We start from the raw sequence: 70,872 nt of genomic DNA on the forward strand, positions 1-70,872 counted from the left end.
AAGCCTCTGGACACTGACTGACTGAAGAGGGCTGAGCATCCATATAACCTCCCAAAATCCAGCAAAAGAGGGTTTTGAATTAATTTCTAAGATCTTCAGGAAACTTTCCAATTCCCACCACCCAAACATATGGTATAATCTTAACGCGTGGAATTTTCTCTAAAATGTGCTTTGGGGCTCAGCGTTGCGGCACAAACAGTTTGCGAGATATAAGGAAATTGTGTCATCTAGAGTGTAATAAAAATGAATGGCTGCCTCACTGGAGGATATACACCTTCGTGAAGGTGCTGAGAAAGCCTAGAAATGGTAGTGATAAGATGGGGGGGCTCATCAGCTCTCACCCCAGTGATCCACAGGGTGTACGGGATTTCACTTCAGTCTTCATCAGGGAACAATGTGCACTTAAAGTATGTGAACATGGCTTGTGGTACTTCATGAAGAAGAGGTAGGGACAGTAGGTACCACGCTGCCAGCGAGCAGGGAACCAGGCGTCGGAGTGGAGTGGCAAACCAGCGCTTGGGTTGCTATGGTGTCAAGTCCTGGAAAGGCTTGATTTTTACATGCAACCAAGGTGGATGAGGCCGACGGCTGAGAAGAGCGATGAGGAGAGAGATGGCAGTGTCTGACTCCAAGCAACATATACACAAGTAAATGTGGAATGGAAAAACTAACCGGAACCATGACAGAGATGAAAAATTTAAAATAACCAGAAAAAAAATCAGTGTATTATTCAACCGTTGTGCCAGCCAGTGTCTGGAAGGGAGAAAATGACCTGTGGACCGTTTAATTTTACTACTGTCTGTCTGTGTATGTTGTTTGGGGAGAACCTGGACCTTTTTTACTGCTGATGAAAATGCCCGAGATCGCTACTCGTAGCAATGTCCACAATAGTGATACTAAATATTTGTGTATAATTCCACACAGAAACTATACTATTCTTCTTACAGATCACGAACTCTTCGACCTTCTCTTCACCCAGCGGTTACCTGCTTCCTGTTGCATTTTCTCCTCACCGACCAAGGACTCCTATCTCTGCTCTGATTGGATCAAATGCCGGAGCGTTGACGTAATCCGACTCCTGATTGGCTACCTGCGCCATCGCTTCGCCGCAGAGGATGAGGAGAACCTGTACTCGCCAAGGACGGATAAAGGAGGGGGCGGACATCGTCGCACGGTTTCTCTTCTGTGCCTCGAAAAGCTGCACGTCTCACTCCCATTATTTATGTAAGAATTATTCCAATTATTTATATATAGACTGTTTTATTTTTTTAACTGAGCAGTAAGGACGGAAAATATGGCGCAGCCCGACAACAAGAAATTCTTCGAGAACCTGTCCGGAGCGGGAAAGGCGATCGGGGTGCTCACGAGTGGCGGAGATGCTCAAGGTACCGTGTCCTCATCACCTCTTCTTCATCATGACCACCCCACCTTCACCGCTCCATCACTGCTTCAGCGCTCCTCACCACCCCTTCGATTACTCTTCTTCATCGCTCCTCCACCACTCCTCATCACTCTTCTTCATCACTCCTGAGGGTCCCACCGGGCTGGACCTCTGCCTGAGGCTGAGGACGGGGACGTGTGGAAACCCGCATTACTCGTGTACATCATCGGCTGATTTCAGGCCTGTTTTGATATGGTCTTTATCAAAACTGTAAATAATAATTACAAAGCAGCGCTTGGGACTCGACTTAACGTGATGTTAATGCAGTTACTGAAAAGGAAACTGAATGGAAACCTCGCAGCTACAGCTGCTGAAATGCTTTAAATGTTAGATACGCTGTAAAAAGCATTGAAATACACACATCGATACATTATAACACACGTTGTTACACCGTTGCCACGCGTGGAAGTGCCCTCGCGCCGGTCTCCCGGCTGGTCACGTACGCCGCTTGGGTGATGAGCACGTGTCCGCGTCCTGCGGCGCGCGACGATGGTATTTACACCGCAGTACACGAAATTACTACACTGAACGAGTACACCGAATTAGTAGTGAGTTACTTACACGCAGTCTTCCGAGTGACACGTCGAGGCTAACATAATTGAAAAGTGTGTTCAGTGTGTTTGATCTGCGTCGTGTCCGCATGTAACGGGCTCACGAGACTTTTATTGCTGTAAGTTTCCACTGGATGAGGAAGTCGGGACTCTGCAGTGTTTTATAGATCCCCCAAGAGAGACCTGATGGAAGGAAGGGGGGTGGGGCTGAAGGATAATGGGCACAGAAGGATAATGTGCTTTATATTGTTAATACAGTGAGTGAAATTTTGTGTGGCAGCCCTCAGAACAGCATCAGAAAGAACACTTAAAACAAACAAAAAAACAAAGAAAGAAAGAAATAAGAAGTTTGAAGTCGTCAGGCCTTAACAGCCTTGGAGGGTCGATGTGGGGGAGTAAGGCGGCAGCTTGCTTTTTGTGGGCAGGGGGGGGATGTCGGAGGAAGGAGGAGGGCGAGGAGGTGTTGTAGCGGCGGGGGGGAGGGGATTGGGCAGGAGGGTGTACGTGAGGATATGCGAGTCCCCGCAGCGCCGGTCCCGATGCGTCACCGCTGCGCAAAGCCGAGCATCTCCGATGAGAGCCGTGCGGGTCCGGCGGGGATTCGACCATCTGCCTCGCGCTGCTGGACGCGATGCGAGTGCGCGCGGTCACCACGACAATGATAAAGGATCTGGGGTCCGACACTCGTCGTTGCGTAATCGGCCTGATCATGACACGTAAACGGGCCGGTTTCTCTTCTTCCCTGGCTGTAAACACACTGCGCTTGAAAGGAAGAGCGGGCTGTGGAGCGGCTCGAGACTCGCTCGAGACCGGCTGTCATAAACGAAGCGAGCTGTGAGCGCGAGCTGATTCACTTCCTGCTTTCCCCAGCGCGCGTGCTCCGTCACAATGCCTCGAGCTCAGCTTTGCCGCTTTTTTTCTGTACCTCTTGCATAAATAAACTTACATTTCTAATACTGTAATATCGTAACAGCCACTTGCCCAAACATACAAACCACACCGAAGAGTGCATTTCGCATCTGTCCACACTGGGGGATATAGATAATGGAGTGACAAATACTGCATATGATATGAATGATGAAATATTAAGTCTTCACAGACCTTTCGTAGGCCTCACCTGGACACGAAGACCAGATATCTTGAAAACAAGTGTTTGTGGTGACGTTTTAGATATTTCTGATCACGACCAGGAAATAAGATGGCATAGGCAATATTAAACTGTAATTGCAGAAAATGAAATTTTTTAACAGCTACAAGCATAGCATGTACACGCAATGTCCCTTCAAGGTCATGAGGCTCCCTGAAAGTTATATGCTCTCGATGCACCGACAGGAGGCAGCCCACCCCCTCCAGGAGCTTCACGTTGTGCCTGTAGAGTTTGCATTCATGAGTCATCTCATGATTCTCAATGAGCTTCCTGGGAAAGCCCTCGGAAACACGCGTCATAGGTGGTGTGTGTGTGTGTGTGTGTGTGTCGTGTCATTCCAGACGCGCTCCCTTCATAATGGCCGAATGTGCATGACTGACGATTTGCTGTGGGTCATGGGCCCACTGGGCTCAGTTGCTCTGCTGCCATGGAGACAGTTTGCTGGTCACCTGAGACCTGCTGGGATGATGGATTCAGTCATTGCTCTGGTTTATAGATGAGAAGAAAATGGCCTTTGGTCATATTTAACTCTGGGAAGGCTACTCTATTATATTTCATGCAGATTTGATCTTTATCAGAATAGTTTAAGTTTTCTCTTCCTGTTCATCTCTTGGACATGTTTTCTGTATGCATGTATTCATTTAGCTGATGCTTTTCTCCAAAGCAACTTACAATGTCAATCTACCTGCAGTTGTTTACCTATTAATACAGCTGGGTAATTTTTTTTTATTCAAGCAGTTTAGGGTAAGGACCTTGCTCTAGAATACTAGAGGCAAAGGTGAGATTTGAACCTGCAACCTTTGGATCCAAAGGCAGCAGCTCTAACCAATATGCTTCCGGCCGTCGGCCGTGCCGTGCTCCGCTCGGTTCTGTTTGTTGTGCAGAAATTCCTTCAGTCACGACAGTCCAGCTTCTTACCCTCTTGCTGCGCCTGTGTACGCTGCAGTTCCGTGTTGCTAATCGGGTTTGGTCTCCTAGTAACGGCGTTAGCAGAGCGGCTAGCCCCATGCTCTTGGCACACGCTGTGGGCCGTCCTGGAAGTGGGCCTGCGATTATTGTCTGCGGTGGCCTGGTTCCCGGCTGGTGGCAGGTTGCCACAGGCCTTAGCGCCGCTTCCCATGCGACAGGGACACTGCGACACTGTGGCTCATGTCTCGCAGGATCCTTGAAAACCTGGGAAATGACAGGCCTGGGTGTTGGGGGCGGAGCCTATGCGGCAGTGTTTCCAAACAAGGCAGTGAGGAGAATGGTACTGAGGATGGGAGCTGCCTGGTATCACACAGACACAGACACATATAAACAAACACACACACACACACACACACTCTGTAAGGACTGGGCTCAGATAAGGAAGCTTTTTATGTAACAGACAGACGGGAGAATCAAGATGTGGACAAAACAGCTGCTGCTTGGATTTCTGCCCGGTCATTTTACCCCTATATGGTACTGGTTCATGTTCCTTTTCACAACCGTTCCAAACTGCCTCACAGTTTCATGGAATTTGATTGCAGCACATACCTAAAATTTTACTCCCAAGTCTTTTTTTTCTTTTGTTTCTTTTTGTTGTTGCTCTTATTATTTATATTATCTGATATTTTTCTCCAGCATGTCTTCACTGAGCTACATAAAATGATTTACCCTTTTATGCAGCAGGCTAATTTCTACTAAGAGCAGCATGGTGATGCAAGAGAACCTGGGTTCGATCCACAGTTTGCATGTTCTCTCTGTGTCTGTGTGGGTTTTTTCCGGGTGCTCAGGTTTCCTCACACAGTCCAAAGACATGCAGTTCAGGGGAACTGGCAATGCTAAATTGCCTTGAGTGTGTGAATGGGTGTGTGCATCTGTGGTTACCCTGTAACAGACTGGTGTAAACCCCCTCAGCCTTGCACTCAACACCTCCAGGATAGGCTTCAGTTCAGTGTGACTCTGTTCAGGACAAGGGGTTATTCAAAATGGATGGATGGTTACTTTTACTATATTAATTCAGAGTAAGTAGCTTGAGCAAGGGTGCTATAGCCAACCTGGTGCCTGCAATTCCAAGTTAACAACTCTAACCACTGTGCCAGCTGCTCTTCCCAGTATTATAGAGAAACGACACAAGAAAACATCCTTTATTTAGGAAATGAGACTTTAAATTGCAGTTGAGCGGCTGGTCAGTAACAGAACGCACATGTCTGTTGATGTCTCTATCTACATGTGAAAAAAAGTCAAGTTTGCGAAAAGCAGTGTATTGGACTGTGGTGTTGGTGTAACGCTCACACCTCCTGCACTTGCCCTCTGATCTTGCAGGTATGAATGCTGCGGTTCGAGCAGTGGTCAGGATGGGGATCTATGTGGGAGCCAAGGTGTACTTTGTCCACGAGGTGAGAAATGACATGATGAACAAACCCCCCACCAGCACTCTGAGCTAGCAGGAGGGACACAAGGCCTTATTGGGAAGGGCATGGGAGACATGCTTCCTGGAGCAGAGGCATGCTGGGTATATATGGAATATGACATATGTTCTTTTTGGGGGTGGGAGCACATGGGACTAAAGGAGACCAAAACAGGTTCACACCCCCTTAATTATCGATTATCTGCAAAGAGGATTTTGGGATTTCACTGATTGTTTCCAAGGGAGGAAAAATATTTGTATCATCCTGTGGCCCAGCCATTATTTTTTGTTCACTCTAGAGGACACATTTTTTAAGTGCTCTCAAGCTGTGTGTCCTACATGGCAGAGTCCTAGCTCACCTTATAGTGGACATTCTGTGCTTTTAAATGATAGCACATGTTTGATGGTGAGGCTTGGACAATCTCTAAAAGAATTCTATAAATGACCTCAAATGCTTTTTTTGATGGATCTCTGCTGGGGGCTGTTGAAGGTTTTTTTTTTTTTTTTTGGTTCAAGCTGTTGCTCTCCCAGTGTGACCCACCGACCACAGAGCATGCAGCTTCCTCCAGACCTGGGACCTGGAGGAGAAACGAGCAGACAATCACCCATATCATGAACGCTTCTGCTTCTCCAACAGGGGTACCAGGGCATGGTGGATGGAGGTGACAACATCAAGGAGGCCTCATGGGAAAGTGTGTCCAGCATGCTGCAGGTGGTGAGTAGGCGGGGAGAGCCAGTGAGGTGGGCGGGACCAGCTGGACAGTGGGGGAGGTTGAGGCGCTCTAAGGATGGAATGTGGTCACAACGGGAGAAATCCACTTCATCTATTTCTGTCTCTTAGCAACTGCTGTGGGGGATGGTGGGCTCTCAGAGGTCAGGGGGCAGGGCTAGTGGGCTGCTGAGCTGTCAATCAAAGCAGCACGGACTGCCCTAAGAGAATATGACCTGGAAACTCTTGTGTCTGTGTGTGCGGTGCGTGGTTCACACACACTCGTGCTTTGCACCCAGGGAGGTACGGTCATTGGCAGCGCCCGTTGTAAAGAGTTCCGCGCCCGCGAGGGTCGTCTGAAGGCCGCCTACAACCTGGTGCAGCGCGGCATCACCAACCTGTGTGTGATTGGGGGCGATGGCAGCCTGACGGGGGCCAACCTCTTCCGGGAGGAGTGGAGCAGCCTATTGGAGGACCTGCTGCAGCAGGGTATGAGGCCCAGGGCATCGTGGGAAATCTGAGTGATGATGTATCATGTAATCGTCGATTATTTATTGTTATGTAATATATGACATTATTATAACAATACATTATTATTATTGTTATTATTATTAATCTGACATCTTCCTTGAAGGTGATTTACGTTAGACTGAAGTGAGGTTTGTAAACTGAGCTACTTACACAGATTTACCCATTCATATAACAACTTTTACTTTTTCAATTCATGGTAAGCACGTTGAATCAAGGGTACTGCAGCAGGAGGGGGATTTAAACACAGGTCATTGAATAGTAAGGCGATAGCTGTGACCACTGCGCCATCTGCTGTTGGTCCTTGAAATATAGCTCAAAATATAATTAACCAGAGGGCGGGTCCACACAAACCATTAAATAATCTAATCTGTGTTTAACCAGAGACATGGCAGCATATAGTTTTCTGGTTGTTTCCGTGGGGAGGGCGGCTTTCGATCACGGGGTCACAAGGAATCTGGTTGCCTCTGGCAGGGCTCATCGACAGCGAGGCCGTGCAGAAGTACTCGGCCCTGCACATCGTCGGCATGGTTGGCTCCATTGACAACGACTTCTGTGGCACCGACATGACCATTGGCACAGACTCTGCTCTGCACAGGATCATCGAGGTTGTGGACGCCATCATGACCACTGCCCAGAGGTGACGATGATGACATTGTCTCACTTTCACGACGCAGTTATATATTTAATCTTTGGAGGAGAGTGCAGAGTGTGTCTGACGCAGCGATACCTGTCTCTTTGCAGCCATCAGAGGACCTTTGTCCTGGAGGTCATGGGAAGACATTGCGGGTATGGCAGTTTGAGTCATGCGTGTCTCTGTGTGTGTGTCGGCGTGTGTTCACACAATTAGTCCTGATTTCTAAATAACTGTGTGTGTGTGTGTGTGTGTGTGTGTGTGTGTGTGTGTGTGTGTGTGTGTGTGTGTGTGTGTGTGTGTTCAGGTACCTGGCCCTGGTGAGCGCTCTGGCCTGCGGGGCCGACTGGGTCTTTATACCTGAGATGCCTCCTGAAGACGGCTGGGAGGAGCAGATGTGTCAGAAGCTGTCGGAGGTGAGGGGTTGTGGACGGGCCTCCAGCATGGTCTAGTCTTTAGATTGAGTCTCGCTGGAGCCCCAGTAGAAAGTACCAGTAGAATGTGATTTGTAAAGAAGAGGCTGGTCATGCACTCCAGGCCAGATCCCTGCAGGGATTGCAACTGTTGCCATGGCAGCAAAGTGTACATTTATGTGTGAGTTTTCAGTGGAGTATAACACTCTTGCATTGTTTTCCTTTGATTTGCATAGATACTATTTTACTTGCTTCACAGTAGATAAAAATTGTTTAAATAGTTACCAGTTGTGCATCTGTGAATGAATGACAGTCATACCTTTTATTTATTCAAACGTAATGAATTTTTGAAGACAGATTTTTTACAATTAATTTTGAATGACATTTTTTTATCTTTATTTTAACTAATTCTGTCCATAGCGGACACGGCGTGAGCCGTGTTTAACCTCCAAGATGATAGATGGCAGTAAAGAGCACCCAGACAGAATAGGACTGTGGGACCGCCTTTGTTCAGCTCACTTCCACTGTGTTTACAGCTAATGTCTGGTGTTCCTCAGTGTTAGTGATCAATTACGAGACAAGGAATGCTGCATATCTTAACGGATTGTTCAACAGCTGGAAGTGAATAGAGTTTTTTGGAGTTGACATTTTTCATTTTCACTCACGTTAGTTTTAGTTATAGTGTAGCTCAAAGTTAATAAAATATAAAAATAGTTTTTAAAACTTATCTTTTAAATTCATGAGTGCTATATCTGGGAAAACTTTCAGAATCCCAACTCATGATTAACCGATTGAACAACGAAAGTGAGTTTGGCGATATGAACAAAACAAATTACAAAAAGACTTCAGGTCTAAGTTTTGTTCATAAGACAAGGGGTCAGAGTAAAGTTATTAAAATGATTTCCTTCAGCAGTGCAGTGTAACTGTAGGGTGAAAAAAGAAATCGGGAATGAAGCTCACAGTCAAAGCAGCTTTCAGGACAGGTTATGTCTTTTCCACGGACGGAATGTTGTTCCATTCAGTTCCGGTAGGTTCCGGACTCGCGGGTGGCCTCTGTCTCAGCTGCAGCGGCTTCATTCTCCAGCTCTCACCCTGCAGTGTCTCCCTTGTTGCCCAGTGTCGGTCCAGGGGTTCAAGGCTGAACATTATCCTAGTTGCCGAAGGAGCGATCGACCGACATGGGAAACCTATAACCTCTAGCACTGTAAAGGATGTGAGTAACGGAGTGTCGGACGGCGGAGCCAAAAGGCTGCCTCCCACGGGTACACGAGGGTCGTGGATGGTCCTGCCCCACCCCCCCCGGTTGGGAAGCTGGCTTTTGGAAGCCCATGCAAAGCGGTCACCTTTTTCTGTCATGTGTGTCATTTCTTACTTGTAGAATCGAGCAGGAAAGAAAAGACTGAATATCATTATTGTAGCCGAGGGGGCGATTGATTCTAAGAACAAGCCCATTACCACAGACCATATTAAGGACGTAAGTACTGCTGGCTCAGCGCTACAGCTCCTGCACTGACCTCTGACCTCTCACCATTCACCTGCGTGCAGCCCTCTGTTTCCACGCCTCACCCCTCCCTCAAGCAGTTCTGGGTCTTTCCGTGGCCGGAGACACTTGGACGCGTTCCCACTGCTCCTTTTGCCTCGCGCTAATGATGTGATTTGGTGGTGCACACTAAAGACACCCCCCTCCATTGTGTTTCCCGTGTTTCACTGATGTCCGTTGCCGAAGAGGAAGTCGCCACAGCTGGTGCTCAAAGCCGGATGTGTCGCTAGTTCTGCTCCCTGGCATAGTTTGCCAGTTTGCCGACTTGGTGAAACTCCATCATATTTGTGGTATCGTGTCCTTCACCACGGGCGCACTACTGCGGTCCTGCGGGAGCTGAAGTAGTGACGGTCACGGTACTTGGTCCTCCCGTGTGCTCCCATACTGGTCACAGTTACCCCCCCCAGAGGATGGTAGGCCAGGTTAAAGGACATGACCGAAAAGACCTTCTCGTTTTGCATGCGCTTTGCTCCTGTCTTTCATTTTCCTCAATATTTTCTGCTAAATTCATGTTGTTGTCCTTTGCTGTTACTTGAAGTAATGTTGTTAGTAATATCCACACTTCTCAATAATGTCATTATACATGATGATTTAACTATGATTATATTTCAGTACAACTTCATTGTGCTCAAATTAATCTGTTTTCGTGATAATGGTAATTGAGATTGATTAAAATTATATGGAAGTAATACACTCTAGATGAATAAACAGATGATTAGCCTTAATTATTGCCTAGCACAGATATGTACTAACTATAGTAAAGTATAATTGTTATATTTTTACATTTATATACTTATAGTGCACGATTTATAGGCTTGATGGGAAGCCCAATTTAGTGTTTCAGAAAAGTATAGGTACGGATGTCTAAAGCTTCTTTGCAAAGCATTGTGGGAACAGCAGCGTGGGACTGTTAACAAACCCAACGTTTCTTCTCAGCTCGTGGTTCGCTGTCTGGGATTCGACACGCGGGTCACGATCCTGGGTCACGTTCAAAGAGGTGGCACCCCCTCCGCGTTCGACCGCATCCTGGTAGGTTGCCAGTGTGGTAAATTCCTGCCGTGCAGATTAATTGTTGTCCCTTGACTTAGTTCCGTCCTCCACCCGCTTGCAGGCGGCAGCGGCTTTTCTGCATGGTTTCAAGTTGTGTCTTCAGCGATGCTTGTGGGGCGCGCTGCTTTTCAGACCCATCGGGGTGTGATGATGTTGGAGACTCGGGTGCAGATTACAGCGGCTTCGCCTCACCCAGCCCCCTGTCCCCACACTCTTCCCAGGCCAGCCGAATGGGCGTGGAGGCCGTGCTGGCCTTGCTGGAGACTACTGCCAACACACCGGCCTGCGTCGTCTCTCTCTGCGGGAACCAGGCCGTGCGTCTGCCTCTGATGGAGTGCGTGCAGATGGTAGGTGGCCACTGGAGAAGGTCAAAGCTCATGCATTCCCTTCTCGAAGGGGGGGCATCTGCTTTCGCCACAAAGTTCCTTTAGCTAACATGAAGAACTCTGCCAGTAACAAGCCTTTTCAAATGTAAATGATGCTTAGCATTGTAAGTTACTGTAAATTACACATCCATTTATCATTTTAGTAGTCAGCATTCTTAGACTAGTTCACGCCATCATAATGTCAGTAATATGAGGTATGCTACATTTCTTCAAACGCACGGTAACGTAATAGCATCGTTACCGTGGCGATGTGTGTCAAGCATCAAGGCAGAGCTCTCTGATAAAATCGTGTCCAAAAAAAACCATGAAAAATATGTGGAAACCTGCATTTTTAAAACATTTGGAATATACTGAAATGTTGTAAATGATAGAATGTTTACAGGCTGAGTCGCTTCCTTCCCTCAGACGCAGGAGGTGCAGAAAGCCATGGACGAGGGGAAGTTTGAAGAAGCAGTTAGGCTGAGGGGCAGGTAGGACCCCCCGCTGTGACCATGCTGATCTGCCACCAGCAAGTTCATTAAGAGAAAAGCAGCTCATTAGAGTGCAAGAGCTCAGCACTGCTCACCGAGTTGTCACCACGGGTCTGAAATCTCCCGCTGAGCTGTGAGGCTGATGAAAGAACTTTCACTGGATCTGCTGAGGTCTGGAGGAGCTGCTGCTGCCTGCAGTGTGGAGCACGCTTCATGTTACTCACTCTGTGGATTTGTATTTCTGAAGCCATCATTGTTTTTCTTATCCTAGGAGTTTCGAGAACAACCTGAACACTTACAAACTCCTTGCTCATCGGAAACCGGAGTGCGAGCTTCCAAAGGTGCGTGTTGGCAGGCAAAGTGGTTTTGGATCTTGCTTCCGGTCCTCTGTCTTTCCCTTGTGCCTTTGCAGCTCTAGTACGTGTGTGTTTAGAACTCGAGCTCAATGATGCAGCACATGTGTCTTTCATAACTGTGCTATAGTAATGGTTGCCATAGCAACATGGACCGTGTCACCCCCACTTACCTCCACGCCATGGCCCTGTACCAGGGTTAAAGGGAGTACTGTCCTGTAAATTGCCCTGCCTGACACCCTCCCCACCCTCACACTACCTCCTCCTACCCCACGGCTGAACCGCTGTCGGAATACCAATTTCTTGTTTTCTCGAGTTACGTTGTCTGCTGTAAAAGTGACACACGGTTCCACAGAAATAAGATGCTCTTCTTGCCACTCTGCCCACGGCTCCCGGGTTCTGTACACGGGTGTAGGAGATGGTGGATCAGCGCATGGTTAACATCCATGTAATACTCAGTCGATCTTTGATGGACATTTGGCCGATTCTTAGTCCTGCAGCCCTTCCTAAACTGGGTCTACAGCAAGTGGAAGTTTGGTTGATTCTCAGTTGATACTTGGACCACGATTGGTTGGTGTTTGGCCAATTCTTGTGTTTCTTCTGTGCCTGTACTGGCACTGTGGCAACACGCCAACCATGGGCTTTGTGATCACGATGAAATAATGCTGTATAACACCTGGGTCAGTGTGTGACCGAAAACTGACAGTACCTGATACTCTTATTTCAGATTATCTTTTACTTATACAGCAACTCTGTTCATACAGTTTTAATTTTTTACGGGCATAGTTTAGATGAAGAACTTGCCCAAAGGGTACAACAGCACAGTTGCGACAGCAGTACTTGCTGGACTAGTTCCTTCAAGGAGATGGATGTTGTTTTCTACCAGCACTGCCTCTCATGTGAGCTATGATGTTTACAGTTTGTATTACTGGTTTGTACATAAATGTTGGAAATTGTGATCAACAGACACTGGTACCCATAGCAACTCCCACAGCTGACTGTTATGCTGTTTACTCTGGATGTTGCACTGAAGCTGGTTGGGTGGTGGATATTGCCAGGTCTTCTGCTGGCAGCCAACTGTTTGTCCTGAGCTGAAGGGGACAACAGCATTTCCTTCTTGGGATCCAAACCTGCAGCCCAGTAGCTAAAGTGTTCACTCTTTGTCCTGACTTTGTGTTCCGGATCAAAGTTTTCAGATCCTTCAAATGTGAGCGTAGCTGAATGTTTGTGACCCTAACTGTGGTCCCTTCCCCCTTCAGAGCTCCTTCAACGTGGCTGTGTTGAACGTGGGTGCCCCTGCTGCAGGCATGAACGCTGCTGTGCGTGCTGCCGTCAGAGTGGGCATCTCGGAAGGCCACACGATGTTCGCCGTCAGCGATGGGTTCGAGGGCTTCTACAAGGGCCAGGTACAGTGCTCCTGCTCAGTGACCTCTTTGGGTCACAACCACATGTCCCACATGGTGGTCTCAGTGAGGACCTTCAAAACAAAGTTCATTCAGCCATTGGATTGCAAAAAATGACACACACAGCGTATCGTGCAAGTATAATAATGACTTTAATGTGACCGGGAGGTGACCACACTGGTGTTTACTGCTGGCTGCCTGGTCTGCATACTAATGACCTTGGAGATGCTCAGCAGTCCAGTTGTGAGCATAAAGATGAACCACAGTGCTTACAGTAAGCCAATTACACTGTGGGAGAGACGAGGAGGGGCAGGGCCAGAGGGGCGGGACCAACATACTTCAGCTGGACAGGTGTCCTTTTCACTCGCTTTCCCAGGTTGGCCTGAATGTGCAGACAGGGTGACTCACACTACAGTAATCACTGTGCTGAAGCCCTCTTGGTGACCTGTTGGCAGTCAGCTGTCAGTTGTCAGATACAATCCCAGATGTCCTGCTGTACTGTACTGATACCGTGGTTTTATATCTGATCTGTGTGTGTCTGCAGTAAACAGTGAGTTAGCCGCTTAGGACTCTCATGGAGTTCTTACAATCATCAGCTGGTGCTTGTGAGGATATGCTTGTAGATAAGCCCTATTTAATAAGTAATAGCTGCAGAATTTGCCTCGTTTCTGTCCTCACCAGCTCAAGACGTCAGTGCTCTCTCACATATCACACATGTTAATCAGCTTGTGCCTGGTGTTCCTGAGTGCTGGTGATCAATAACAAGATGAGAAAAGTTGTCCATATTGATGGGACGGCTCAGTCAACAATTTGTGCTGCATTTGAGTTTGTAGAGACAACACATTTTTATTGTCAGTCGTTTGTCAGGCATCTGCAAATATGCAAACGACACAACCCTAGTGGGACTCATCAGAAATGGTGATGAGTCAGCATACAGATGGGAGGTGGAACAGCTGGTCCTCTGGTGCAGTCAGAACAGTCTGGAGCTAAACACTCTGAAAACGGTGGAGATGGCAGTGGATTTCAGGAGGAAACCCCAAGTACTGCCCCCCTCTTCATTTTCAACAATGCTGTATCAGTGGTGGACTCCTTTAAGTTCCTAGGTTCTACAATTTCTCGGGACCTAAAGTGGAAAACCAACACAAAAAAGGCCCAGCAGAGGAAGCACTTCCTGTGCCAGCTGAGGAAGCTCAACCTGCCGCGGGAGCTGCTGATCCAGTTCTACACAGCAGTCACCGAGTCTGTACTCGGATCCTCCATCACAGTCTGGTTTGGATCAGCAACCAAACAGGAAAAGAACAGGCTGCACCGTACAGTCAGGTCTGCGGAAAAGGTCATTGGCTCCAGACTGCCCTGCCTCTAGGACCTGTACTCCTCCAGAATCGGGAGACGGGCAGGGAAAATCGTGACAGACCCGTCTCACCCAGGCCAAAGCTTATTTGAACTTCTACCATCCAACAGGCGCTACAAATCACTGTGCGCCAAAACAAGATATAAAAACACTTTCTTTCCCCACGCCGTTATGTCCGTGAACAGCCGAATGTTGTCTGTCAGTGTTCAAATTTTCTGTGTAATACTTTTCCCCTCTTACTTATTCCCTCCTTCATTTTTTATTCCATCCCTCATTATTTATTCCATTCCATGTTATTACCCCCTAAAATGAATCGATGCATCTATGTATGTTTATGTGTGTATATGTATGTTTTTTTTTTTTTCGTCTACAATATGAGCCATTGGAAATCGAAGCAAAATTCTCTGTATGTGTGTTCATACTTGGCCAAATAAATACGATTCTGGTTTTAAAATAGTTTTCATTTTTATGTGAAAACAGAACAAGTTACAGACTTCTAATCCCTGTTGTGCTTCAAAGTGCAGGGGCTAGTATTTATTTATTTAGTTCTTATTTAAAGCTGAACATCGACTGGAACTGGTCCTCCATCTGGGACCAGCTAATGCAGCCAAATTCAGCTCCTTAACTATGGCCCTGGCAGTACACCATTGGCTAATGTGTTGATTTTCTTCTCTTTTCAGATAAAGGAGATCAAGTGGGGTGACGTGGGCGGCTGGACTGGTCAGGGCGGATCCCTTCTAGGAACGAAGCGGTAAAAAAAAAAATGGCGGGCGAGGGAATTCATCGCTCGGCTCCAGGGAAGCTCCCACTCGGGTTTCACGGGGGGTTGTTGTGTCGCGTGTAACCTGAGATAAAGTGTAACGTAGCACAGTGGAGGATGAGAATAAAGTGGCTGCTGTAGTGCCATAACCTGGAGCTGGAGCTTGACCTTTGCATGTGACTTTTTAATAATACGGGAAACAACTGAAACATACCTCTTACTTTGTATTTCAGAACACTTCCTGCCAAACACATTGATAAAATCGCAGAACAAATGAGAGCAAACAACATTAATGCACTGCTGGTCATTGGTGGATTTGAGGTATGTACATTATAGACCTTTCACTTATGTTTATAAACTGAATAATAATAATCGTATCTGTGCAGTGGCTCTCATTGTGACATGTTGTATATAAATACCGAAACAATGCAGAGCATGTAATAAATGAATTTTACAATGATTTTAGAAATGACGGCTTTAGACTAACATGTATAGTACAAATAAACTTAATGTACTATAATGTAGAGCCTGGGGAGCCCCAGTCTGCTGCTTTCTTCTTCCATGTAAATGTTCTTTTATATGTTTATTCTGCTTGCTACAGTTTATCTGATCCATTAAAGTTTCTCCATTTCAAAAAAACTGATGGAAATTTTAAATATATATTTTTACAAAGGGAAACAAGCCAACTGTAATAACGGTGAACCAGTCTGTCAGTAGCCTTGGTTACAGTCTGTTTGCTTCCCTTTTTAAACGTGTTATTTTATTATTCCGACTGGACGTCAACATTTGGCTTCGTCTGAAGATAAAAAGGGTTCCTTTTTAACTGTGCGTTGTAGCAATGTGTCCTGTGTATGCAGGATGAGCCTAAAATTGAAAGCACGCAGGTGAAAAAGGAACCACAGAGCACCAAAAGGTTCTAGAATCACAGCAGTGTCTGCCGCTCAGGTCATTCCATGCACCGCTGTCACAATGCTCGCCCTGTTCCTCTACCTGTAGTGGGCGCTCCGCTGTCGGGACGTCCTCCTTGTACCATGTGACCCTCTGTGAGTGTGTGGTGTTCCGCTGTCCGCTGTGATGGACCTGGCTCTCCCAATGGCATCTGTCCTGTCTTGCCCTTTACTTCAACACTAAAGACGTGGCTCCGCCCCCTCTGACCCCCCCTTCTGCAGGCTTACCTGGGATTGCTGGACTTGTTAGCCGCCCGCGGGGAACACGATGCACTCTGTGTCCCCATGGTCATGGTACCTGCCACCGTCTCCAACAATATACCGGGCTCAGACCTCAGCATTGGCGCAGACACCGCTCTGAACGCCATTACTGATGTAAGTGTGGCTGGGGGGGAGGCATGTCCAACCCAGTCGGCCTGTCGGGGCCCACATCATTGGCATGTGTTTAGAGGCTCCTCCTCCAGCGCCACAGCCAGCCAATCAGAAAGCTCCATGACTTCACTCACTCCATTGAGTTCACATGTAATGAAATTAACAGAAATGAAAATCTATGAACTGGCAGACACTTAAGTGTCCCGAAAAGGAGTTATAGAAGTTTAATCGGTATTACATCTCGGAGCACATTTTAACATCGATGTGACTCTTCCTGAGGAGACTCATTTAACATGTTATAGAAGATGGTAGAGGAGCTGTTGGATGGAAAAGGCCTCATTTTGGCTTACGCCCCCTGGCAGCTGTGGTTGGTAGGAGCACATGCGAGTGCCCAGTTGGGGTTGAGGTAAGTGCCGAGCGGAGGCATGCTGTGTATGGCATGTTCAGTCCTGCGCCGGTTGTTCAGTCAGCCCCTGGGTTGCCCTGCCCATCTCCTTGACAAAAGTCCCAGGTCAAATGTCAGATGCAGCGTCTCTCTCTTTCTCTTCTCACTGCTCACTAACCCGCTGAATATCAGCGAGATCATCACACATTTATTCGCCATCAAGTAATGTGCTCTGACACAATCAATATTCATAGAGTTCCATTTTTTTTTTTTTTTAAACAACTAACATGCATGCAGTTTTTGGTATATTTTCATGCGCTCCAGTCCATACGGGATTTAATTTTCTGACCAGTGTTAAATCTGATATACGTGAATTTAATTGCATTTGCATTTATTAAAGCAAGATTCTCATTAAGCCTCTGAAACATGTCCTAATTGAAAAATTAATTTTTGAAGGAAGGCTTGTTAACTTTTTTACCTGCGACGGTAAATTGCTAAACTGCTAAACTCACACAGCGTTAACTGAGTTACTGCAAAGCTTACGGAGAATAAATGCAGCTGTGCTGTCCAGGAGGGGGAAACGCTGCTCTGACTGAACCCTGACAAAACCCCTGACTGAACCCCAGACCGATCCCTGACCAAACCCTGACCGCCGCTGCCCAGTTTGAGCTACGGTCCCAGTTGCCGCCTCCTTGCCCTCTAGCTTCGCTTCGCCCTCGACCCATCCATCCAGTCCCTCCTCTCCCTACTTCCGGCCAATCGGGAAGCCAGAGCCCCAATCACGCGGACAGCGTCACCCGCAGGCCAGTCATGCTCTAACGTGTGCACGCTGCTGCTGTAGGCCTTGGAGAGCCTGCTGCAACTGTATGAGGCCCGTGCGGTCTATGAGGAGTTCTGTGTACCGCTCTGTATGCTGCCCGCTACCATTAGTAACAACGTACCGGGCACCGATCTGAGCATCGGCGCTGACACGGCACTCAATGCCATCGTGGAGGTAAGGGACGCTCCACCCTGACCCCCGCACCCTCCCTTGCCTCCCTGCCACATCCCCCTTCCTTCCCTACCCAGCATAGTATGACTGACTACATGACTCCATTAAGCAATGTTAATAATTGACAATGTACCAGTCTCTTCTGTCTTTATATTATTAAAGTCTCTAATCCATGTCTTAAATCATTAAACATTATATGCATTAACTACACAAATCGATATGTATTTACCTTATGAATGCTATAGTTCTTAACTTTATGAATACTGCAGTTTAGCTTATTGCCATGTGATTTTCCTTTGGGGAAAAATTACGGTCAGATTTAAGCAAAACTTAGCAATCAAAGTTTTCTTTTTTCATTCAGCGGAAGAAGTGCTCAGATACATGTCACACAGGCGGAATTAACAATTACTTTAAGTAAAAGAAGTGTTTAAACAGATGTGTGACCCAGTGGTTCCTTTGATCCTCCGAAAGGACAGTGTCCGTCTCGGGGGAATTCACACGGAAACAGTCTGTCTTTCCCACAGGGTCTCTAGGACGTGTAGAGAATGTGCTTTGTGTGTGGGACAGAACATGTGAAACAGGTGGACACTCAGAGCTTGCAGGAACAATTCAATGTTGCGCTTGTTGAAGAGCCTGAATGCTGCATGTGTTTATCAGTTATCTCTGTGGTTCTTCTGATTCTTGGTGGACGCTGCAGACGGGTGTGTAAATGATGCAGATCACACCTGCGGCCTGCCTGTGTAGTAACACTCCTTTGCGTGTGTTTGCGTGTCAAGACGTGCGACCGCATTAAGCAGTCAGCCAGTGGGACCAAACGCCGTGTCTTCATCATCGAGACCATGGGGGGCTACTGCGGCTACTTGGCCAGCGTCGGGGGGCTTGCTGCGGGCGCTGATGCTGCCTATATCTATGAGGAGCCTTTCGACATCCGTGACCTCCAGGTGCGCAAAGCCTTCTGTTTCTCGCTGACCCAACTGTGGTAAACTGTATTCGTGTGTTACAAATGGCATACTGATACATTTTCAATCTGGTTAATTCTTTTCTATTCTGTTCTTTTTTAAAATAGTTTTTTCTTTATCCATTTACTTAGAACCTCAGATTTTCGTATAGCGAACACAGCCTGTGTTTACATGCCCGGCCGAGAAATGTCAGCAGAGAGCACCCAAACAGAATAGTAGGGAGGGAGCTACTGAATTCATCTCAGTTCCACATTGTTTGCAGGCCATGGGTGGTGTTCCCGCATGTCGGTAATTAATAAAAAAAAGTTACAATAAATGTTACGCGTTTATGGAGCAAATCAGTCAACAGTCAGCATTGAACAAAGTTTGAGGAGATATTTTATTTTCAGTAATTTTAAATTGGTTTCAATTTAAAGGTAACTCAACGCTAGCAACATGTATTTTTCTATAATAGGTATGTATCTGAAAACTTTTACAGAACCTAACCAGAAAATAAATTGAGGGATTTCTGTATTATTGTCTCTTGGTTTTGACTTTGTGGTAAAGGTGCCTCAGGAGCATAATTATTATTTTTATTATGCTAGATATGAAAGCGTCATATGGACTATTTAGTAATGAGTGCAAGCTTGAGAAGGTGTACGCTTTGCTTGCTGAGGGGAGGAGCTATCTGTGGCCTGATGATGGAGCCAAAGGCGCAGAGTGACAGGAAGCACGTGTTTCACTCATGATGGAACAAACAAGGCAGCAGCCAATCAAGGAGCTTGCAGAGCAGTTATGAGGAGGAGGCAGAGGATTCTCTTCCCACAGTGAGCAGGTGTCTGTTGCAGATGCCTGCATTAGCTATAAATATCCTAAGTAGCCAGGGGACTAGCAGCCTATCGAGGGCTAAGCTGCGGCGAGCAGGGGCCAGCGAGGAGCCAGTCACTGATCCCGCCAAGGCCACGAAGTGCCTTCCATCAGTCAGAACGGTGGGGTAAACTTACAAATGTGCCACCTATTGGCTGACTCAAAAAGAGCTCATAGTATGTAGCATAAACACCAAGGAGCAGCAGGTTGGCAGGTTTCACAATAGAAACATGGCTTGTCTTGTTTTGAGCGAAGCTCAGTAGTCAGAATCTCACCACCAGCACACAGACGCAAACATAATATAGTGAACAAACGAATTTCCTGGCCCCACCTGGTCTTTGTGAATCTGGGAAATTATCCAGATTTTTGAGTTCTGCTGCAATGAATAACATTTTTCATTTGTCAAGCCTTGGCTTACATAATGAACTATTTTAATGAAGAATGGAGACATCTAGTGGCTAATTTTTAATGTACTTCTCTTAAGGGTTGATCATTTATTTGAGAGATATTATGGCGTTGTAATGACTTGAGATGCTTTTTTAAGATCCCTGGGCATGATGGTAAGAAATTATGTCTTATCTGATCCTGAATATTTAATTTCAGGCTAACGTGGAGCACTTGACAGAGAAGATGAAGACCAGCATCCAGAGAGGGCTGGTGCTGAGGTAAGAAAGACATGTATCTCGAAATGTGTAGAAACCTGTTACTGGTGAATTGCTGATGGTAAAGGAAGGACTTCAGAACTTGTTACAAACCTTCATTGGGTACCATCTGGAAAAAGACTTTGATCTTCTCCCAGGTCACTAGGTGCACTCGTCGTCTAATCAGCTGACCTTTTCACTCCATGTACTCCCACAGGAACGAGAACTCCAACGACAACTATACAACAGACTTCATCTACCAGCTGTATTCAGAGGAGGGGCGAGGAGTGTTTGACTGCAGGAAGAATGTTCTGGGTCACATGCAGCAGGTGGGCAGGGTGTTGGGCTAAAGGTCACACTACAGTACTGTCATCATAGTTCTCAGAAAGGACACTGATAGTGCGAGCTAACAGATTCAAGCCAAGAAAAAAATTAATCCTATATTTACAGGAGTTTGCAGGAGGAGGTGGAAGTTGGACTAAACTGACCTGTTCATTATTTCCCATGTTTCTCCTTCAAAGGGAGGGGCCCCATCCCCATTCGACAGAAACTTTGGCACAAAGATCGCAGCCAAAGCCATGCAGTGGATCTCTAAGAAGTTGAAGGAGTCCTACAGACAGGGTAGAGTGTCCCATCACCACCAAACTGATTTTCAGAGTGTGTATTAATTCCTCCAGTGCAGTAACCCCATTGAGTTTGACATGGCTGAGTCAGAAGTGTGTGAGATGCACCCAGAATACAGTGGGCTGAATACAGCAAGATACAGAAATGGATAGTGGGATGCAGCCCCATGAGTATTTCGGGCCTTGCTGTCACACTCCTTTGTCAGCCTCACAATCTTTGATTCATATGTTCTCTTCCTTTCCTCTTTGCCTTCTGCTGTCTGCTTGGATCACTCTAGATGAAGGTAAATCTCATTTCTCCTTTGGCCTCAAGCTCTGGAATCCAACGGCTCCAAAAACTCTTCATTTCATTAGTTCAACCTGCAAAAGGACCTTGTAATGAGCAAAATCAAATGTATTGTGTCACCCTGTTCTATCATTTCTCACTGGTCAGCTTTCTCACTTTTCTTTTTGCAAATAGTGAGCTTTTATGTAACGATGCATCACCAGTTTTCCCTCAATAGTTCTGGACCGATCCTGTGTTCCATCTCCATGGATAACTGCCTGCGGTCTGGATCTACCTTTAAGAACTTCAGCTCTAACTACAATTCTTTACCATTCTATATGCACAGGGAGAGTGTTTGCTAACACAGAGGACTCCTGCTGTCTGCTGGGAATGCGGCGCCGTGCTCTTGTCTTCCAGCCTGTAGTGCAGCTAAAGGACCAGACAGACTTTGTGTAAGCAACCCTGACTAGAATGCTCATTGCTGCGCTCTAGTGCTTGTCCCCAAGAAGACTGTCCTATTAACACAAAACATACACCTGAACATGATCAACTGTATACTTAATATTTCCAATTGTGGGATGTTTTATTTTGCTCAAAAAAAATTACCCATATGTATGTATGGGTAAATAGTTGTAAGGAGCTTAACATAAGGCACTTTGGACAAAAGTGTCAGATAAATGAATATAATACACACATAACACGTATGTAATATTTTGTCCCCTCACCACCAGACACCGGATCCCGAAGGAACAATGGTGGCTGAAGCTGCGGCCCCTAATGAAAATTCTTGCCAAGTACAAGACCAGTTACGATGTGTCCGACTCTGGCCAGCTGGAGCATGTGGTGCGCAACCGCCCCAAAGAGGCCGACACGTCAACTCTGTGAATCGCTGCACTCCCCTGCGGGCAACATGGGTAGCAGTTCTCACGCAGCTTCTTCCCCACACTCCTTTTACGTACCAGAACATTGTTGCATCCTTACGAAACTAACCTGCCTGCCTCGTGGACAGGTCAGCATTGGAAAAGAACCCAAAGTAGAGCTGGAGTGAATCAGCTGAAATGCTGGACTTTGACATGTCTCGTTGTTACAGTTGGCCTGGATAGCAGACATCCTGTTATGTCTTGTCACTTGTTTTTTGTATTCCCTTTGTATTTGCATTTTGTGTCAATCCTGAGGTTTGTGCATCACACTTCAGACTGTAGGTTGTGTAGTTCTCCTGCTATAAAGGTAATGTATTTGTGAGACCGGTGCAATACAATTATATTCCAAAGTGATACTGCATCAGAGTTTCATTTTTGTCATAACACCATTCAGAATTAACTTGGGTAATTAATTTAAAATGCAGATTTCTGAACAACACACAAAAGAACGAAGACCTCATTCATTAAATATTTTTCAACATCATCATACATACCAGTTCTTTTGGGGGGGGGAAATCAAACAACTGATCAGCTTAGCAGTAGTTTGAAACAGCATTAATTTTATTGTGCGCATTAATATCGTCTGTAACATTGGTTCCGATACTCAGTATAAATGATAAATATATCCATGCAAATACTTCTCAAAAGTATGAGTTCAGTGTTTTATATAACGGCTTTCTACAATTATTGATAGTCACTCTGAAAGTGTACAAGTTGACTGGAAGTGGACATGAGCTGATTACTTAACAACCCAGGAGGGATCTTTTCTGATGCCTTCATTTTCTGGTCCAATAATGGCCACTCCACAGGTCCTCTGGCCGAGGCCCAGGTAGCTGAGCACATCAAGGCAGGTGAGCAAAATTGCAAGAAACAGGAAAAAAAAACGAGATCCTGAGTTCTGATCCAGTACATGAGGAGCAGTGCTAGGTCCAGCTACAGTTGCTTTTCAATATAGAAACAAATGAGACTGGTTAACCTAGCTTTAGCCAAAAAAGAAAGTTGAAATGACTTAAAAAAAAAAAAAAAAAAAAAAAAAAAAACTCTCCCCTCAAAGCCCTCTTTAAAGCAGTGGAATGATTTGTCTCATGAATGTATATAACATTCTTGAGCTGGGTATTGATCAGCAACCCTTGGGAACACCAGACATGAGCTGTAAACCCTTGAAATGAGTTAAGGTTTCAGTTCAGGTGGTGCCAGTTCAGTTCATTTCTACACTCCTGTTCTGTTCAGGTTTTCTTTACTGCTATACATGGGCTCAGAAGGTAAAGCACAGGTCACATTCACTTCTCTGACAGAAAATTTAAGCAATAGATACGAATAGATGTTTAAAAAATGAATCTGAAATTTTCATTAAAAACACCAACTCTGGTTTGTACTACATTGAGTACTAACGTTACTGCTACTTCTATGACAACCACCACCCAACATCTGACAACAAAATACAGAGGATGTTAGACTGCTGTCAATCAAGCTATTGTTGGTCCACAGTGTGAGCAGGCTTTTAGATTACCTCTAGCAGAGAGACTGACCACAGTGGAGTTGCGCACTATTACCTGGCAGAAACAACAGTCAGAGCCTCGTGTGAGACGGCAAAGAGTTGTTCCCTGTGCTGCTGTTTCAGCTCGTCTGAGATTCCACTCAGGAACCGGGTCATGCCTGCTCAGTGAAGCCCATGGAGACAAAACAACCACAGGATAACAGCATGATTTGGATGGAGCAGGGGGCTGTATCTGTGTTACCCCAAACCCAACCTTACCTTGTCATGCCTGCCTACCTTTGTCTGAAGGTGCAACTGGGGCATCAATGGCTGCAAAGACAGACAGCTTGGCCTCGTCAATGTCCTGCTGACTGAACTGGCCTGCTTTGGCCCAATCGACAGCCCTTCGGAACACGTTCAGCGTCTGCATTGAGTTTGGATCCCTGAGAGAAACCAAATTGAGAGTGGGGAATGTAGCTGTTGTAGTAACACCCTTAAATCCACGGAGCAACATGGTTACAAACTAACATTTATTTTGTGTAATTATGAACATCTTACAACAGAAGAATCTACGTGTTTGCATTTTATCATTTTTTCTAACTAAAACTATTACCTGAAATTATCAGCTAGTTATAAATCCTACAGACCTCATAAAAGAACAACAGAGAAAGACAGGTTCTATACAACATTTTACATAATATGAGAAATACTGGATAATGCTAATTCTTTCCAGTTCCATGTACACTGGCTTGGGTAATTGTTTTAACTAACTTACGCACAAGGGAGTTTGAATTAGAGAGGCATATTTCCTTCCTTGAAGGAAGTTTTTTCCCCCCCCTTTTAAATTTAGGTTTGCGCTGATTAGAGCTGCTAGATAGGTGATACACTTTCAGCAGTGAACAGGATTTACTTTTATACAGCAGTTTTCTGCTCTGCTCAATCTTTACCCCAGTTTCACTACCCTCCAACAACCAGGTTCCCTGTTAGCAAGTTGCTGACATCATTAAAAAAATGAGAAACTACTGCACTGTGTTTATGTGTTTTGTAACAATTCCCTAGAATTGCTTCATAAAAATGTTAAAAGCCTGATTTTATTAAATCCTGTTCTTTGCTTGGGTTGATTTAAAAGTTTCAAATGCTGGCACAGAGGGTAATTCTAATTTTCCATGCAAACAATGAAACCTATTGAGGCACCACCTACCTATAGGAATAGAAGGAGAACAGACCACTATGGTCCATTTTGGCACCACCGCCGTATGCCCCACCCTTTTCCCTGATCTCCTTGTGCAGGAATTTGGCTGTCATCATCTGGGCCAGCACGCAAAGGCTGGGGAAAGGGCACAGACATGAGACAGAGCAGACAAAGACATGCAGAACCATCAAAGACTGGGTGCTGAGGGAGCATACCTAGCATGGTCCTGATGAGAGTAGGGCACTGTGCGCACACACTGGCCCACATAGTACACCGGGAAGGGCATCTGGAAATAAGTCTTCATCTGGCAGGGCTTGAAGTTTGGCTCCTTGGAGAGTTAGGAAACAGAAAAAAGAAGCTGGTCAAACAGCTGCGTGGACACATATGCAGCCATAAAACCACTAAAAAAAAAAAAAAAAAAAACTGGCAATTATACAGTTTTTTTCCCCCCAAAGCCAGCCTTTGCACTTACAGAAATGAGCTTTCGGTTTCTCTTTGACCCAGTTGGCACCAGTGGGTTCAATGGCTTCTGCAAAAATAAGAGTCCAAGAAGCAGTAAGGTCACCAGGTTCACCTGCTATGGGTCCTGCATCCTGCTGCTGTGGTGCACTGCCTTCGTTCCCAAACTAATCCACAACTCTAGGCTCTGAGAAAAATTCAAACTTAAGCAGCACCTCAATGATGTTGCGTCGAACGGGTTTGAGCTCCTTTTTTCTTGTAGTAATGCTTTTCACAAACTTCTCCAGCTCAAGCGAAGCCCCTGGTACATTCTGAGGTGCAGCATTAATAGCGCACCTGTGGAATGAGAAGCAGGTCAACCAACGAGTGTCATATTAACATGGTGCTGCACATCAAGAGCAACCACAAAGATTGCTGCGAACTGCAGACGCTCACCTCATGCTGTCCTGGCTCAAAAGGTGCCTCTTGATACGAGGAAGTTTCCGCAGGATGTCTGTGAGATCTGACTGCTCTGCAATCCGCTTCATGAATGCAACCTTATTTCAAGAGGGATACATATATTGAAGAATATATAGCTATGAAATACAATGCACCGTATCTATGTGCATAATACAGATGTGACACAGGTATGACACACCTGTTCCATCCCACAGAATGCCTCCATTAACTCCCCTGCCGGGCTCAAGGAGCGTGCTGCCCTTGTCATGGCGTAGACATCTCCAGAATTTGGGATCCCATTGGATAGCTCCTGAGCATCCATCGTGAGCAATGTGCGCAAGCGCTCGTTGTCGTCAAAGTGGGGGCTGCAAGACAGTTGCGTGGTTAAGCAATTAAGGGTCCAGTCCCAGAAGGTACCTAAAAGAAGATCTACACCTGCTGAAGAAGTGTACAATAAAAGCTCACTTGTTGAATATGCCACTCCACAGATGAAACATGTCTGGAAGGTTTCTCTCCAAACATGAAGAGGTGAGAAGGATTCCCTGTGGGCATCACATCATAGTTGCTATGGAAATGTACACAGCTGTTTTTTTCCCCCATTAAGATTTTATAACCATGACAGAATTTTTATCACAGTAGCAGCACTGCTACAAGGTGAATAAAGTCACTTGTTCCATCCTCACATGTGGAGGGCCACTGAGCAGTGGGTGCCACTCTCTCACCTGCTCGTACGTGTCCAGGTCATCAGAATCTGGGATCACCTGTGGGGTGATGAACAAGCCTCCAGTCTTCAGCTCCATCAGCAGGGCCTGCTGCCGATAATCCAGGGCTCCACTCCCCAACCTAAAAACCAGAGTTATTACAGATAGGTACCAGAGTTTAAGAGTGTATCCAGGCAATATTAACTGTTCCGTTTCCCGTTTTGTTGAATTTTTATCTCATTTCCCCACAGTTCCAGGTACCTTACAGCAGTTTCTGTGTAAAGATGACGTCTACCCATTCCTAACATAAGAGGATCGAGCCCCATCCCCAACACTTACCTGGTGATGACACTGCAGAACAGTGGGACATATGGTTTCAGGTCCTCAGGAAGGGTGTTCAAGCTGCACATAGCCCTAAAGTACACCAAACCATTGGTGGGCTGTTCACAATACTGAACTGGAACCCCGCCTACATTGCAGTAAGAAGGTGGGGTAGGGCCATGAGTGACAGTACATGTCACATGATGGGAGTGGGTAGAGCAAGGCAATGAGTGACAGAAAGTAAAACAGAGAGAGTGGGGAAATGCAGTGTGTTACAGAAGGTTCAGGTAGACATAAATAAAGCAAATTGCTTCCAAAGGTTCATAACCACTACACAAAACAAGAAACTGTACCAGCATGACCCATCTGTACAGGTGTGGCTGGAACTGTGGGATCAATGTCAGAAACCTTGAGGGCAGGAAGGCATGAGGTATCTTGTGGTTGGCTCTGAGCAGAGAGCAGTTGTAAACCTGGACCACACAATTAGATGCTGTTGTACACTTTAACTCCAGAGGACACACCAATTCCTGCAAACCTATAATGCATGCAGAGATAGGACACCACCTTTCTCATAGATGTCCTTCTTGTCCTGTTTGGACAACACTGCCACTTTCTGCTGGAGTTTAGCCTCCTCTTCCTCTGCCTTTTTCTTGAAGTAGAACTGGTCTGGGCTCATGGACAGAGTCAATCTGTGGATGTTCTCCTGTACCATGAAGATATAACAGTGGTCTCACATGGCACTGCTGCAAGAGCACTGGGTCAGGATGGGGCTGTGTGGTAGTATGTACCACACCCCCACGAGATAATATCAGTGAATGCAAGGGAGCACCTATGGCCGGCTTACCTTAAAGTACTGCTTCACTTTGTCTTGGAGGAAGTATGGGTGGTCTCTGAGGCAGCGCCTGAACTCAGCCACGCTCTCACTGATCTGGAGGAGTTTTACTGGGTCTCCATCATGATTCCAGCAGGGTGCGATGTACTGTTAACATGAATACAGTCATGTGACTGCTCAGTCACAGCTCCTTCACTCTAAAGACATTGACGTTCATAAATGGTCAACATCTACGTATAAAATCTGCTTTCGGACATTGGTCATCATATTAAATACTTTAAATATAAAAAATTTAAAAAAAGCCCAGAATGGGATGGCTAATCTCCTACAAAGTGGACAGAGACACAGCGCTGTCTGGTAAGACTCACAAGGGTGGCTTGTGTGTTTATATCAACAAAGCTTGGTGTTGAGATGCTGTTCTGGTTCATAAACACTTTTCATTGTTGGCAAAGTTCATGTTTATTAAGTGCTGACAGAACTATCTGTCAAGGGAATTCACGACAATTGTGCTGGTGGGTGTGTACATACCTCCAAGCACCAATGCCAGGGAGGCACTTAGTGAAATTTATAATGCCACCAGTGAGCAACAAACTGCCCACCCTGACGGGTCACCCCCCCACTAAGGACTTCAACCAGGAGAACTTAAAGACACTGCTTTCTAAACTTTACCAACAACAGGGAACAATTACCTGGACTCTGTTTACACAAATGTTAAGGGCGCATACAAAACCACTCCCCTCCCCCACCTGGGCTTCTCACTACATATCTGTTCTGCTCTCCTGCATATAGACCTTGTGTGAAAGCTGCCAGACTGGTTTCAAAGCAGAGTGTGGCCTGAGTGAGCCACAGCTGCATTACAGGACTGCTTCAATACCAGTGACTGGACTATGTTCAGTGAAGCAGCAACCCACAACCCTCACACAGGCATTCAAGAGTACACCAAGACAGTGATTGCCTACATCAAGAAATGCATTGATGATGTTACTGTCACAAAAACCATCACCATGCGGGCTAACCAGAAAACATGGCTGACAGGGAAGGTCCACACACTGCTGAGAACCCAGAATGCTGCCTTTGGAGCAGGGGACCAAGCAGCGCTAACACAGGCCAGGACCAACCTGTTCCATGGCATTGGGGAGGCCAAGCACCGGTACGCAAATTGGATAAATAGACACTTCAGCAACAACATAGACGCATGGATTCTGTGGCAGAGAATCCAGATCATTACAGATTACAAGGCTCCACGCCACAGGCCTGTAACAGCAACAGCTCTCTGCTCGATCAACTCAAATTCTGCACACACTTTGAAATGCTGAACAATACACTGGCACAGAAAACACCACCAATAGCTGATGACCAGGTTCTGTGTGTGTCACAATCAACGTGAAGAAATCCCTAATGTGGATCAACCCCCACAAGGCTGCTGGCCCAGACAACATACCTGGCAATATTCTGAAAGACTGTGCAGAAGAGCTTAAAGGTGATTACAAACATCTTCAACATTTCACTGGGTCAGGCAGTTATCCCCACGTTTCAAAGCAACAGCTGTAACACTGGTGCCAAAGAAGTCATCTGCATCCTGCCTGAATGAGTACCGCCCTGCCACACTGACCCCCATCATTATGAAATGCTTTGAAAGGATAGTCATGCAACACATAAAACCCATCTTCTCTCCCACTCTTGAAGTACTCTAATTTGCCTATCAGGGCAACTGGTCCACAGATGATGCTGTATTAATATATTTTCTGGGGGGTGTACATCACTGATGACCTCTCCTGGACCACCAACACTGTGTCACTGGCCAAGAAAGCCCAGCAACATCTATACTTCCTGCAGAGGCTGAGGAGGGTGAGTGTGCCACCACACATGATGCAGACCTTTTACAAGGGCACCACTCAGAACATCCTAACCAGCTGTATCATTGCATGTTATGGGAACTGCAATGTCCCCAACCACAAAACCATACAGCACATAGTGAATACAGCTGGAAAGCTCATTAGTACCCCACTCCCCTCCCTACAGGAGATCTATCATGCCTGCAAAGCTTCAAATTGTGGGCAACCCAACACACACCTACCACTTCCTCTTCAGCCTTCTGTCATCTGGGAAGAGATACAGGAGCATATAACTGGGTCCACCAGACTGTGCAACAGCTTCTTCCTTCAAGCTGTCAGGATCCTGAACTCTCTGTACTACCCATAACATACCAGAATCCTGACCTCTGACCACTGGAATCACCCCCTCCCCCATCCAGAGGGACACCACCCACTTTCATACAGTCTGCAGAGATTGTCCTCTCAAGTTACTGACAGTGTCTGCTGAAATCTTGTTTAAACTTGGGTCCATCTGAAAGTATAGCTGCTGTATTTCCTTAGTGCATTCCACATCAACCTACTTTAGGTCACACTAATCCTCTTTTCCAAACAATTATTGCACAAAAACTCATTTTGCACTACCACTTTTAAATCTGTTTGCATTTCTTTTTATTGTAGCAGTATACGTTGTCATCCGTCACACCGCAGTCCTGGCGAAACGCTATTTTACTGTGATGTATGTTCTAAACATATTCTTGAAGTGACAAAGTTGATTTTCATCTGTTTTGTACCTTTACAAACGGTACAAAATCTGCGTTCAGTTGAAAATGCCCAACTAAATGTGCATCTGCTCTGCTAAACACCTGTAAAGCAATATGATATGTCCTTGTTAAAACACCAAAGGTGGTCACAGTTTACAGAACTTTTCAGAAAACGGTAACAAAAATGCTCAAAAGCACAAGATGACAGCAACACTCACACAGGCCAGGGTAAGCCCAAAACTGGTGGACTGGTGTTTCATCTGAATTTCAATTTTGTGCAGCTGGGCTTCGATCCTCTCTTCCTCAAAGCCATTGCTTCAAATGTCAGGGTGACCAGAGAGCGCACAGTGAGGTGGTGAAGAAAATGGTTTAAAAATGCATTTTTAACCTGATGCCATGGGGCAGCATCACTTACGCAACAATGTCATCCACAGTCTGGCAGATGATCCTCTTTACTTTCTCCAGGTCGGCTTCAGCCACCCCCTGCAGGCCCACAGTGAAGGAGGCCTGTCTGGTGTTTCTGCTATATCTGAGGAATGCACAGCAGACATTTTCCCAACTGGGTGTCAAAAGACAGCAGGACCAGAACCAAAATTCACAGCAAGCATGTATTTGGCTGTCTCTGAAGTCTATCTAGATAGCTATAAATGAACATTTATTCAAATTGCTCAAATTTACCAGAAAAGCATGAAATGGCGCAGAAGCTGTCCCACTGCAAACTACTCAGGATCAAATGCCTGCTCCAGCACTCTTGATCAGCTATTTAATACAGTACATATTACCCTACAGTATAAATGATAAATCAGCAAGTAAAACTGTACAAAACCTCATTTAAAGTCATTATCCCAAAAAAAAAAAAAAAAAAAAAAGTAAATTAATAAAATCACATCATGTACAAAAATAATAGCAAGGTGATAAAGACAAAGAAAGAAACCATAACCTTCCTCTGAGATGCAAAGGCACGTTCCTCCACCTATATCTACATACCCCACCACAGAGGAGAAGTCTGTGCCAATTTTAGGCTCAATCAGGGCCTTGTAGAATGGAGAGTTGGGCCCAGACACCATCAGCGAGGATAGCAGACTAAGTGTGAACACCTCAAAGGTATCTGTGATGCTGAGAAAAATTTCTTCAGTCACAGAGAGCATTAATCCAAGGAAACAGCTACTTGTGTCAAAGTGTGAGTGTTACAGCAACTTGACCATAGGTGTGTCAAGTGTATCCCGTGCTTTACTCACTCTCCTAGAAGGTATGCTATACACAGTGTGTTCTGTCTGTGGGGGTCATGAGCCAAAGCGTCCGGTGCACAGGTCATATGGTACTCCCTCTGCACACACAAAAAACAGCAAATAACTACATTCAAGGTGCGTGACCGTGAGAACCCTGCCAGCTCTGAGGTCTGCTTTGTCATAGTTACCAGCTTTGTTTTCCTGAGAACATACCTTGTTTTAACAGGCATGTTAATTCTTGTATTTACTGTTTTCATAGACCTGCATTTCTGAATGGATGGCATTTCCAACATGCTTTATGCAAAGAGTGTTCACGAGCAAAGGCTGTGTGGCACGCTGAGGCGGCCAGGGAAGGGGGTGGAGAGAGCGACAAAGTCATCACAGCTAGGGCTAATCACGCACCCAATTTCTTCCCGTCTCTAACAGTGAGAGAGAGAGAGAGAGAGAGAGAGAGAGAGAGAGAGAGAGAGAGAGAGAGAGAGAGAGAGAGAGAGAGAGAGAGAGAGAGAGAGAGAGAGAGAGAGAGAGAGAGAGCGCGCGCACACGGACAGTGTCAGAGTAACTGGTCTGCAGCCCCTGCCCTGAACGACCCTGAAGAAGCCCCATCCTATCTGTTCCCCCTTTTCCTCCCCTTCCTTCCCTGTGACAGGGGAACCACAAATAATGCAGACAAGCACCCTATCTGCAGTCTCTGGCACCCTGTCTGTTACAGGCTGATAGCCACTACAACTGCGATCAATGGAACCCAACTCACAGGCTTGTCCCAGTTGGGCTGCAAGGGCACTGCTGTGTTAGGCTCTATGCGCTCAAACCTGGAGAGAGCGTTCTCATGAATTTGTTTCAGGTGCTGCTCCAGAGGCAGATCTCCATAGGTAAAGAACCTAGGCGTGAGGGAATAAACCATTAATAATTCAATCACACAGGAACACAGCCTATTCCATTCCAATGTGAACAATACAAAGTCCTCACTGGCTCTGACAAAATACTGAAAAGCAATACACAGAGTCCTTGCTTTACAAATGCTTTGAGTTATGAATTTTAAAAACTGATTATTTCCTAGGTTATTTTAAATTGCATTTTCTTGAACCAAACAAATTTGTGTTTACATGCTAAGTCTAACCAACGTAAGTAAAGAGCACCCAAAGGGAAGGGGGCATGTTTGCGATGTTTTTTGCAACCAATCTGTTCAATCAATAGTTAGGACTGAAACTGAGTTTCAGTCATTTAAAAATTAGTTTTCAGTAAAGCATCATACTGATAACTATTGGGGGGAGGGGGCGGTAAGTCTTACAAAGTTGTGAGTATTGTATTTGAGATTTTAATTAGACGTGACCAGTAAATGTGTAAAACTTGACAGACATCAATATTAACCTTTTATGGATTGTGACTTGGTAGTGATTGAGATTATGACCAAGATGAGTTAGACAGACAGACTTTGATCGTGATCTCTGCAAGTTGATATATTTTCCAAAAAAACATTGACTAGTCTGCTCCAAAGTTCGGACTGATGTACACTAGAGTTGAGAAGTTTGGAATCTAAAAGAACTGATACTTTCTTTAATCAAGATACCATTAAATTGATTTAAAAATATAACCAAGACATTATTACTAATGTTATAGCTATTAACGCATCAGTTTTGAAGAAGCACATGGCAAGAAACTTTAGATTTCATACAAAGGTGTCCACTATTGTCTACATTTATTCATTTAGCTGATGCTTTCTCCAAAGCAAGTTACAATGTTAAAGTATTTACTCATTTATAAACCTGGGTAATTTTACTGAAGAAATTTAGTACTTTTCTCAAGGCTACTACAGCCAGAGGTGGGAATCGAACCTACGGGTCCAAAGGTAATAGCTCTAATCATGATACTACCAGCTGTCTGTCTAGTGTGAAGAAGGCAAACTGGATCTAACGAGGATATAAAAAAGCTGAAGGCCCAGATGCACAAGAGGATAAGTACTTCAGCGTGTATAATTTGAAAAAGACACCTTACAGGTCCTGAGTTGGCTCCTTCCTCAAACAGTGCATGCCAAATACCAGTGCAACAGTGAAAGGACTATTCTGGGATGCTTATTCAAGGAATAATGAAGCTACTTCTTAGCTACGCATATAGCTTCTAGCTATCTGGTGAAGAAACAGGAAGCTGGTGTACTGTCTGACGGACTGGCTCGCAGAAAAGAGGACTCAGATGAATATAAAGTTTGCTGCACAGAACAACTACATGAAATAATGTTATGACACTGTCCATGTAGTCTATAATTTATAATTAACTTAATGCTACCTTAGTGAATAAAAGCATCAACTTTTATCAGAAACGTGAAAATGAGGGATTCAAAACTTTTGAATGAATGTGTGTTATTGCACACCAACTGCTTTGTGTGCATCTGCTCTACTCATGACAAGAAAAACTGATCATGGTGATATACCGTGCATTGCTCGGGTGGTAATGCGTAGCGTGGAACTGTTTCAGCTGATCCCAGGTGAGGTCCAGGATGGTCAGTGGCTCTCCGCCTGACACTACGGCGTATGTGTGGTCCGGATACAACAGGTTTTGGAGGCGCTGGGCGTACATGCTCTCACTATCACACTGAAAACAAGACCATGCACCATATATGGTCACACACTTGAACAGCAATTTCTTAAAAATCCTGTTTAGGTGCAATCCTTTCATTTTCTAGGAAAACATACAGTATACTTAATTTCTGTCATCAGATAACTGATGAAAGTGAAATTATTCTCATAAAATGAATTAACTTCCACTTTGTCCTGCAACACTTTTTAGAGAACCTCAAAAGGAGTAAGGAATACATATTTAGACTTTGCGGCAAAATTTAACAAAGCAAGAAATCCAAACATGCTATTTGCCCATACTCATAATATCTACACACTCTAGAGCTACACTGTCTGAACTCCCATGCCAAGAAGAACTTACAAAGGCTCCCTTCATCTCATTGAAGACAACGCCTTTAAAGACAAGTGGGGAATTTGGGTCAGTGGGGTTCTCGTTCTCCAGCCGCCACCCTTCCTGCCTGTTGTAAAATCAGCAACACACACACACACACACACACACACACACACACACACACAGTTAGCTGTTGTACAAACAGTCAAAGACCAGTCTGCCGAGAGCATCTATGTTGAACCAACAACGCATGCGTGGTCAGACACAACAAGAAGTGAAAAGACATCTTCCAACAAGGAGGGGGGGGAAGAAAAAAAAAAAAAAAAAAAAAAAAAAGGGGGGGGGGGGGGACAGCCCAGCTCAGTCCAGTAGCTCACCTACCGAAAGTCCAGCTCTCGCAGGCATGGGAAAAACACAGCATCCAAATATACTGAGAGGAGATTTTGAAAGTCCTTTGCATTCTGTGTGGAGAACGGGTACATTGTGTAATCGCTTGCTGTGGAGAAACCAAACACAGCAACATGGGTCAGAAACAGGGAGTCAAAGCCCAGGTGTCATCAGCTCCAAAAGGGAGAGGACACGCTGCACCTGTGAAGGCATTCATGAAGGTTGAAAGGGACCGGTTCAGCATGTTGAAGAAAGGGTCCCTGCAGGGGTACTTCTTGGAACCACACAGTACTGTGTGCTCCAGGATGTGAGGCACGCCAGTGCTGTCCATTGGGGTGGTCCGGAACTGAACACTGGCAAAAATCAGCAAAACTTACTAAAAACTGAACACATACTAATAAAACCCAAGAACACAAAAATATAAATACCTACAAAAAACAACAGAATTAAAAAAAAGTCAGCAGGTGGTGTATGGTTCGTGCCAATGACCTTGAAATCAAAAGGTCCAGGTTCACGTACCCCTCCTGCAATAGCAGGCTTAATAAAGGTACTTACCCTGAACTGAAACATCAAAATTATGCTGCTGTATAAATGAGTCATAAGCTTAGCAAACAGAAAATATATAATGAATGCAACACATAAGTGCCCCACACATCAGTACTGTCATCTGTAGTCTAACAGAGTGTTATATATATATATATATATATATATATATATATATATATATATATATATATAAAAAAGTTGCAGTTTATACATGTACATGTTATCCATTTCATTCAGCCTGCTATTTCAGCAATGAGCTGGAGATTTGAGTCTCACACTTGTTCAGTAAGCATCTGCTGTCTTTACAGAGGACATTTCCTTAAGGGAAACTTACCTGAAGAGGTTGTTGGAATCATCTCGGGCCAGGTGGAGGTGCTGAGCTCCAGTGCTGTCGTGGGTTAGCTTCACAGCCGTGAGGAAGAGGTCAGATACAGGTGTCACCTGCACAAAAAAAAAAGTCAAACGATTAAAGGAATAAATGTTTAATAAAAACATTCTACTTACTTGGTTGAATTTACAAAAAAAAAAAAAAAACCCAAGATGCAGTTACAATAAAAATACTTTGTTTGAAAGAGCTACCTAATTATAAAGCTAAATATAGTTTTAAATGTAAACAAATGAGGCAGAACTGCTTTTGAGTCGAATTGGACTCACAGCAATCACTTGCGTGGTTTTGCAGGTAAGAAAGCAGTTTACCATTACTTTCTTCCAAACCTGCATTTGGGTTGCAAACATGTGGAGAATATGCACACTCCACACTCCTTGAACCAAATCAGAACTGACACCTGAACATATAGCTTGGGAGCTGTGAGGCACTTGCGCTACATGTTGTACCACTTAATTCAAAATTGCTGAATATAAAATGTCTCCATAACCTTCTCAATCCCAGCTGCTGACCAATGTGTCCCTCATGTTATTGTTCACAGATGCTCAGGGACACAAAGTACAAGCTATAAACACTGTGGAAATGAGCTGAACTCATACTGAGTCTGGGTTCTCTTTACTGTCATCTCCTGATGCTGGAAAGTGAACACTGCTAACATTTGCTCACCTACAGAAACATTTTTAGAAAATGCCAATAAAATTATAGAATAAAACATTTGTACCTTTGGCTTTGAAAGTCTGCAACTGAACTATACGCTTACATTTATATACTTAGACACTATTTTCTCCAAAGCAACTTCAATGATGTAGTTTTTCAGCCCACATACCTTATTCAGGAAGGTCATTTACACTGCTAGATACACTACTTACACTGGGTCACTCATCATCCATACATCAATGGAACACTTTCCCACTGTCACTCACTCACTCTCTCTCTCTCTCTCTCTCTCACACACACACACAAAACAGGTGACTTTCAGAATCATCAATCCACCTAAACAGCATGTCTTTTCACTGTGGGAGGAAACCAGAGCACCCACAGGAAACCCACAGACATGGGGAGAACATACAAACTCCAAACACACAGAGCGGGGATTGAACCCACGTCCTCTCGCATCACCCAGGCGCTGCAAGACAGCAGTCTCACCCGTGCCACTGTGCCACGCATAGAAGGCAGTGCGGGACAATCTGGACATCTCAGAGAGACACTGCCAGGTGATGGGTCACAAAGTGTGACACAGTCTGTGCCCTGGAGAGAAGCTGCACTGCTGAGATGCGCAGGTTTACCTGTGTCACCGTGAAGCCGTGGACCTGCTGTCCCTCTCTGTACCGCAGCGCCCCCTCCTGGGCCCCTGAGCTCCTGCTCCTCCATCGGCTCTGCAAACCGCACCTCAGTGCAAACAATTCATTCGTTTAACCAAGCAGTAAACACAGGAAGGACGTGCGAAATGTTATCTGATTCCATGGAGTCGGACGTTGCATTCCTAAAATAACGAAAATGAGACAAGAAGATACCGAAAAGCTCAAACTAAGCGCGTGCATGAGTCTGACACACAGACTCTGTGACTGACTTACCTCAGAAGTTTGAGTCGCTCAAAGAAGAAGCTCTTTTGCCAAAACATGGTTCTGACAATCTGAGGAACACTTCATCAAAATGCTAAATGTAAGAAATGAATAAAAGCTATGTAAACAGTACCATTTTACTTAACATAAACATATCGACGTTTTTGAACAGCCCGACCGAGCGGACTCCCTATGCGAATGGAGCGCGCTGACAAAGATGGCAAACACTGACCTCGGCCTGTTCCTAAAGTCTATTGGTCAGAGCTGCGATGAACAGCTACGCTGATTGGCTGAGCCACACGCAGCGTTACCGTCACGCAGCGGCGTTTTACACGGAATCTCAGTAACATGTCTTTTCCTGCTCTTTCTTACTAATATTATTACAATAAATAACTATTAATAGTCTTAATCGATCTCAGTAAACGGCAGTTTTAATTACAAGATAGGTATTGTTGTTAAAATCGCTTTGGTGAAGAACTGTCACCTAAAGTATAGTCATTACTTTATTACTTACAAACGTGTTATTTTCATTTCACCGCCAGATGGCAGCAAATGATCGGAAAGGAACCCACGTGTTCGGCGGAGCGCGACACGCAAATCCCGTAGGACCCCGTGACAGGAAGAATTTGCGCTCAGCCTTATAACAATAGTGTTTCATTTGTCATCTTGTGAAATACATCCACGTGTGTCCCCTATTTAAGAACTTTTGCCTAAAGGATGCCTACTTGTAGAAAGAAAAAAAATGAAAGACGGGTTAAAAAAATAATTGGAGCATTAAATCTGAGGGAATGAGTTGAAATTAAAACCTTAATATGAAGCGGCCTGCAGCCACAGACCTGGACACAACAAGTGGTCTGTGCAGTGAAGCGATGGTCTGTCCACAATGTGTAGGACTGTAGTAAAACACCCCAGACAACTGAAGCTGCCATTGCAGAATTATAGGTAGGGACAGTAGGTAGTATAGTGGTTAGTGCTATTGCCTTTGGACCCAAAAGTTGTAGGTTTGAGGCTCACCTCTGGCTATAGTACCCTTAAGCAAGGTACTTACTCTAAAATTTGCTCCTGTAAAATTACTTAGCTGTATAAATGGGTAAATAATTGAAACCTCAACCCTGTAAGTTGCCTTGAGGAAAGTGCCAGCTAAATGAATCAATGTAAATAAGATGCAAAGTTTGGTAAAATGTGGACACCCTTTCTGCTGACTTTTGCAAATGACAGCGCAAAAGCCAAACCACAAACATTTCTTCAGCGCTGATTTGTTAAAAGTTACTTCTTAAAAGCCTTTACGTCTATGAACCGGGCAGTGGTCGGGGTTTTGGTGGAGAGCGTGTGCGTCGCCCTCGTCTCTCAGAACCGCATTGTGGTCCTGCGTGGCATGTGGTTTATCAGCGTGACTCATTAATAGTTATCCACGCTGACAATGACAGTGCGCGAGTTATTCCTATTTATCAGCGCCGCGAGACCTTGGGCTGTCCGCGTGCGCTCTACGTGTGCGGAGGCCCAGCGCGGTGCTCTGGATTAGCGCCAAGGTACTGAGGAAACCTGGAAAAAAAAAAAACGGAAATTAAAATCACGCTTTCTTTTAAATCATCCTTCGGCGAAAGCATGGAAAGACGAGACTGTGTCATTGTTTCTTTGAGGACTGATGCATTTCATCCATTACCACTGCATGTCCTAGTGAGAGTCGCTGCGTCCAGAGTCTGTCCCAGAAGGATAGGACCTGAAGCAGGGTACACCCCGGACAGGACGCCCCTCCACCGCAGGGCGGTCACACACACACTCTCTGCCCCCAGCTGGTGATCTCCACCTGTCTGAACCTCAACACCCCCTTCCCGTTCACTTTGCCGGCCACCCTCCGCATCGTGACACTTCAGAAGCAAATTGGACTTCTGATCAATTTTCATTTCAAAATCAAATACAAGTTATCGACACCATCTGTGTTGACCAAACCACCCCACCGGTGGTGTTAGTGATCACCACAGAGGTGCTTTTAGAATCAATGTATTATATCAATTATATTGACTGGAAATAATCCCACTGATGTCAGCAGGGTCAAAAAATAATCCTGTCCGTGCCCTTTGCGTGGAGCAAATGACCGTGTTCACGCAATCAGCTTTTACCACATCTGTGCATTGTTATCAGTTTATGCGAACCAAATGAACCCCAACGCTGCCAGGCGGACCGTGAATAAGCCCCGCCAACCTTCGGCCGCAATGGTTCGCTGAGCCGTAGGCACCAGTCCTGTGCTGGTTCGGGACGGTGTCTGTTCTGCGTTTTTCTGCCACAGATGCGGCTGCCTTTTGTCTCCTACTTTTCATTATGAGAGCATGGAGCTCCAGCCCATATTTTCATTTTATTGGCCCCTGTAGCCCAGGAGAAAAGCAAATGAGCAAATCCAATAATTTTGGTTGAGTTAAGGTTCCAGGATCAGCCTGTAGGGTCATATTCACAGCAGGTAATCAATGGCAATTACCATTTCATTTATTTCTCTTTGGGCCTTAAATTAAACACCAGCTTAATATAATTGGACTTGTTCACGACTCGTCTTTGTTTGGAATCGCAGGCGTCCAACCCGGGACCTGCCGAATGCAGCAATGCCGTATGTGACGTGCGGAGAAAAAGCGCACCTTGCGGAGGCAGCGTGTGCAAAGTATGGATGTTTCCAAAGAAACTGCAGCGACTAGCAAATATTCGCTTTCATCTTCTGGGTCCTGTTTAAAATCTGTTTAAAATTCCGGGGTACCGTGAGGAATATCATTAGCGCAAATATAGAAGAGCCGAGGAGTGGCGCTCGCTCGCATCCCGGGGAAAGCATTGATCAAAGGCACCCCCAGAGTAAATTCATATTATAATGGGACTAGTAATAAATCTTCTCTTCAAATGAAATGTAATTAAATCAATATTATTTTTTGGAGATACATTGTCTGTGACATGTATAACAAATGAATATTTATGAACCAACACGTTCGCACGCACAAAGGACCGGGGAGCGCTCCTCCGAGCCGCGGTGCGATCTTTACTTAAATTAATAAGTACTAAAGTTCAAGCGATTCTGAATAATGAGACGAAATGTCCGGAGCGATGTGTTGAATTAGTCCGTGTTTGAAACTAAATGAAAACGCCAAGGCAGCCCCATAAAATGTCCACACAGTTAGGAAAACACAGCACGCAACCGTAGGCCCCTTTACTGGTGATTCATGTTGTGGAATGAAACTGATTTCCATTGTTTCTCTCTGGACAACATCTGTACATGTACATTGTTAATGATGCATGAGGCCAGGTGAGCGCCAGGTGGCTTCGCCACGGGGGTGAGGCATCCCAGCCCAACTCTTCCGCTCTGTGGCTCGGTATGATGCATAGTTACTTGGTAAACTGTTATTTATTCATTTAGCTGACACCTTTCTACAAAGCTGCTTGTGATGATTTACTCATTTACACAACAGGGTAATTTTTACTCTATTAGTTCAAGGTAAGTAAATTGATCAAAGGTGCTACAGCAGGAGTGGGATTCAAACCTGGGTCCAGTGTGACATTAATTTGTCTCATACTTTTCTCTCCAAGGTGTCTTGCAGCGTGAGATTTGTATACTAAGCTACTTACACTGATTTACCCATTTATACAGCAAGGTAATTTTTAATGCATTAATTCAGAGCAAGAACCTTGATCAAGGACTACAGGAGGAGGTGGGATTCAAATCTGAGCCCTTCACTGTAAGCTCTAACCACTATGGCCCCTGCTGCTTCACAACAGTGTACTGAGAGATACAGCATGTTACATAAAGGCACTGAATGACACAATGGAGCAGATGTTGAACAAGTCCATGGTGAGTAACAGAAACTTCATCGATAAAGATGGGATCTGAACCCACACGTGTAGAGAACAATGAAAAGGTAGTTTATCTCCTTAACCACTCGGCCAGCTTATCCGGTTTTAATAGGGCTGTGAGGTTTATTTGGATGAATCTTCCTCCTTGGGCACTCCTGGCCTGACACTGGGTTCAAGAACCCCTCCAGACAAATGATCTGGGATGTTCATGTGTGTGGAAGTATTAAAACAAATGCAGCTGCACTAAATGGGAATCAGCCTCGAAGCGAAGCGCAAAATGAACTGCAAACCTAATGGATGTGACATCGCGGGCGATCAATAACGTGCTGAGTAATTGGGAGCCCGAGCGTTTATATCACCCCGCATTAGTATGCAAGCCTGAGAGGAGTGCAGCCTGAGCGTGACCCAGACCCTTTTTGAACCTGGCACCAGAGCTGGATTCAAGATGAGGCGAGGGTGTTTGCACACACCACAAGGACAAACACGCACAAACATACCCTGTATCCATCCAATTTCAGCTGAGCAACAGTCCACTGTAGTGTCGTGGCGGTCCAGAGTCTAACTTGGAAGCATAGGGTGTGAGGAAGGATACATGCTGGGTGGGTTGTCCATCGCAGGACAGTCCCTCTCTCTCTCACACACACACACACACACACACACACACACACACACACACACACACACGAATGAAGGGCAATTTAGAGCCACCACCCTGCCTGCCTGCTGCCATGTTCTGATTTATTTCCTAAATCCGTAGACCTCCACCCACCCTGGTCCGACGCCCCACCTTCCCTTAATTTTTATATTTTTTTAAAATTTCTAGAGGAAGTGATACACACATTAATAGCTATGTTGATGCATGTATCTGTTCACCTTGGGGCTGCTCGCTAACGCACAGCAAAGCAGCATTTTATTTTCCTCGGGGGACAGCGAATCCTCTCCACCCCGCGACCCCCCACGGCTCGAGCCGATAAAAAGAAGAATATTTCTGAGTGGAAGGTCACGCCGTGAAAGACTGCCACCGGGAAGCTTATAAACATGTAGGATGGAGCTTCCAATAAAGTCTCTGAAAATGCCAAAACGGGTTGGTTGCGCACCTGTGCCTCCCATACAGAAGAGCTGAGAAAGTGTTTTGGAGCCACTCGTTTCGATGTCAAACGGAAGGCCTAATTGCGCCTGTGTCGAACCCGAGCGGCTGCGGGGATTCAAAGCCCGCGGTGCGGCAAGTGACGCGAACGTGGCAGGGGCCTCCAGGCGTCTCCACGGAACCCAACGGATGTCCGCAGATTCAAAAATCGTTATCAAGAGTCACCCGTGGCGACAGAGTTGTTTTTTTTCCACGGTCCTTCCTTATGGACCCCCCACCCCGCAACCCTCCCGTGAAGAGATTCATGTCAACAAATTACCTGCCGTCCTGAGCGCTGGCTTTCTGCTCCTCGTGCGAGTTTATAGCCTTGGAGGTCGACGCAATGAGACCTGTGAAAACAGCGATGTGTGACACGCGGTCCGAGGAGCTCTTGAGCTGCTTGTCCCGGGGATTATAGAGAGCCGACACCTTTACAAGGGGGACGGATTTATAGACACTGACCTCGACCCCATAACCTTTTAAAGGAAGATGTTGCATTGGCTTTTGTCAAATAAATACATAGATAGATACATAAATAAACTGGTGCCCTGCCAATTGTGGCAATTTTATACACATTTATATATGTCTGATTTGAATGTGGGCAGCATGGCGGCACAGCAGGTAGCACTGGTGCTGTACAGCACCTATAATACAGAAGAAGCTCCTTGTTATAACCAAGTTTTTATTATACTATCATGGAAATTACAGGCTAACAAAAATTAATCAACTGTATTTATGGGTAAATAGAGGAAAACTGGAAATGCTGGATTTTTAGGCTCTTTTGGGTCACCTGGGCCAACATGGGACATCATTTCAATGCAAAAGTGAACATGTGCGAACTAGTACTGATAAGCAGGAAAAAAAGTGGCTGTGGCATCATCTCACCAGTTCATGTGAAGTTTATCTTTAGTCTGCTGCCTTTCAGTTTGTCCTGTTTTGGCAGGTTACAATAAATTAATTGGATGGGATGTAAGCTTGCATTGTTTTTTGTGTTTCCATGGTGGCAGATTTAAATCAAGATAAAAAAGGGGGAAAAAGCTAAATTTTTATGATTGTGCATGAAAGTTACATGAGAGCTGAATTTAATCTTTAAAACACCACACATGAAGATGTTTGAATAAAAAGTGTTATAGTTCTGCAGTGTAACAGAATGCAAATAAAACATAGATACGGAATATGAATAATCTGGAACGGCTCTTTCGTCACATATTTTATTTATTATCATCTTCAGTGTCAAGCTATGAGGAGAAAAAAAGAAATAAACTCTTTTCCACTGTTTGAATGAAATTATGCACCTATGAATTAGCCTGAATGTTTGTGGCTGCTGTGATTTTCATAAGTGTGATGTTTATGGCTCCCCGAGCCACATATTGCACACTCAACTCATTACAGCCAAGTGCAGGGAATTCCCACGAGCCACGTTTTCATGTAGTTAAAATAATTTATATCGCAGCTCGTGGCATTTTCACGGGAACGTGTGCTGTTGGAGGAAGGGACGCGTGTTCGCCGAGGCCTGCGATGTCCGCTGGGCGCTGAGGGGAGGGGCGGCCGCCGATCCGCACCAGGCCTGTTCTTTTCCTACTTTTGTGTGTTTTTATTTACTTTGGCAGGACCCCCTCAGCTGTTGTGATGCCAAGCAGTGGTGCCACCCACATGACCCCCCACGGCTCCTTCCTCTCTTCCCAGGACCCCCCAGCCTGCAGCTTCAGCAAACAGCCCAGTAGGGCCATGGAGGGCAGTGGCGCATTGGCCGAGCTTTTCCCGAAAGTGTTTTCAGCTGCAGAGCCGCCGCTGGAACGATCCCGGAACCCGGCGATGAACGCCGTGCGACCGGCCACGCCGTGTCCGCTCCCTGGCCCAAAAAAAATCTCAGCGTGATCGTACAGGTTAGACATTTAAAAATTTCATATGCTCTCGCTGTCATCGATGTAAGTTTGATTTGAGACTTTCCTTTTAATCTCGCTCGGCGTTCTCCGGACTCCGTCTGCCACATTTGCAAACGTCCCTGTTGCCATGGATACTGCCAGTTCAAAGGTGTGCGCAGAGATGTCCTTGGCATCCCTCGAACACGCAGTGGCTTCTGCGACCAAAGAAACTTTGTATTCATGCGTAACCTTCATATTCTGCGATTCAAAAAGGATACTGCTGATGCGCGCCGTTACATTAACTATTTACAGCACTGTCAGAGCGGCGCTGCCGCAAGAAAACCAATCAGTCCCCAAGTCTTCTGTTTGTCAGCTCCGATGTTGAATCATAAAACAATAAATGCCATGCATACACTGATAAATAGTCAATATGGGATGAGCGGTGGCCCCGCTGACTATTCCCTTCCCACATCATATAGACTCTTCACAAAATGACTTGTCATAAAGCGATGTGTCAGGCAATTCAATGTTGCTGGTCAGCAGTGTGTTCCTGTGTCAAACTGCGGCAAAAGTATGCAAAATGTCGACATCAAAGGCCATTGCGAGCGCCTTAAATTTCCCAGAAGGCAAATAAAAAGAAAGCACTCCATAAAAAAAAAATTAGCAAAGCTTTTTTCCTCTTTACCTGTTCCATTGAGGGGGGCTGTAAAATGCTATGGAGCAAACTTTGAAGTGCACACGCGCGCGCACACACACACATACTCTAACCTTCAGGTGCATTATTAGCCCTAGGACACTGTTTTAGCCGCAGGACCGAATCGGGGGTCTGCAGAGATGAATTATGGATCTGTTGACTCTGCCCAGCAATATGAAATGTATCATTATTGCTCAGCAGCCAATCAGTTACTGTACTTTCCAGTTGGTCATGGTGTTATTTTAATAAATACCTGCAGAGATGACGGCAGAGAAGCACAGCCAGTCGCGTGTGATAAAAACAGCGTCTCGTAGCATCGCTAAACAGCTGGTGTGTTTTTTTTATTGCAGAAAAACTGCTGTGTTTCGGTGCCGCGTCTCTGAAAAGGCCGCCGGTTCGAGACGGCAGCAGAACGTTGCCGAGAGGCTCAACTGCTGCACAAAGAGCGCATGATGTGAAGGACCCTCCGTTAGACCTCGAGTAGCGAACACACTCAGGGATACTGATGCTGAATGGTGCCCAGCTCTCTCATTACCAGCTGAAAATGCTTCAAGAAACAGAAAGTTTCCTCCTCAGAGCTGCTGGCCATTGGTGGGAGTGCAGATACAGGAATAGGAACTACATTTATGAATTGATATATGCATTATTATTGATTGAGTTATGTAACCCTTTTGTCCAAGGTTATTTACAATGTACACCAAGTTACTCACATTGATTCACCCATTTATACAGCATGGTAATTCTTACTGTTAGAAATCAGGGTAAGTAGAGCAGGAGGTGTAGTTTGAACAGAGGTTTTTATTTGATTGCCAGCTGACAGATCTAATCACTATGCCACCTGCTGCCTTGTGAAAGCATGACCCATTAAGTAAAGGCATTGGATGACAATTTGGACTAACAGAAAATTCTACAACAAGGACAGGATTCAAACCCACGCATGCAGAGCACAATGGATTAGCAGTCTATCACCTTAACCACTTGGCCACCTCATCCAGGCTTGAGAAGGTGCCGAGGTTTGTCAGGATAAATTTTCCTCCCAGGTCACACCAAGGGCCAGTACCTTTCTGCAGGAGCAGGGACTCAAACCCATTTATTGAAACTTCCCCCCATTTCACTCCAACAAGAATTTGACTCAGGTGAAACTCCTGCTCAGCTTGGAAAATGACTTAACAGCACATTAGATCATGGCACGTTTGTGATTATGTAATTGCTTTGACATAATGCAGACCCATTTCTCAAGGGTAGTTTGATTAGAGCTAATCAGGGCCAACCAATTAACATATTCCAGCCCCCCCATCATTTAATTTACGTTAGAGAGGGTGGATGTTTGATTGTGACACAACATAGACGAAGACCAGTAGATATTTAGATAAATCAGGAAAAAATGGTTTAGTCTGGAACCTGACGAAGACATAATGCCAAAATGCATCTGTCCTATGAAAAGTACAAGTATTCCGGTAGGCTAATGTATGTTCTCCTATTTCCTAATCTCATACATACCAGGGGGGTTCTGAGCACCCAAACTCCTAACTTGGCCTTTGTGCTTACCTGAGTGCACCTTCCATTCTTTTCAGTTTAGAAAATTGGCAATAAATAATTTGGCTGATGAAAATAAGAAACTGCATAAAATGAAGGATCACTTTAATCTTGCACACAAAAAGTGTTAGTAAAATAAATGGTTTTTAAAAATTACATCACACTTGTCATGAGGTTCACCAGAAATCCAGCATGACTCACTGGATGCGACTTAAAATAGACAGAAGGAGTTAAACGGAAGCGGCGGCTCAGCGTCCTCATCACCGGAGACAAATGCACTCTTTTGCCTTTGTTTTAATGCTTCAGAGGTCCAGCGATTAAGCGTCAGACAGCTCAGCCCTCATATCCATTAACTTATAATTATGTCACAATTATTGCTGCTATGACCATAATTGCAGCGAGGTCAAACTCTAATCGAAATGCAGCCTTTATTGACAAAGTGCTTTGAATGTTTAATAAACACTCATGTGTTTTCATAAGACACCATTCAATGGCCTTCTGCACATGTATTATATCTTGTATACTGCGCACGTCTCCTGAAAGATCCAGAATGATGGAACTGCTGATAAACACTGGGTCCAAAAATTGGCACCCAGAAAGCCCAGGAGCCAAGTTTACTTTTGACCATAAAACAAGGTACATCATTCATCCGGTATTAGCAACTAGTTGTCCAAGCCAGTGTCGTGGTGGGCCAGAGCCTATCCCAGAAGCATAGGGTGTGAGCCAGGTTGCACCCTGGACAGGGCACTAGTCCATCCCAGGGCAATCGCACTCACAAACACTAAGGTTGATGCAGAATCACCAACCCACGTGAGACACACAGATGCCTTTGGATTGTGAGAGGAAACCAGAGCACCCGGAGAAAACCCATGTAAACGTGGGAAGAACATACGAACACCACACATGCTGAAACGGCTCTGAACACACATCTGAACCCACATCTTAAATTCCTGACTTTAATGTAATATGCTGCAAGGCCTAAAACGTAGCTTCGTGGTGGAAGTGATAAGACTGAAAGTTCTGTACAGTGGGGAATGCCCTGTGGGTGTTTAAATTTGTATTCCTCTGTGGTCCAGCGCAGGAGCCACAGGTCAGAGGACACAGAGCTCCAGGAATTCACACACTGGAAGAATGGCTGCTGTGGCCTGGGGTGGTGTGTGTGTGTGTGTGTGTGTGTGTGTGTGTGTGTGTGCTTCATCCAGCTGTGTGTGGGTGTAACAACGGTGTGTGCCAATGTAGGTCACTGTGGAGGAGATTATGTGCTCCATCGCGAGCACGCACTCAGACGGCTGGAAGCAGTGCGCTGAGTGGCGTCTCTGCCGCCGAGACCTCGCGGCCGTCTGCGCCTTGAATAAAGATGCAGACTGTGTGGCCTCCGAGGAGCCGAGGAGAATTCCCGACAGCGGAGCAACTACAAAAGACGGGGAACAACAGAGCCGTGCGCTTCCTGCAGGAATCGCTCCTTCGGAGCCTGCATGCAAACATTTTCCTTTGAGATACAGATAAAAGTATATTGTAATTTGGGTTTCCATCTCTGTAAATGTTGACACAATGTACTCCATAAAATTAAAAGGCAGTTAAAAAAAAAACCGTACAAAGTACAGAATAAAGGCAGATTACATAAACAAGCAAAATTTTACAAAATACATATGGATTCTTTGTTTACCAAATTCTGCTTTAAACTTCTTTATTCTTCAGGAATAAATATTACAAAAAAAGCAAAAAATCAATTTCAGACAAAATATAGGCGATGAAAACAACTGTCTCATTTTTCATGCATTCAGTTATTCAAACCTGTAAAGGTGATGACTTATAGAGACTATGAACTACTTGAGGTATATATTAGCTCAACTACATGTAATATGATTTATAGGGCAATATGTCGATGGTAGACAGCATTATACACAGAAATATTTTGATTCATGGCACAAAAAAAAAATGTACTTCCGTGTCAGTTTTAAGGTGCAGGATTAAAAGAGACAACTTCTTCTAGTTATTCGTTCAAGGCCGTACATTTTCTATAAGCTGTACCTGTCAAATGAATTAAGATTAATTTCAGCGAAATGTCATCAGATTTATAATTAATGGCAGCTTTATAGTCACAATATTTTCTTGACAAAGTTACTCTGCTTTAGCGCTTTGAACCAAACTAGGAGAAGGCCACAAGAACCATTATTAATAACTGAAACGTCGATGGAATATGACAAACAACAGACACAGCGCTCTGGCAGGCTGCTCTTAAAACCAAGGAAAGCTCTGCTAATCACAAAGAGTAATACAAGTTATTCTCCTTCTTTCTGGATTCCTATGAGCCAATCTGAAAACACCAGAAAAATAAAACAAAAAAAAAAAAAAAATCAGAAATTCTGACACACTCTGCTTGTATGCTCAGAAAATCGCCATGGCAACTGTGGACTTCTGCTCACGCTTACTTCTGCCAAACAAGGGCCACTGCATCCGAAGGTGTGCAAAGAGAGACAGTAATTATTCATTCAAGTTATTTGTTGGATAAATTAATTTGCATTCCTCAAAGTGACTGCAAGAATACACACACACACACACACACACACACACACACACACACACACACACACACACACACACACACACACGCACGCAACATCTACAACCGCTTGTCCCGAGCAGGGTCGTGGCAAACTGGAGCCTAGCCTGGTGGCGCAGAGCATGGAGCTGGGGGGAGGGGGACACACCCTGGACGGGACGCCAGTCCACTACAAGGCACCCCAAGCAGGACTCGAGCCCCAGACCCGTCACACAGTTGGCTCCAGGCGAAACTCACTGCGCCACCACACCCCCCTACTGCAAGCACATTCAATTAAAATTTATTAATTGTTGAGAATCGCATACTTTCCTGCTTTTGTGCACAAGAGCAATGGGGCAGCAGGTGGAGCAGTAGTCAGTGCTGCTGCCTTACAGTCAGAAAGTGCTACTTTCTGGGGGGATTCTGGTGGGATTCAGTCTTGCGACCTGCCAAGTTGGGACCGGCAACCTTGGGCTTGGAAAACAAATGACAGCTTCTATGGGCTGTGGTTTAGCCTTTACAGTCAAACTTATTAGACACATCCACACAGTTGCAGGTACTTGGACCTGCAGAGGGCTGTTTTTCCTCCCTTTGGCTAACTAATTAACTCCTAATTGGGAGTTTTTGTTTTCATCCTCACTGTTGCCAGCTGGCTTACTCGATCGTTAACTATATGTGTTATGTCCGTAATTTTTTAAAAATTTTATAATTGCAGCAACAGCAACACTGGGTCACAGTGACATACAGAATATGGCAACGACACAGAATAAAACTGGAACTGCTACTGCAAGCATAATGCAGTTTCGTATTTTTAGTAACCTTGCTCAACATTACAACCTTGATCAGGGCTCCGTGTCACTCTGGTGAGAAGAGGGCTCTATAACAATAAATTAAACTGAAAGTCCAAGACCAAAGGGAAGCGCTCCCAGCACTGCTCTACTGCACACATGCGTGTATAGAGAAAAATGACCAAATGTCACAGGAAATCCCATCAACACAGTCCCTGACAGCTGCTACTGGGAGCAGCTACTTGGCCCATAGATGACAAGAAGAGGATTTGAACCCACACCTGCAGAGCATAATGGATTAGTAAGCCATCACCTTAACCACTCTGTGAACTTATTACAAATGCAGAAGCATGGAAGCACTGGTTATTTGTCTGGCACCACCATGTTGTCAGCTCACATCCCTTAAGTTGCCCATAGATGTAACATTTCACACACACACACACATTTTCAGAACCGCTCATCCCATACGGGGTCACGGGGGAACCGGAGCCTACCCGGTAACACAGGGCGTAAGGCCGGAGGGGCAGGGGACACACCCAGGACGGGACGCCAGTCCGTCGCAAGGCACCCCAAGCGGGACTCGAACCCCAGACCCACCGGAGTAACATTCCAATAGCAAATTCATAGATAATCAGACTGGGGATGTGCTGGCGAGGTGGGTTCAACTGGTGCTTGCTGTATGGTGGGTCATGGGCTCGAGCCCTGCTTGGGGTGCCCTGAGATGGACTGGCGTCCCATCCTGGGTGTGCCCCCTCCTCCCTCGACCCTGTGCCCCACTCTGCCAGGAAAGACTATGGCTTGCCGCCACCCCACTCAGGACAAGCTGCTGTTGACGATAGATAGATAGACAATCATAGCAGATGAGATGAGAGACAAGTGGGTCTTCCAAGAAATCCTGGGAGGGATTCAGCATTCCTGAGGGACCACATGAGCTCATTCCACCAAATCTGAGCCAATACTGGAAACCAACGGTCTTCAGATTTTGAGCTCTTTGTGAGTGGGACCACCAAGCATCCAGAGGTGAGAGAGCACAGCGCCTTGCTGGAGTAGGGATTGCTCAAGTCCTGTAGACATTGGGGTGCAGATCCCTTGACCATCTAGTAGGCGGTAACCAGCATGTTGAGTCTAGAAAGAACATCCTGAAAGAAAATCCCTTGTGTACCACAAGTGGGAAACCAGAGAACAAAATTGACTTTAGGGGTTTCTGAGTGTACAAAGAAGCAATATCATTAGTGACAGTGAAAACAGTTCCCTCGTTTACTAAAGTTATTCTGATTCTCTTGCGTTTCCTGAGACACAACTGATAAAGCAACAACACAGCATGAGCTCTACAAATTACAGCTCAGTTGTGCCCATGTTTAATTACACTTTGTTCTTCAGCAGTAAATGTAATCCGAATGGTAATTTTACAGTAATTTTTATGTTCATTAAACTGTGAGTGTCTTAAAGCAGCATTAGACAGAAAGGTTAATGGCAACTAAAACAGATGAAAAATAAAATAAGAGAATAATAACACAATACTAACACAATTCAACTCTATTCCAGATACTCGACTCCTTTTTTGTGACCATGTAATGTTATACATTTTCATTCCACAGATATGTCACATTTTAAGTGAAAAAAAGTGGCAAAAATCAAAATGTGTGCTTTTATTTTTTCATTTAAAAATGTTCTTTTAGGGGGGCATTGTGGTGTGGTGGTGCAGTGGGTTGGACCGGGTCCTGCTCTGCGGTGGGTCTGGGGTTTGAGTCTTGCTTGGGGTGCCTTGTGATGGACTGGTGTCCTGTCCAGGGTGTGTTCCCTCCCCCTCCAGCCTTGTGCTCTGTGTTGCCAGGTAAGGCTCTGGCTCCCTGTGACCCCCTATGGGACCAGTGGTTCCGTTTGTGTTTGTTCATTCTTTTATGATTATAAAAGTGTTTATATGTGTTTTGCTTGTTGTTTATTCCTGCAGCCACCACATTCCATGCACTGTGCTACCATAATATACCCACAGCATACTAAACATAATTTCACCGCAAGAATCTGTCTAAAATGTTTCTAAAATGTAGAAAAATATTTTATTGTCAGTATTCATGCTTTTCATCAGCGGCTGATTGTTTTGAGCAAGGCACAGGAGTGTTTGAGAAGAGCACTTTATAAAAAAATGGATTGAACTGAATTTGTGATGCACTGCTCACATTCACAACATTTTCCATTATTTTATATGAGGAAAATATCCGGGCTATATGTTTTTGCTATAAGATGCACTTTTCTAGGCCATATTAGCATCACATGCAGCTGGAGAGTCGATAAAGCTCACTGTGTAGGCAGTTTTGCTGCACTGACTATACTCTGCTTCCTCATTTTGCTCTGACATTTTCCAGAAACACAGCCCTCATACATTAACATATTCTAAACTTTAGTTACAGTCCATAATAACACACGACCAGTCAACAGGAATTCATCAGCATGCTACCCTACATAAATTTTAAAGAAACCTCCTAGAACCACCTCATAATCTCGTTTTGTGAAGGAAAAAAAAAAAAAACTTCCATCCTCATTAAAAGATGCCTACAGGCATTACGGTAAAAAGGGATTTTACACTGGAAGTTTTGCATGGAAATATTCGTATAATGTGCATAATCAAATATTTATCACGTTTTGTTTTTCAAGCTCAGAGATATTAAGTCCTTTACAAAAAAAGTTACAAATCTGAAACTGCAACTAGAAGAAACAGTGGCATGGATGCTTACTTGTGGTAAATCACCCTCAGTTTTTCATTATCTGCGCTGGATGTGAGTCCCACCACATGGGCAGGAGAGGCCTTTGTTATGGTAACCAGCACGCTGTGCTCTCAACCCTTTTCTTTCACTCTCGGTCCCATGAAAGTGAAGGTCAGCGGATACAGGGGACCCTTTCACGGAAGGTACAGCATTGTCTCAAGGCCAGGAGGTCATTACAAATTTTGTGACCTTGAGTTCATGCCAAATTCCCCTGGGAGAATGCTGCAGTCGTGTTACTAAGAGCAGGTTACCATGGAAACCACTTGCTTGCTTATGGAACTGTGGCGCAATAACCAGCTGCTGTTATGGAAGTCCATCTGAGAAGTGCATCTGAAAAGCAGTGTGACTGAAATTTTGCTGAATTGTAAGTGGAAGAGTGTTTTTTTTTCTTTTTTTTACAATTTATGCCAGCTGCCGCACATCCCCAGCCGGTGTTTGTTCCTGCGGGCCGTAAACAGAGCGAATGGCTAATGGGCGACCCTCACTTTAGCGCTGACGGCAAACTTCGTCTATTTGCTGCTCCCAAACAGGATCCGCACAAAGCCGTCATTCTGAGACACGCGGTGAGCTCATTGGTAAGGAATCGCACCGGGGGCCATTCCCGGCCTCTGATTGGCTGCCGAGGATGACCATTAGGGGTGAGGTCGCGGCCCCGCCAGGTACGGACGGCTCCTTCTTTCTCAGCGTCTGTTCCGTGCACGTCTGTTTCTCGGACGTGTTTTGTTTGCTGTGCGATACTGAAATGATGGGAATGATAAGGAGCAGGAGAGTGAAATAGAAAGATAATCCCTCCTGAGACTGTGTCGGTTCGAATCACACGGAGTCGGTCAAACACACATTCCATTAAGCTGTAAATATTGACTCAGCACAGAACAAGTGGTTTCTATTGCAGTGTCAACAAGGCCGGTGTGTATCCACGGAGCAGGATGGCTGTCCTCCAAGGACTACGCTCATTCTTGATAAGTGGACGTCTTATTTGGGACAACCTGGACAGTTGCCTTCCTGTAACCAAGGAGATCCCCCCCCCCCCCCCCCACGCAATAACCTTAAATCTCCATGTCTTATTCCTTGATGTCATCTTCTGTTCCTTAAAATACATTATCTTCCGCAGTTTGCTCTTTTCCATGAAAAGTCTTCAGGCTACAAGGATTAAAAGGTGTTTTCTGTGACCCGTGGTTTTTCACCTCTTGGTTAGTGTCACACACACCTCTTTATATCAGCTGCCTAGTCATATTTACATTTACATTTATTCATTTAGTTGACACTTTTCTCCAAAGCAGCTTACAGTGATGGATGTACTATAGTAAGCTACTTACAATCATTCACCTATTTCTGTAGCACAGCAGTTTAACACACAAACACACACACAAACACGCACACACACACACACACACACACACTATGGGTATTTTAAAGTCACCAATTCAGCTGAAACACATATGGGAGGAAACCAGAGCACCTGGAGGAAACCCACACAAACATTAGGGAAAACATCCAAACTCCGCATTGCCTAACCCGGATTCAAACCCAGGTCCAAATCCGCAGTGCAGGAGCTGTGAGGCACCGGTGCTCTCTCTGGTGTGGTAAGATGTGACTCCAGTATACACAAGAGTTGGCACACACTGGTTCTCCTAATATAATCACGTCCAGACTCGTGGCACTGTTTCTAAGCTATGTAGTATGGTTTTCATTTATTATGCATGTTCCATAACTGCAGAGCTCTGTATCATACGGATGATGGAGATGGACCACTGTGGGTTACTGAGCATTATCATGATTGTTTTCAGCTTTTTTCCCTTTTTTTTTCTCCACTAGTTTTATCCACAGATTTAACACTAGTTTGCATTCCTCTTTCACTCTGGATTTGTGCTTTTTCGAATACACGTTCTATCAGGACGGTGGCTTCATCGTCTCATCACTGACCACACGATGTTGTGCAGGAGAGAACATCGTGTGAAACACGGGTGTTTGCCTCGCCGGTGCCGAACAACAACGCTACTTCTGGTTCAGTGCTTCCACACGAGTGAACATCCCAAGATCGTTTGTCTGGAGGAGTCCTCAAACCCAGTGCCAGGCCTAGATCCTACATCCTGATGAACATGAGGAAGCTGCCAAAAACATGTGCTTTGGCTGAGGGGTTAGGGTAATAGACTGCTAATGTGTTCTGTTCTGCACATGTGGGTTCAAATGCCATCCTGGTCATGAAACCTCTGTTATTCACGCTTAACTTGTTTAGCATCTGCCCCGTTGTGTTGCTCACATACCTTTACATAATGTATTGCACCCGATACCCTGACATGAGGCAGAGGCAGCAGGCGGTGTAGTAGTTAAAGCTTACAGTTAAGGACCCAGGCTTAAACTCCACCTCCTGCTGTAGAACCTGTGATTAAGGTACTTACCTTGAACTGACACAACAGATGTTACCCTGCTGTGTAAATGGGCAAATTACTGCAACAGTGTAAGTCATTTTGGAGGAACTCATCACATAAGGGAACAACTAATAACCACCATGTGTAGTGCAAGTAACTTAGAGAACCTTGACTTTCTGCAGCAGAATAATGCCGCCGGTGTCGATTTACACACAACAAAGCCAAAGTTTGAATCTCTGCGTTACAGAAACTCGGTCTACACTTGGCTTCTGCTGGCTGAGCTGGTCAGGGGCCTCCAGGCTGCAGCAGATCTTCACCTGGAACATCAGGCGAGCCCGTTCTGCAACCACAAAGCGCCTTCAGTTAAATACAAGAGTTTTCCTTGCAGGGGTGAAAAAGCTCTTCCTGGTTGCTGCAGAGCTTTATTCCTCCTTTACTGGTGTGATCTGTGAGCTGTGTCCACGTCCTGCCCAACAGTGCGTTTATTAATTTGGCCGCAGAAATTCATGGTGCTGTTTGCATTGTTCTCCGAGGGCAGTTGGAGTCACTCCAGATTAAATATTTAACTCATGGACAAACAGCGGGAGGGTCGGCTCTGGGATCGCTGAGGGCATCTATCAATGAAAACAGGGTAGTGGAGAGAGGCGCCTTGGGGAATTTACTGTTTTTTTTTCCCTCGCTGTCACCCAGGTACCTGTTAGGAGAAAGTATTAAAGGGCATTGGTGCAACACCTTTCATGTTCTGCACATCGCACCTCCCGCGAGGGCCCACTTGCGGTCCGCCACCGGGTCACGTCACCACAGTCCGAGAGCAGAACTGCGAGAGGGAATCGCCTCCCGGTGTTTCGGATTCCACCATAAACCCCTTAAAGACCAGGTTATTTGGAAAAACGAACAGAGGGACTGACGCTGAGACCCCCTCGAGCAGAACTAACAGCTTTACCTGCTTCATGCTGTCTAAACCCATAAAGCTCAGCTCCGATTACTGCTACCACCTCTGTGCTTTTTGGGAGAGTGCTGATTTTTATAATATGTAAATCATGTGTTGGACTTCACAACCTTTACATTCATTCGTCTGTTTGACGTATCACACACAAACACTGTCTGAAACCGCTTGTCCTGAGCGGGGTCGCGTCAAGCCAGAGCCTAACCTGGAAACACAGGGCGCAAGGCTGGAGGAGGAGGGGACACACCCAGGAGAGGACGCCAGTCTGTTGCAAGGCACCTCAGACAGGTCTCGAATCCCAGACCTACCGGAGCGCGGGACCCAGCCAAGCCCCCTGCACCACTGAGCCCCCCTTCTGACATATTACGCCAAGATAATTTTTTGCAGCTTTTGTACACTAAGTTACTTGCAGGGTAATTTTCACTGTGCTGATGGTAAGTAGCGCAGCTGTTAGAGTTGCTGCTCTTGAGTTGCTTCCTCCAGCCTCGAAGGACTTGGGTGTGAATCCCACCTCCTGCTGCTGTACCATTGGTCGGAGTTTGTACCCTGAATTATTCCAGTAAAAGACCTGGCTATAGAAAAAGGGTAAATCACTGTTAAGTAACTCAAGAGTATAAGTTGCTTTGGAGAAAAATATCAGCGAAATAAGCATATGTAGGTACCTTTATCAAGGGTACTACAGCAGATGGATTTGAACCTGGGTCCTTCAATTGCAAGGTAATGGCTCTAACTGCATGTACCTCAGCCTTTAATGCACGGGGAGAGAAAGAAGAAAATTGAAACCTCCCATGTTTCCATCTGCAGGTACACAAAAATAATAACCCCAGTAAACCATATCTTGACTAGGTGTGTCATAGAAAACAGATGGAGCTGTGAAGCAGGCGGCTCTCACACCGCTGTTATATAATTAGTGCATCTCTGCGAGGGGACTGGGAGGCCCAGAATAGTACTGAGTTCTCACTGGTGCCTGGATCAGCATTACGTGCCAAGTAATGGCATCAGTAGTGATCTGGAGGAATTTACCGCATGAAAGAGACAGACTAAACTGCCTCTGACCACTCTGCCGCCTGCTGTTCCAGGTAATAGAAGCGCACTTCTAAAGGAAGGCAAAAAGTATTCAAAAGGCCCACCGGGAAAAAGTTATCTTTGCATTGGTTTTTAACAGTAAAAAATCACAATAGATCATTTATTGGACTGCTTTTTTCCAAAGTAACTTACACTGATTACCTTTTTATACAGCTGTGTAATTTTTACTGCATTTATATGGAGTCAGTACCTCGATCAAGAGGCTACAGCAGAAGGTGGGCTCAAACCCCAGGCCTTTGATTGTAAGGCAACAGCACTGACCACTATGGACCTGCTACGCCAGCTTGCCCCCCCCAGGAAGTCACCACAAAGCACTTTATGGAGTGACACAGCAGTATCGATGACTGTAGACCCGGAAACGACCGTTGCACTCAGTGACTCCCCACTGACCGAATTTCTTGGGACAGCGAACAACTGTGTCACAACAGCTTCGAGGAAATGCCAGTTTCAACAAGCCCTCGTAGATAAGATAGGATTGTGCCGCTTGCCGAAAATTGCCCTCATGACTGCTCTCCAGCGTCTCTGAGCAGCGTCACACAGGGAGGGTGTGGACAACTGTTATGCAACACTATGGTGTTTTTCACACAGCAACGTGGGAATGTGGGCAATTTCAGTTAAGCCAAGGTTCAGTGGGTGCTCCAGACAATAGGACCTACTCATGTGGCCAAACACACGTCATCCCTTCCAGCACTATCTGTGTATTAATATTACTAATACGATTTATGGAATTGCTATTACCTCTCACAGACAATATTAATAGTATTTTACACGCTATACATTCTAATACAATAACATCATTATATTACATATTGTCCAGTTTCTGTTCCATGAGAAAATATTTCATACATCAGTTAAATGTAAACCAAGTGACTATAAGCAGCATGTTGTGTAGTGGTTACAGTGATCACTTTGTAATCTGCAAAACCTGCGGTTAAATCCCACTTCTAGTACAGTACCCTTGATCAAGGTACCTACCCTGAACTAATAAAGTGAAAAATTTCCTGGCTGTAAAAATGGATAAATCAGTGTATGTTGCTTTGGAGAAAAGTGTTAGCTTAATGAATAAAAAATTAATAACAGTAAATCAACTGTATTTAGCGTATTCAAATGTATGCGGCATGCATCAGATAGTTACTTCTGAATTCTTTGTATATAAGTGTTAACTAGGCTTCTAATTATTAATGAGACGTGACATCTCATAAATGCCAAACCGCAGGTTGCAGCATGTTGGTGCTAATTCTCACTGTACTCATCACTAGGTAATCGTTTTCAAAATCAGGACAGAATTTGCTGCTTGAGTGATCCAATCAGAGAGAGAGGCCTTGTGTCGGAACCTTGGCAGACGTGCAGCTGCGCCTGTAGCTCGATGAGATGACTCAACGCAGTTGCTAATCCTGTGTAGCCTAATTAATTCATCTTCTGGTGTTCTCAGATAAGGGCTCTCTGTTAATTGAGAGTACTTCATTCACTTTAGATAGTGCTGGTGCCTCACCATTCAGACTTGGGTTAGAATCCGTCTTAAACTGCGTTTGCATGTTCTGAGTTCCTTCCAGGTGCTCTGGTTTCCTCACACAGTCCAAAGACATGTGTCAGGTACATTGGTGAGTCTAAATTGCCTTCACTGTATATGTATAACTGAATGAGTGTGTGTGATTTCCCTAAGATGAAATGGAGTATACCCTGCCTCATTATGGCTCCAGAATAGGCTCTGGACCACCATGACCCTGCACTGGACAATGGGTCACTGATAATGCATGAGTGGGAGGCTGGATGGATTTATTTACGCTAGTGAACGTTCTCACCCTAAAGTTGCTTGCAAGAAAGATTTAACATTTTAAGCAGCCTTATGCTAACATAAAAATGTATTTCAGCTCCACTCTATATGGATGGCTGCAATCTATGAAAGTACTGGAATTGGTGGCATTGAAACTAGTTGAGTGATCTTTTTGGAGAAGAATTGCCAAACGCTGCCGGCGAGGTGGGTCAGTGTTGCACAACCGCTATAGGGAGTTCAGTCTGTCTGTTCAGGATAAGGGTTTGGTACATTAAAATAGACGTATTCATTCCAGAGCTATAGTATACCTTTTGATTGTTATTTTTTCAGAATAAACATGAGCTGTAATAGGCCGTTAGAGTGATTCTGAAGATTGCGCATTTGAATACCCAGGTGTCTCGGTGTTCATTTTGTCTCTGACGTTCCAAGTTTAACATTCTGAATATGATTTCACAACTGCTTCAGCTCGCACATACCATGGTGACTGGTTTCTGCAGATAATGCATCTGGTATGGAGGACATGTCAACCAATGACATCCCTGGGGTTTCATTCTTTAAGGTCCAAACAACAAAGTATCCTCGAATGGAGCTGGTCAGTGTTGATCCTACATGGTCAAGTACATGAAGGATCAACACTGTTTATATTCATTTCAGTGTTTATATGCATCTCCCAAAAAAAAAAAAAAACAAGAAAAATTACTAGGAAGGTGATCAGGAATCATAGATATTCTGATAAAGTTTTTTGCACCTACTCGTGTGATGAACATTGGTTCATATGGTGGAAAGTATCAAAATAACTGCATTTAATAATCACACGTCTACATCTAAGTCTCTCGCTGCTAATGTAATGTACACATTGTATTTTCCATGAGATGTATGTCGCTTTGGAGAACTGCGTCTGCTAAATGAGTGCATGTCAATGTAAATGTTGGTACAGCAGTGCAAAAACTCAGAAAATGACTTGAGCCTTTCAAGCAGGGCAGAAGGTGGCGTAGTGGTTAGAGATGCATATCTTGCTCTCAAAAAACCTGGGTTTCAATCCTGCTTCCTTTGGTAGTACCCTTGATAAAAGTAACTACCCTGAATTGCTATAGTAAAAATTGCCCAGCAGTATGAATAAATAAATCACTGTAAGCCACTTTGGAGAAAAGTGCCAGCTAAAGGAATAACTCCTTTAAATTTGACTTGATGTTGGGTGTTTTCCAGAATTCTTGGTGACAGAAGTGAACGAGGAACCGGACAGAGTTGCGCCCAGGAAAGGCCTTTTTCCAGCCACCAGAGATACTAGAACACTCTGGAAGTCTGATATGTCAGGGGACGTCCCAGTGTTCACAGATGGTGTGAATTACCTCTCAAAATACCCCTGTGGGGTCTTTGCGCATATCACACGGCGTCATTAACCCCTGCCAAAACAAAATCTCTTGCGAAAGAAGGTGTCCTCGTTCCAAGGCGTTCGTTCTCAGAGGACACTGTTTGAGCTTGCGGTCGCATGGGTGGGGCTGCTTGGCAGACGCCCTCGGGTGATTTGTCTGTCAGCTCTACGGGGCTTTCAGATGGTGTTTGTGTCAGCAGTCTGCTACCCCACCCAATGCAGACATCTTTTCAAGGCCTTTAAAATATGGAACTGTGCAAATATGGGCAACCAGCATGAAATAAAAAATATCCACAGCATAGGAGATGCCCTAGCGGTTAGAGCTGCCCAGTTCCTCTTGTAGTTCGCTTGATCGAGGCAATCACCCTGAATTCATACAATAAAAATGACCCTGCTGTATAATTGGGCAAATCGGTGTAAGAAGCTTACTGTACAAACCTGACATTGTAAATCAGTTTGTGTCAGCTAAGTAATAATATATTTTAATTTTAAAAGCTTAGCTGACAAACTGCTACTAAAATGAACACTTTGCAGTTTGCTAATGACCAACAAGCTCTCACACAAAGCGTTGAGGAATAACACTCATCCATATACTGAATGGCTTTAAATAACTCTGTATGTCACAGCGGCAACGACGGGTCACTTAGAATCATAATGCATTTTAAATGAGTAAGGAGTAAAACAAGATACAGGAGAAAAAAACTGTGTAATTGTACAGTTTAAAAGGGTCATTGTACATAATACCACACCTTTTACTCTATGATACTGTCAGCATGGCTCGGGACAGGAGTAGACATGTGGATCACATTTAATGCCTGCACTGCCTTTACATTCATCACATAGTTTCTGCCAGTATATTCATCCATTATTAATATCCACTTCATGTTAATTCAGCCTGTCTTGGAGGCATCACACACTCATTCACACACTCAGGATAATTTAGATACAAATCCAACTGGAAGACATATCTTTGGACTTTGAACGTGCAAACTCCATATGGAGCGAGGTGGATTTGAACCCACAACCGCAGAGCTGTGAGGCACCAGTGCTACGCGCCGTGGCATCCCTTTTTCTCTTTCGAGTCTCCTTCGAGTGCGGCTTTACATCAATATGGTACAGAACGACTGAGCCTTCACGTGATCTGAAATGGGCTCCTTCCTCCGTCAGTGAGAAACATACTAGGAAGCTGCAGCGCTGTAGTCGCGAGAAACCGAGACGGACCGCTTGGCTGTTTTGGCACGTGATGTCTGCGATAGGTAGCACAGGCCATTCTTCTGCCCTCATAACCGGCATACAAAACACCTGTGACCATAATGAATGGGAACACTATGTTGCAAACAGGGTATAAAAAATAACAACATGGGTGTGTTGGTGAAATTCCATCTGAATGAATTTTTTGGCGGTGAGCCGAGGCATGCCTTCAGCCAGTTAAAACAGAGATAAAACAGCCATTGTTTGCTTAGGATCAGCCCGAGAGCTGTCAATTGAGGGTGTGTTGCTAACATATGGAGAAAAGCCAAACAGATTATGATGGTTCAGCTTTTTTTAAAATGTTGGAATCAAGCAGTAAGGCAGAGGTTTGCTCTTTATGGGGTGGAGCGCACAGCATATAAACTCGCTCACACACACACACACACACACACACACACACACACACACACACACACATAAATCCTGCATGACTTTTGAAATTGCAGCAAGCGGAGACTAGTTTACGCTGGGTTCGTGGTGTTCAAAACAGATCGCAGCCCTTGGCTCTAAAGCCACGCTAATGCAAAGTTAATGCTGTCAAATAAAATAAGAGTCATGCGCACAACATTTCAGCCTAGTTCGAGTTCACCAGAACAAAAATCTTACTGTGATCTCCTGCGACGATGCTCGAGTGAACAGAACAGCCCTGGACTGCACATAGAAACGTCTTTATTGCCTCAATTAGAAACATGGAAGATCCCAAGATCATTTAAACTTACAAATAAAATGTGTTAAAGTGAACAGTGCAAAGAGAACGATAAGTGCAGGACTGGTCATCGGCTGTTCTGATATCAATAATCCCACTCAGGGAGGTACTTTGAGGAATCAGATTAATGTGAAGTCTGACCGAAAGAGTCAGGAGCTTAATGAGGTGGTAAAAATGATTGGGCAGATAGGTGTGGATTCCTGTGTTTCTCCCAAGTGCTCTGGTTTCCTCTCACAGCGCAACACCATATGCTTTGGGTTTTCTATTGACTCCAAATTGCCCCTTGAGTGTGTGACTGAAGGAATGTGTGCAATTGCCCTGTGATGGACCATCCAGAAGAGGCTCTGGACAACCACTACCCTCCATAGTACAAGTGGTTATTTGCAACGGATGGATGGATGGATGGATGGATGGATGGATGGATGGATGGAGGGCAGGCCGCACCCCAAGGACTCAAAGTCAAGGACCCATTTGGGTAGAAGCTCACTAGGAGAAGCCAGGTATGGCCAAAAATCTAAAGCCTAAAAAATAACTAGATTTTCTAGAGAGGAGAGAGAGAGAACGACATCTGGGAGAAGAGTTAGTTTTGTTGCTAGAGAATTTTTGGCACATTTGAGTTTAAAGAGAGAGGATTTGGGAATCATGTTTTAGATGCGTTACGTTTTGATTTGCATTCTTGCATTAACTCATAAATTAATTCTGAAGTGTAAGACCACCCACTGCCACCCCATGCTTCCGTCCCCCTGGACTGGACGTGTTCGGCATCTCACAGTATTTTAATGGAGCTGCAGGTGGTTTGGGATTTAAGGAATTTAGAATGTCAAATGACCAAGATAACTTGTGTGATAGAGAGATGGATTTTTGCTCATCTCTCCTTTTGATCCTCAGATTGGTAAAAACACATGTAGACAAGTTATGTCTGCATGAAAGAGGTGCTTAAAATAGGTGTGACAAAAAAAGGGTCCAGGCTATTTGCATTCAATGCTAATGCGCAGCTCCTCCTTCGGATCGGTTTGTGCCACATTTCTGTTGCAATTGTCAATAATGTTTTCCCAGCCTCACGCCTCACATGCCACTTCATTGACAACCCGTGAAAAATCATTTCTCGATTCGGATCGTTTTCACACTGGATGGAGTTAAACGCAACAAAAATAGCGCCCTGTGGGTGTTTATTATTGGAGACGCAGTAAACATGTATGCGCTTGTTCCCTGACATCTCGATGGTAAAGAAGATATTGAACTGACAATTCAGCTGTAATGGGTTCCTTCTTCTGTTGGTGAGAAAAATGCCAGGAAGCTGCATTTCAGAATTTGTAGAAACACAAGGTTTTACGTTAAGTCTAGAAGAAATTGTTTTTCCAATTTGGAACTTCCATCTCAGGTTCTCTCTCTTTCATAATTCTCCGTTACTGCAATGAAGGCCTCTTACATTGCATGTCGCTCTCTTTAAAGGGTACCTCCCTGTGCCATGCAGTTATTTGGAAATATTTTTAAAGCTTTTGCGTGTGTGACGAATGGGAAGCAAACCCACTGCAAAAAATAAATGGTTTGGTCTAATTCTAAGAACAAAAACTGTCTCGTACCCCACAAAAAAAAAAAAAAAAACTGGAGAATTATAGTTTTGAATTAAATACAATTCCATACGCTGAAATGATGTTTTCTGTTTCTGCTTGTACCCTTCATTCAAAATTCATTTCTGGGGTTGAATATGTGCAAACAGCAACAGCAGCTTGACTTGCAAATGTGAAGGTGCAATTCAAAGTGGTGCACCTCAGGGGAGCTCGTGCGTTTTATTATTGGCATGTGCTTTGACCCACAGGGCTAATCCATCAGGGCCGACATGAATCGGCACACGGAGCGCGTGGGAGGAGCCCCGTGATGAAAGCAAGCCCCCCGGAGTCGGGGCACCAGCTGCGGGAGCAAGTCGGGGAACAGGGAGGTGGGGGGGGGGGGGGTGCTTGTGGATCAATACCAGTAGAGTACCATGGATTTTTTCCCCCCTTCATTGTTTCAGAATTTTCACAGCTATGCGAACCATATCTGGAAGAATGCAGTCATCCCGCGCAGGCTGAGACTCTGCGGCCGTAGCTTGAAACGCAGAGAGCGCCAACACACGCGCGTTTAAACACCAAAGTTGATCAGTTAAACCGCATTCAAAAACGTTGCCTTTGCTTTCGTCATCTCGGCACGTCCAGCAACACGAAACGCACTCTTCCGCTCGCACGAATCAGCGCTCCTTCTTGTTTTCCGCACACGTTCTCATACGCGAGCGACTTTTAATTGACATGGGTATGAAATGGAAAGCCAAGCTCCACTGTTAGGTCACTGCAAAAACACTCTAGTTCAAATGACACTGCTGACTGTCCATTGTTGAATGTTCAAAGTAAAACGCTGGGAGCGTAATTGTGGTGTCTCTGACAAAACGGCAGATGTAACTGCGCATACTGTAGTGTATATGAACTGCTATTTACACGAAAATGATTCAACACCCAATTCAAAACTCGGCATCCTTCGTCACCGTCATGGCATTAACCGTGAGCATCCACATTTTCTGTTCTCTGTGCATCATCACAGCCATCAGCTGGAAACCCAATATTTAATACGGCCGTGTTGCACGTTGTAATCTGATTTTGGCTAATGGCATTAAGATGATCCATCTCCACGGGACATATGACTCCTGTTAAACAGATGCTTCTATCATTTACAGTCCCAGAAGCAGTGGATTAGGACATTACCTCATCAGGGGGCAGGGTATGGGGACATTTTTGAACAGGCTATTTCCTCTTTGTAGACATGGCACTCTCAGATGCTTCTGTAGGTACAGCAGCTTGAAGAGTGTCAGAAACCACCTGTAGCCCCTACGCAACTTGCTCTCGTGTAGTTGGATGTTTGGGGGCGGGATGTTCCGGGGGAAAAAGGGGAGTTGTTTTTTTTGGGGGAGACCGGGCGAGGAGAACGAGCAGTTTTGGGTTCGTTCTCGCGCGAAGGGGGTTTTGTGAAAAAAAAACCGGCGCGAGCGACAACCAGCCCGCGAGGATTGGGGAGTGGAGGATTAGGGTTTGGCCAGCGCGACTGGCCCCGGAGAGAAGGTCGCCAGGACTCGCCATCATCGTCCCGCCATCCTCACTGGAGAGAGAGTGGCTGTGAGGACAGGTCGCTGTCGGTTTCCTGCCCTGCACGAAAACCGTGAGTAACGGCGGGAATTTCCCTCGGTGGTGGATAAGGAGCTCCAGACTAAAGCGCGCCAACGAGACGACGCCGGCACCAGAGACTGAGTCGCATAAAAGGAAAAAAAACGTGTTCGTTTTGGTGGTGTGAATTATTTGTGTGGACGTTTTATATTAAATGTTTGTTGGGCTTATTTCACCTGAATGTTGTAACCGTCCCTGTGTCGGTGTGAATGTTCTTTTTTACGGCAAAGGAAGGCGGGGCTGGGTCGCTGTGTGTGAAGTATGGGAGGTTTATACGACTGTAATATAACAGTATAGCTGTACTACGCTAACTGGGCCTCTCCTCACCCTAGCAAGAGCCATACCCCGAAGTTGGGGGGGGGGCGACAGTACACGCATCCCAAAGTTGTGCTGTAGACACCACCGATTCACCTCCCATGCTAGAGAAAAAAACATCAGAATCGAGTGGGTGGGCTACACTTGGGGGCTCGTCCGGGATATGATTACTGTTTTCTGTATTTGTGAGTATATTTTTGTATGATTTGATGTCTCTTTGATATGATTTGTGGTTTGATGTCTGGAAAGTTGTTGTAACATGGAGTCAAAGCAGATAGTCCAATGGTGTAACGACAAGGGTATTGATATAAGAAAAGCTGTTGTGCTTAGTGGGGTTTCTGTTGACATTACTGATGAGACTGTGTACAAGGTGCTGGATGGGGTGGGAGTATTTGGTCATTGTAAGGTAAGGGGACGGTGTTTAGAACCGGCTGGAGACAACCAACTTGTGTTAGTTGAAACCACAAATGATATGACTAAGGCTACCATACCTGAACAGTTAGCCTTTGGAGGTGAGTCGGGGCCCTGGGTGGTTAATGTCAGCGAGACCCGAGAATGTCCAATACTTGGTGAAAGAGGCAGTTTCCAGGCAAAATTCCTGTCATTCCTAGCAAGTGAAGGGAAGACTCTAGCTGATGTCTCAGGCTGGTTTGGGCCTACTCCAGCGCCACCTGTCGCTCCAGACTTGAACACCAAACTCGTGGATGCCATCTCTTCACTTGTGGAGAAATGCCAAGCCACGCCTATGGACGGACTCGGCTATCGTAAACTTCGCTTGTTCTCCGGTGTGAAACCAACTCCACCGGGAGAGGAAGAGTATGATGCCTGGGCTGAGCAGACCACTCACATGTTGGATGAATGGCAGTGTTCAGATATTGTCAAGAAGCAGAGGATAGCTGAGAGTCTCAAAGGGCCAGCAGCAGACATTGTCCGGTGCTTAAGGGTTAGTAACCCCTCTGTCACTGCCGATGATTACCTCAAAGCCCTGGAGGCAGCTTTTGGGACCACAGACAGTGCGGCTGATCTCATGGTAAGGTTCCGTGGTACATTCCAGCAGGAAGGTGAGAAACTATCAGCATACTTGTTCCGTCTAGACAAACTGTTGCATGCAGTTCATCGTAAAGGTGGGGCTGAGGTGGCCGACCTGGACCAAATTCGCATTGAGCAGGTTGCACGAGGAGCTCTGTCCCATGATCTTGTTGCCATGCGCATCCGAACGATGTATAAGCTTAAACCTCCTCCAAGTTTCACGGAGTTGCTCCGTGATGTCCGAGAAGAAGAGGAAATGATCCTGGCAAGGCAAAGTGTGGGGAACGCTGCTCTTCCAGCAATGGTTAGGTGTGTGGGGTGCGCTACACCCTCCCCCGTACCAGTGCAGCCTGAAAATGTTGCAGTACCTGTGGTAGCGGGGAATGGTCAGGAAATAGAACGGCTCAGGGAAGAGTTCAGAGGGCTAAAGACGGAGGTTGCCCGGCTGTTTTCTGCCTCGATAGCTGCCTCCGATGGCATACCACAGCAGACCATGCAGAATCTCAATCCGAAGGGTACAGGGACCTTGTATGCCTGCGGAAGGGAGGGTGCTCCCAGACCCCAGTATCGTGCTGGTGTTTTTTGCTATCGATGTGGTGAAGATGGGCATTTCCAGCGAGAGTGTCCTAATCCAGAGAACCTTCGAAAGGTGACGAACCGACTATTGAAATTAAGGCAGCCGCCGGGAAACTTCCCAGGGGCCCAGTGAAGGAACGGCCTGCCGCCCCGGAGAAGACACGTTCCACCAGGTGTGATATGCTACGGCAAAGGGAGGCTATATTGCCAGAGGGTTTAGTTGGACCCAGTGCTATTGTCTCGGTACAAATTGAGGGCATTTACGCTAAAGCTTTGCTCGATAGCGGTTCCCAGATTACTCTACTGTATCGCTCCTTCTATGACCAGTATTTGAAGCACTTGCCTTTGACCCCTATCGAGTGCCTAGAGATTTGGGGCCTTAGTGTGGAGCAATATCCATATGATGGCTATCTGTGCGTGAAACTGGAGTTCACTGGAGACGTAGTTGGAGTAGTGGAGACCATAGAAACGCTTGTGCTTGTGTGTCCAGACCCGGTTGTGAAAGGGGAGGTTTCTGGGGTGATTGGTACAAACACCTCCATAGTTAGGAGGCTCTTCCAGTCTTGCATAAATCAAAAGGGGGGAAATTTCTTAGCTACCCTTGCTGTCCACCCAGTAATAAAAGAAGCGTATGAGAAGTTCCAGGAAGCTTCTGACGGCCTGGCCGAGGAAAGGCGAGGGACCGTCTGGTTCACGAGGAGCAAGCCTTTCACTCTGGCCCCAGGGGGTGTTGCTACAGTGATTGGCACTCCAAAGTTTCCTGGGCACCTGAATAGTCAGGCCGTGGTTGTAGATCACCCAGAGGAGGGCCCTTTCCCGGAAGGGCTGCTGGTAATGCCTGTTGTAGAGGAGCCAGGAACTGTCCAGTGCCGTCACCTCGCAGTCACTTTGAGGAATGTGTCTCAGCAGCCGGTGACATTAAAACGTGGAATGCCTATTGCGCACCTATTCCCAGTGGATGTGATGAATAAGGGGCTAGGTAGGGAGGAGACGATGCCACATATGTCTCAACTATCCCCCTCCTCTTTCAACTTTGGGGACTCTCCTGTGTCTATTGAGTGGAAGGATAGACTGTGTTGGAAAATGATGGAGAGGAAAGAGGTCTTTTCTTGCAGTGAGTTTGATGTAGGGTGTGCTAAGAGTACGCAGCACCACATTCGAGTGACGAATGAAACGCCTTTCAGAGAGCGTTCTAGACGTTTACCGCCAGGGGATCTAGAGGATGTGAGGAAACATCTCCATGATCTAAAGGAGGCTGGAATCATCTCAGAATCTCGGAGTCCTTACGCTTCTCCGATAGTGGTGGTTCGGAAGAAAAACGGAACCATACGTATGTGTGTGGACTACAGAACCCTGAACAGGAGAACAATTCCTGATCAGTACACAGTCCCTCGGGTGGAGGATGCTTTGGCTTGCCTGAGTGGTAGCCAGTGGTTCAGTGTGCTGGACCTCAGAAGTGGTTATTATCAGATCCCTCTGAGCGCGGCAGACAAGGAAAAGACCGCATTCATCTGTCCCGCAGGATTTTACCAGTTTGAGCGGATGCCCCAAGGGATATGTGGGGCCCCAGCAACCTTCCAACGGGTCATGGAGCGGACTGTAGGAGATATGAATCTTCTGGAATGCCTGGTGTATCTTGATGACATCATTGTATTTGGGCGAACATTGGAAGAGCATGAGCAGCGCCTTCTAAAGGTGCTGGACAGACTAAAGGAGGAGGGACTGAAGTTGTCTTTGGACAAGTGCCAGTTCTGCTGCCCTTCGGTGACTTACCTTGGTCATGTTGTGTCCAGAGATGGCATTGCTACAGATCCCTCGAAGGTTGACGCAGTGAAGTCGTGGCCACGCCCAGAGAGCATTACTGCTCTTCGCTCTTTTCTCGGGTTTTGTGGGTACTACAGACGGTTTGTGAAAGATTTCTCCAAGGTCTGTTATCCTTTAAATCAGCTGCTGCAGGGCTGCATCGTAGCTAGAGGACCAAGAAGAGTGGCAGGGGCTAAGACTGCCTCTCAGCATGGAAGGAAACCAACATCAGGTCTGTGTCCAAAGGAGTGGCACCACCCTTCAGAGCCGTTTGGTCCTAGGTGGGATGAGGACTGCGAGAAAGCTTTTGAAACGCTAAAAAGGAGTCTCACAGAGGCCCCAGTTTTGGCCATCGCCAATCCAGGACTGCCTTATGTGCTACATGTTGATGCTAGTAGAGAAGGTTTGGGGGGTGTCCTCTATCAGGATCAGGGAGCAGGCCTGCGCCCTGTGGCTTTTGTCAGCAGAAGCCTTACCCCAGCAGAGAAAAATTACCCCACCCATAAGCTAGAGTTTTTGGCATTAAAGTGGGCGATTACCGACAAGCTGCATGATTACCTCTATGGAGCTAAGTTTGAGGTGCACACAGACAATAACCCATTGACTTATGTCCTGACCACAGCCAAGTTGGATGCAGCAGGGCATCGATGGCTGGCAGAACTGGCCACATATGATTTCAGCCTGAAGTACCGCCCCGGGAAGCAGAATGTTGAGGCAGACGCCTTGTCACGGCGCTCACATGTCCCTCCTGAGGCATCTCAGGGGAGAGGGGCCATGCCAGCTGACTCAGTCCAAGCTATCTGCCAGATGTCCTCAGTCAGACCACCTCGCTATCGTCACTGCAGAGCGATTGATCTCATGGGCTCATCAAAAGGGGCGGTACCCAAAGCCTATTGCAACTTGTCTTTCCTGAATATTCAGCAGCTGCCCCAACTGACTCCAACAGACCTCTCATATTCACAGCAGAAAGACCCCTGCATTGGCGAAGTGTGGCATGCGGTTAATCAGAAGAATGCCGAGCGTGCCAACAAAGTGAGACATCCTGATGTGTCTTTGCTGCTGAAAGAGTGGGATAAGTTACAGGTTGTGAATTCCGTATTGTACAGGATGAGTAAGCCACCCAACAAGCCGCCTCGCCAGCAACTGTTGCTTCCCCAAGAGTTCCGAGAGACAGTACTCCAGTCTCTACATGACCAGTCGGGCCATCTTGGGTTTGAGAAGACCTATGGGCTGCTACGAGAGAGGTTTTATTGGCCTCGCATGAAGACACAGGTTGAAAGGTACTGTAAAAGCTGTCTCAGGTGTATTCAGAGGAAAACACTGCCCAAGAGAACTGCTGAGTTGTCGCATCTTCGCAGTGATGGACCGATGGATCTCGTTTGCATGGATTTCTTGACGATTGAGCCTGATTCCAGCAACCTCTTCAACGTGCTTGTGATTACAGATCACTACACCCGCTATGCTCAAGCTTTTGCAACTAGGGATCAGAAGGCGGAAACTGTCGCTAAGGTTCTGTGGGAGAAATACTTCATCCACTATGGGCTGCCCAAGAGGGTGCACTCTGATCAAGGCAGGGATTTTGAGAGTCGGCTCATCCATGAGTTGTTGGGCATGCTCGGCATAAAGAAATCAAGAACTACACCTTACCATCCTCAGGGCGATCCCCAGCCGGAGCGGTTTAACCGAACTCTGCTTGATATGCTCGGGACCCTTGACGCGCCAGACAAAAGGAAATGGGGTAAGCACATTGGCTATCTCGTACATGCGTACAACTGCACGCTGAATGAGTCAACCGGCTACTCGCCGTATTTCCTAATGTTTGGTCGAGAGGCTAGGTTGCCAGTAGATGTGGCATTTGGAGCATCGGGTGACGGTACCTCCAACAAATCCTATACAAGATACGTCAAAAACATGAAGCGTGAGCTTCAAGCTGCATATCAGTTGGCTGAGAGTGTGTCGAAAAAGAGGAATGAAGGGAACAAGCGACAGTACGATCAGAGGGTCCGTTACTGCCCTTTAGCTCCTGGTGACCGCGTCTTGATTCGAAATCTTGGACTGCAGGGGAAGGCCAAGCTTGCTGACCGCTGGAAGGACACCCCTTATGTTGTGGAGGATCAACTTCCTGGGTTGCCTGTGTTCAGATTGAAGCCAGAGGGTGAATTGGGCCCTGGGAAAGTACTGCACCGCAATCACATTCTGCCTATTGGGCAGGAGGTACGGTGGCGGTCTGAAAAGACTACAGAGGCATC

The 70,872-nt window shown here is 45.5% G+C and overlaps 3 protein-coding genes across 12 annotated transcripts; 2 read left to right on the top strand and 1 right to left on the bottom strand.

Annotated features, from left to right (window-relative positions):
- Nucleotides 1-1,094: 1,094 nt before the first annotated feature.
- On the top strand, nt 1,095-22,371 carry LOC108937687 (ATP-dependent 6-phosphofructokinase, platelet type-like). 8 transcript variants are annotated; one of them, XM_018757739.2, is made up of 23 exons: nt 1,095-1,385; nt 5,429-5,502; nt 6,151-6,228; nt 6,522-6,711; nt 7,225-7,390; nt 7,495-7,539; nt 7,692-7,800; nt 8,915-9,010; nt 10,274-10,366; nt 10,609-10,734; nt 11,179-11,243; nt 11,515-11,584; nt 12,856-13,002; nt 15,031-15,101; nt 15,344-15,431; nt 16,280-16,432; nt 18,582-18,746; nt 20,214-20,275; nt 20,469-20,580; nt 20,773-20,872; nt 21,153-21,158; nt 21,486-21,591; nt 21,871-22,371. In XM_018757739.2, the coding sequence occupies exons 1-23, from the start codon at nt 1,295-1,297 to the stop codon at nt 22,022-22,024; spliced, it is 2,367 nt and encodes a 788-aa protein (XP_018613255.1). In that variant the 5' UTR covers nt 1,095-1,294; the 3' UTR covers nt 22,025-22,371. The 8 variants fall into 8 exon arrangements, with proteins under 8 accessions (XP_018613255.1, XP_018613258.1, XP_018613257.1 ...); XM_018757742.2 differs by lacking the exon at nt 16,280-16,432 and adding an exon at nt 17,656-17,808; XM_018757741.2 differs by lacking the exon at nt 8,915-9,010 and adding an exon at nt 9,176-9,271.
- A 76-nt stretch (nt 22,372-22,447) lies between these two features.
- Nucleotides 22,448-37,269, bottom strand: LOC108937686 (presequence protease, mitochondrial-like). Of its 3 annotated transcripts, XM_018757737.2 has the most exons (27): nt 37,080-37,269; nt 36,792-36,894; nt 35,455-35,561; nt 34,776-34,927; nt 34,569-34,683; nt 34,218-34,314; nt 33,712-33,872; nt 32,038-32,164; nt 31,293-31,381; nt 31,042-31,170; nt 30,470-30,583; nt 30,273-30,369; nt 27,492-27,626; nt 27,212-27,350; nt 27,001-27,117; nt 26,666-26,795; nt 26,348-26,468; nt 26,091-26,167; nt 25,825-25,990; nt 25,623-25,723; nt 25,403-25,523; nt 25,201-25,257; nt 24,944-25,056; nt 24,738-24,863; nt 23,834-23,979; nt 23,613-23,715; nt 22,448-22,892 (listed from the first exon to the last, which is right to left on the bottom strand). In XM_018757737.2, exons 1-27 carry the CDS (start codon nt 37,124-37,126, stop codon nt 22,799-22,801), a joined length of 3,084 nt encoding a protein of 1,027 aa, XP_018613253.1. In that variant the 5' UTR covers nt 37,127-37,269; the 3' UTR covers nt 22,448-22,798. The 3 variants fall into 3 exon arrangements, with proteins under 3 accessions (XP_018613253.1, XP_018613254.1, XP_029109545.1); XM_018757738.2 differs by lacking the exons at nt 34,776-34,927; nt 36,792-36,894; nt 37,080-37,269 and having other exon boundaries at nt 35,455-35,552; XM_029253712.1 differs by lacking the exons at nt 31,042-31,170; nt 31,293-31,381; nt 32,038-32,164; ... (5 more) ...; nt 36,792-36,894; nt 37,080-37,269 and adding an exon at nt 30,733-30,905.
- A 28,418-nt stretch (nt 37,270-65,687) lies between these two features.
- Nucleotides 65,688-66,953, top strand: LOC114910938 (paraneoplastic antigen Ma1-like). The gene has a single exon (XM_029253530.1). It carries the CDS (start codon nt 65,688-65,690, stop codon nt 66,951-66,953), a length of 1,266 nt encoding a protein of 421 aa, XP_029109363.1.
- Nucleotides 66,954-70,872: the final 3,919 nt, after the last annotated feature.

This window comes from Scleropages formosus, chromosome 7 (genome assembly GCF_900964775.1).
Source record: "Scleropages formosus chromosome 7, fSclFor1.1, whole genome shotgun sequence".
Lineage (NCBI taxonomy): Eukaryota > Metazoa > Chordata > Actinopteri > Osteoglossiformes > Osteoglossidae > Scleropages > Scleropages formosus.

What these genes read in the sequence shown, in the direction of transcription:
- LOC108937686 (XM_018757737.2), bottom strand. Translation starts at nt 37,126, where the DNA reads ATGTTTTGGCAAAAGAGCTTCTTCTTTGAGCGACTCAAACTTCTGAG. An exon ending in ATGAGATGAAGGGAGCCTTT is followed by an intron (nt 33,873 to 34,217) that starts GTAAGTTCTTCT and finishes TCTTGTTTTCAG; the next exon opens with TGTGATAGTGAGAGCATGTA. An exon ending in GACTTCTCCTCTGTGGTGGG is followed by an intron (nt 30,584 to 31,041) that starts GTATGTAGATAT and finishes TGCATTCCTCAG; the next exon opens with ATATAGCAGAAACACCAGAC.
- LOC108937687 (XM_018757739.2), top strand. Translation starts at nt 1,295, where the DNA reads ATGGCGCAGCCCGACAACAAGAAATTCTTCGAGAACCTGTCCGGAGCG. An exon ending in GCAGTTAGGCTGAGGGGCAG is followed by an intron (nt 11,244 to 11,514) that starts GTAGGACCCCCC and finishes TTCTTATCCTAG; the next exon opens with GAGTTTCGAGAACAACCTGA. An exon ending in CGGAGTGCGAGCTTCCAAAG is followed by an intron (nt 11,585 to 12,855) that starts GTGCGTGTTGGC and finishes TTCCCCCTTCAG; the next exon opens with AGCTCCTTCAACGTGGCTGT.
- LOC114910938 (XM_029253530.1), top strand. Translation starts at nt 65,688, where the DNA reads ATGACTAAGGCTACCATACCTGAACAGTTAGCCTTTGGAGGTGAGTCG.